Raw genomic sequence first — 64,898 nt, forward strand, 5'->3', positions numbered from 1 at the left:
TAAGTAGTTGACTATATCAGCATACCAAGGACCCTTCTCATCAGCTGCCTTCACCTCTTCAAGTTTCTTTCCCGTCTCACAAACAGCTACCACTGCATGAATAGCCATCATTTGCTCTTCTGGAAGTCTGTCATCAATAGGGATTCCACACTCCACCTTCAACCTGGACAGGTGATCAGCTACTCCATTCTCAACTCCAGGCCTGTCCTTGATCTCAAGATCAAACTCTTGTAGCAGCAGAATCCATCTCAACAGTCTTGGTTTTGCATCTTTCTTGGCTAAGAGGTGTCTCAATGCAGCATGATCAGTGTAGACAGTCACCTTTGACCCAACCAAGTAGCTTCTGAACTTCTCAAATGCAAAGACAATGGCCAATAGCTCCTTCTCAGTTGTAGAGTATTTAGCTTGAGCTTCATCAAGTGTTCTACTTGCATAGTAGATCACATGTGACTTCTTGTCTCTCTTCTGGCCTAGGACTGCTCCTACAGCAAAGTCACTTGCATCACACATGATCTCAAAGGGGAGATCCCAATCTGGCGGTTGAACTATGGGTGCACTGATGAGTGCATTCTTCAGGTTTTTGAAAGCTTCCATACACTCCTCATCGAAGTGAAATGCAGCTTCTTTGCATAACAGCCTGGTCAATGGTCTAGCTATCTTAGAGAAATCCATGATGAATCTTCTATAGAAACCGGCATGACCCAGAAAGCTTCTTATATCCTTCACTGTTCTTGGTGGAGCTAGACCAACCATGACATCTATCTTGGCTTTGTCCACTTCAATTCCTTTCTCAGAAACTTTGTGTCCAAGAACAATCCCTTCCTTGACCATGAAGTGACACTTCTCCCAATTGAGCACCAGGTTAGTGTCCTCACATCTCTGTAATACCCTGCAAAGATTTGACAAACAAGTAGCAAACGAAGAACCATATACAGAAAAATCATCCATAAACACCTCCATTACATCCTCAATAAAATCAGAGAAAATTGACATCATTGCTCTTTGGAATGTTGCTGGTGCATTGCACAGTCCAAATGGCATCCTTCGATATGCAAAGGTACCATAAGGACAAGTGAATGTCGTTTTCTCTTGGTCATTTGGGTGTATAGGGATTTGGAAAAATCCAGAGTATCCATCAAGGAAACAATAATAAGGATGGTTAGCTAGCCTCTCTAACATCTGATCAATGAATGGTAAAGGGAAATGATCCTTTCTAGAGGCTGCATTCAGTTTTCGATAGTCAATGCACATCCTATGTCCAGTTATTGTTCTTGTTGGTATTAACTCATCATTTTCGTTCTTAACAACTGTTATGCCACCTTTTTTAGGAACTACATGCACAGGTGAAACCCAATTGCTATCAGAGATAGGATAGATCACACCAGCATCTAACAATTTGATTATCTCTTTTTTAACAACATCTTTCAAATTAGGATTTAATCTTCTTTGGTGTTCAATTGAAGTTTTAGATTCATCCTCTAGATGTATCCTATGCATGCACAAAGATGGTGAGATTCCTTTAATGTCATCAAGTGAGTATCCTAGTGCTTTTCTATACTTTTTAAGTTCATTTAAAAGCATAGACAATTCATTCTCAGTCAGCTCACTACTCACAATGACAGGATATGTCTCATTAGGTCCAAGGAAAGCGTACCTTACACCATGGGGAAGAGGTTTAAGCTCCACTTTTGGTGCCTTGAGCTCACTCCAATCAGCTTCATGGAGGTTCTCTTGAATGTCTGCTGAGGCAGCATGTTGAGTCATTTGTGGCAACTCCATGAACTCATCTTCTCCATCCTCCTCAAGGTGAACATCTAGCCTTCTTACTAGCTCATCACTCTCTTTGTTTTCAATCATTTGGGTCTCTCTTTCAATGGTCAGGGCATGTTGAAGAGAGTCCTCAATCGCTAACTCCTCAAGGAAATCATCAGCCAAGGCATCCATCTCATCAATGTAGAATATTTCTCCTTGAGTTGTGGGCTTCTTCATCATCTCCTTGATATCAAAATGGAGAATGTGATCTTTTCCAAGGTGGAGATCAATTGTGCCATCTCTCACATTCACCATTGCTCCAGCAGTTGCCAAGAAAGGTCTTCCAAAGATCAAAGGATCTCTAGGCTCTTCATCCATCTCAAGCACTACAAAGTCAGTAGGCACTTCACAATTTCCTATCTTTACAGGAAGATCTTCTAGGATGCCAATGGGGAGCTTGACAGATCGATCAGCTAGCACCAAAGAGATCTTGCACTTTTTATATTGTGTAAACCCAAGCTTCTTGGCAATGGATAGTGGCATGAGGCTGACACTTGCTCCCAAGTCACATAGACATTTCTCAAATGTCAAAGGTCCAATGGCGCATGGCAGGGTGAAACTACCAGGGTCTTCTAGCTTCCTTGGGACAGTCAGTCTCTGAATAATGGCACTGCACTCGTGAGTAAGAATCACCATCCCTTCCATCTCTTTCTTCTTTTGTTCTACAGCATCTTTCAAGAACTTGCTGTATTGTGGAACCAGCATAAATGCATCAATTATGGGCATGGTGAGCTGAACTTCACTCATTTGCTTGTCAAACAAGGCTTTGTACTTCTCTAGGAGTTGCTTCTTGAATCTTCCAGGAAAGGGAAGCTTTGGCTCATAGGGAGGAGGAGTGAACAATTTCTCCTTTGTTGATGTAGCCTCCTCATTTTTGTTCTCAACTTTCTCCTCTCCAATCTTTCTCTTGCCCTTAGCTTCAACTATCTTCTCCAATATTTCCTCATTAGTTTTCTCATCCACAATCACCACATCATCATCTACATTGATGACCACCTCCCCACCTTGTTTCTCATTATCCTTAATGAGAACTTTAGGAGGCAACTCTCTTCCACTCCTTAGGGTGATTGCCTTCATTGTCTCCTTTGGGTTTTGTTCAGCCTTTCCAGGTAGTGTACCTTGTTGGCGACTTGAGCTGGCTGTCATAGAGACAAACTGGTTCTCCAAGTTTTTGAACTTGTTGTTTAGATCATGGTAATTCCCATCAATCTTGTTGTGTAGATTTTTCAGCTCATACCCTAATTGTTTCTCACTTCTTGCTTGTCCCTCCAATAATTGTTTCAGCATCGCTTCAGTACTACTCTCTTGTGGAGGTTGTGTTGATGATCCAGCTTGTTCTTGTGCAGGTTGATTTGGTTTTGGTGAGAATCCAGGAGGGAAGTTCTGTTTTGGTTGGTAACCACCTTGGTTGTTGTTGTAGAATGGCTTAGGCTGATTGTTGTAGAATGGTTTTGGCTGGTAGTTGTTGAATGGCTTCTGTTGGTTGTTGTAGAAGGGTTTCTGTTGGTAGTTGTTCTGGTTTTGATAGTCATGTTCCTTCTTGTACCATGTACCCTGAGCATTGACATAGTACATATCTTCTTGGCATTCTACTCCATCAGCTTCAGAAACCATATGTAACTCCTCCTTCTTGTTCTTTTCTGATAGTAGCATGTCAATCTTTTCTTGTATTGCTTTCAGTTCTCTTTTTGTGGTCATATCTTCTCCTCCCCCACTTCTGTCTCTTCTGTCATATTCATCATTGTAGACAGAATCACTCTGTGCCATGTTCTCCAAGAGTTCTAATGCATCTTCGACAGTCCTCCCCAAGTAGTTTCCATTGCTTGCAGTGTCAAGCTGGCTTTTGAATTTAGGCAAGACTCCTCTGTAGAAAGTGCTTAGCAAGCTCTCATTGTTGAAGCCATGGTGGGGACATTGAGACAAGTAGGTTCTGAATCTCTCCCATGCCTCTGAAAATCCTTCAAGTCCTTTTTGTTGAAAACCAGAGATCTGATTTCTAAGGTTTGCAGTCCTTGTAGCAGAGAAGAACTTGTTGAGGAAGGCCTTCTTGCATTCATCCCAAGTTGTGATAGTATCACTTGAGATGTTTTTCTCCCAAGTGTGAGCCTTGTCTCCCAAAGAGAAGGGAAACAATCTGAGCTTGAAAGCATCCTCTGAAACTCCATTTGTTTTTGACAAGCCACAGTATTTATCAAATCTGTCAAGGTGATCTAGTGGGTCTTCCAAGGCAAGTCCATGGTACTTGTTGTTTTCAATCATGTTGATGAGGCTGGACTTGATCTCGAAATTGTTGTTGGCAACTGGCGGTCCCCTAATGCCCAACCTATTCCCATTTATGTTAGGTTGATCATATGTACCGATGGCCCTAGCTTGGCGTTGTGGTTGTCTAGGTCGAAGGTTGGCAGCTCCTTGACCATTGCCCTCTTGAGCAGCTCCAGGAGGAACTTCTTGGACATTTTGTCTATGATCATCAACTTCATAGACACCTTCCGGTTGATTCGGGTTTCTCTCCATCTCAAGCCCCAATCTATGTAAGTGGGCTTGCTTTTCTCTTTCTCTTCTCTGTCTTCCCAACTCTCTTTCTAAGGCTTTGATGTTGTCCACTCTTGGTGCAAGATTTGTTGATCCTTTGCTTCTCAAGTTCATGCACCTGTCATCCAAATATATATGAAGATAGATAATTAGTAACTTAAAAACAAAGTAAAACTCAGTCTCAAGCAAAGACTCAAACGCAATGTCACAATCAGACTAGGATTGGCAACGGCGCCAATTTGATAATAGGTTTTTCTGCCTATTGCAAATGTTGTAGTATAGGGGGGTGAATGTCGAACCAGTCCTAGTGATGTGAATCAGTGAGAATACAAGTCATTTCTTAAGCTAAGCAGATTCAATAGTTGTGAGTGTGTGACAAGTAACAATAGCAAACAGAGCAATACAACAAGGTTTTAATCAATTTAGACAAGTGAATCCATGGGTATTGGGAATTGACTTCAAGTAACTAAGATCCAATCTAGGTGACAAGCTTTCAATCAAAGTAATCTCTTAAGTCTAAACACAATTTTAGACAAGTCCTATGTCTAGGTAAATGTCCATTTGCTTAGAAATCATTAAACATCAAATGTCTTTGGCTTAATTCAATCAAGCAATCTTTAAGTTCAAGTTTAATAACTATCTAGCAATTTTAACATCAAGTGTCCTTGGCTAATCTCACTAGAGCTTAGTTGAGTTGATTCAAACACTTCATCTAATCATGTCTGATGAGAAGTGTTTAGAAATCAGGTTTAGAGTGATCAAGACTAAACAAGCATTAAAAATACTCAACAAGCAAGTTCATACAAGGATCTAATACAATAACACCATAAATCTTCACTAAGTTCCTCTAATCTCCCTAACCCATGAATTCCTAAGGAAACTACTCACTAATCTCCATGAAAACACTTAATCTCATAATAGATTGAAGCATATTCAAGTAGATACAACAGAGAATAAAGATAAACAAGGATTTAAACAAGCAAAACGAAATTAAAACTCAAGAACAGATGATGAACAATGAAGAACAGCTCAAGAACACTAAGAACAATAATATTTCAAAGAGAGAGAGTTTTTGACAAGTTAAATTATTACAAAGTTGGATAATGATGTTTCTTGCCCACCCTTTTGATAAAAAGAAAGCAAATATTATACAGAAAAGTAGGAAAAATCGTGCAAAGGAAAGGTGGGTGGAAGAAAGTGGGAAGTTGGTTAATCCCATCAACTTTCCAGTGGTCCCCGGCAAGGGTTGATACACCTGTAGTAAATCGATTATAACTTATCCAATACAGCTCCAAATGACTTGAAACCACTTCCATTGGAAAGCTAACTCAATTTCCAGTGTCTCCACAAATTTTGAGCTTCAGAAAAGATCTTTAAGGCTTTCATCCGTGTTCATCTTTCACTCTCCGGATTCGGGAGCGACCTCGCTGTGTCGCTGCGAGAGGTCGCTCCGGATTCGTTGTCTCCGGGTGATCAATACGCGAGCGACTCTTCCCTGTCGCTCTAGTAAGGTCGCTCCAGTAGGGTGATCAGAGCGACTTGGTGGTGTCGCTCCGGACTGGTCGCTCCGGGTGATCAATACGCGAGCGACTCTTTCCTGTCGCTCTAGTAAGGTCGCTCCAGTAGGGTGATCAGAGCGACTTGGTGGTGTCGCTCCGATTGGTCGCTCTCATGCCTTGCTCGCCCAATGACCACTCTAAACACTCCTTTTTGAGCTCCAAATGCCTCCAAGTGTCTCCAAGAACTCCATGTGGTACTCCAATACCTGATAAGGACTCATGTATGCAAAATGCAACCTAAACATGGCTAAATCCTAATCTATATGATCAAAATGCACATGGATTAATGGATAAAACAATAGAAATATGCAAGATATCATATATTATGTCCTAAGTATTGCATACTTTTGCTATAAATCGGAAAGTAATGATTTTTTTAAATGTTGATTTTTTTTATTAATAGCAAATAGACACATCTATTTAAAATCGTTTTGTTAATAAAATACAAAAAAGGAATATTGTTTGGTTTTCATGTCTTCCTCACCTACAAAAATTTATATAAATATTAATACATAAATTAAGTTATTTTGTTATAACCAAACGAACTTATATATCAAATATGTTTCCTTGCAACACAATTCTTTAGAACTTAAATTACGAAAAAATTATATTGAAGACTAAGAAAGAGCTTTGGCGCCTGCCTAAATGTTTTTCGTAGTCTAGGAAAACATTAATAATGACCTTTCGTAGTAGTTAATGATATATATCATGTTGACCTAACTTTCATCATATACAAAATATCGGTTACAAACAAATAATACCATCATCTTTCTATATTTGGGTCTTTAGTATAATAATAGCCGGGGTGCAAAATTTTATGTTGTCTTAATGTGACTCATAACCAAATTATACTTCAAATTATAAGCCTAATCCAATTTTTAATTTTCTTTTTGATATTTTAATATTTCATCTTATGTTATCAAAAAGAAAGTAAGAATCTGATATTCTGAAAATTAGTGTAACTTCAAAATCAAAAATATATACATAAATCTTAAATTTGTGAATACAATATATTTAATATTTTAATAATATAACTCAATCCGCGGATCTTATCCTAGTGGCATACTATAACCGATGACATGGCTAATGGCAAAATATGACATGACAATTGCATTGAATGTTGATTTCTTCTTTTGGTAAACTTTTTAAAATATAGAAATAACTCATGAATATCATAAAATAAATATATTTGATTATGACATTAAATAATGTAATAAGTATAAAATGTTTTATAAATTTCGAAATATTATTTAGTTTATTTTTATATTCATACAATTTTTATTACTAAACACGATTTTCAAAATTTTATACATTTTTGTTAAAAAATATTAATTTTTAATCATAATAAAATTTGATTCCTATTTATATTTATAAATTTTATTTTAATATTATTTTTTGATAATTATAAAAAAAAAATTCCTTTTTAAAGAAAAATTATTATATAAAAGTTGAGGTTATAAGCCATCGAGAGCGTCCACATAGGATTTAAACGACCAATCGTAGTATGACAAATTATTATTTAAGTTTACTATTTTTAAAAATGTTAATATTACCAAAAAAATGTTTATTTCAAACTAAAATATAAATCAATATCGAATAAGGTAAATTTACAAAAATATAAATACTATATTAAGTTAACATAATGTTTAATATTTTTCGAAAATTAAAAAATAAATAACGAAAAGAATAATTAATTTAAAAATACAAGACTTTCAAACAAGTATAACTATATAAATCTAAATTTAAACTCATGATTTTCAAAGTTTAGGTTATATACTATTGCAAATATTCAAACTAACATATACTATATATAAGTTGATATTATAAATCATTGAGAATGTTCACATATTATTTTAAAGCACCAAAAATATACCAAATCGTTTTTCAATTTGGTATTTCTAAAAATGTTAATATTACGAAATTTTTTATTTCAAAATAAAATATAAATAATTATCAAATAAGTTAAACTTACAAAGTTAAAAACATCATGTACAAATCTATACTATATAAAATAAAGTTTCGAAAATTAACATAAAATAACAAACAAATATAATAGTTAATTTAAAAATGCAATACTTTCAAACAATTATAACTATATAAATCTAAAACACATGATTTACAAAATTTAGGTTATATACTGCTGAAAATATTCATCAAAAATATGTACTATATGTAATTTTATGCAATAAATCATTGAGAATATCCACATATTATTTTAAAGCACCAAAATATGTTAAATTACCATTTTAATTATTATTTTAAAAATTTCAAGATTTTCAAAATAAAAAGGAAACTACTATTCAATTTAGTGAAAATGCAAAATTATTAAAAGAATCAATTTGATATATAAAGTAAACCTTTGAAAGACCAACATAAAATCAACTAACAAAAAAAATCTTAAAGAATACAAGATTTTAAAATAATAAAAACAATATGAATTTAAAGCACTTTTCATTACATATGAATCTAACAAAATATGATTTCAAAATGGAAGCTATTTCTTTCAAAAAAATATCAATAATAAATTTTGTAAGCAAAATTGCCAAATAACTAAAAGAATCAGTTTATTATAAGAAATAAATGTTTGGAAGATCAACATAAAATTAAGTAACAAAAATAATTTTAAAAATATAAGAATTTCAAATAATAAAGACAATGTAAATCTAAATCATTTTTTCATTACATATGAATCTAAATAACATATGATTTCGAAATTGAGGATATATATTATTTAAGTGTTCACATAGAATTTAAAAATATCATTATAATAATATAAAAGTCAGCATCTTAATTTGATAAAGTAAATAAAAATATTATTAAAGATAATTAACTTGATATATAAAATAATTATATATTTGAAATTAAACAAAAAATTAACAAAAATAAAAATATTCAAAAAGAAACAAAGTTTTAAAAAACATATTTATAAATAATCATGTATGTAAAAATAAATAAAAATCAGCACAAAACTATAAAAAGATAAATTAAAGTTTGTAAAACTTATCTTTAAAGTTAGATTGATATTTGTAGCTAATTATTGAAAACTTGATATAATAAGAGATTGTTCACGTACCTTATAGGAATTGGTATTGATCGCATATTATTACTAAAAATATAATTATGTATGTAACCTTTAATATGATATGGACTATATGCTTTAAAAAACAGAAATAACTGAAAATATTCACAAATAACATATACTATATATAATTTGATGCCGTAAATTATTGAGAATATCCATATATTATCTTGAAGCACCAAGAAAAATATGTTAATCACCATTTTATATATTACTTATAGAACTAGAAAACCGAGGTGGGGCTTTTTCCACATCACGGTGTAAATATGGTTAACATATTATATAAATAAAAATACGAAAAATATTCCAAATCAGTATCATTGTTTAATATTTTTATAAATCTTAATATTTCTAAAGTAAATCTATAAATTAATTTCAAAATATGAACTAAAATTAACTAACTTGATATATATGCTAACTATCTTAAAACATAACACTAAAATTTATTTAAAAAATTCATAAAGTATGTCAAAACATAAAATAGCATATACATAAAAATAAAATATATAATTAATATTAAAATAATTAACCTAATCAAATAAGTAAAAAATAAAATTTTAGTATTTTTATATTGGTGTTGGCTACAAAATCATCTAATTTTATAATAGATTATAAAAGGTTCTTAAAACATTGGTCAATTTTCGTTTTTTTTTTACTGGACCAATTCAGTTTTGGCTTATAATAAGCTTACAAAGTTCTATTAAAAATAAAATGTGGTAAGAATAATCCACAATTAATACACATATTGTTGATTAAACAATTTGTTTATATGCTTTTGAATTGCCTTTTATCAATTAAATAAATTAACATAGTTATTTACTCATCAACAATTAGATTTTAATAAATTTTGAGACAATTGTTTTTAAAAAGTCATAATCCAAATATTCATTTAACTAACCAAACATGTTTTTATGAAACATACCTAAATTTTTTTATTATCTAAAATATTTTTTTTTAAATTAGGTCACTAATAATAATAAATCGAAGTACATGGTAACCCTTTTCCGAGAAAAGTAACTTCTCAATCCGGGAAAATATTTTGTGAACCGCTAAAACATCATAATCCCACCACTAATTTATATTGTAACTAAATCAAGTAGGAGATATATTTAATTTTTTAGGTTTTTTATTTTTTATTTTAATAAATAAAATATTACTTAATATTAGCATAAATTTTATATATATATATATATATATATTATTTTTTTTTCTCCTTTTTCTTATATCTAACAAACAGATAGTTACTATTATTTAAATTTCATCAAAATATTTATTATGATTTAGACCTAAATATACATATAAAACTATTAGATATGCATTTAAAAGAATTAAATAAGAATATTTTAAATACAAATATGCATAAAATAAGTATATAATAATACATTCATGCTAAAAATTTGGTAAATACAAAAAAGTTAGATATATTGCATAAGGATTAATCTTTTATGTCATTCAAATATAAATACATATAAAATTATAATAAAATATTTATAACAGTGTTGTATTAGTTAATAAGTATGGAACAATCTATATGACGCTTTTAATTTTTTTATTAAGAAACAATATACACATGTTTATAAATACATTTATACATTTACGTATACAAACAAACTGATATCTAAATATTAGTTATTTAAATGGTAAAATTGTATAAAAACTTAACTATGAAAAATAATAAAGCACACTTTAAATAAATTTCATAGAAAAATGTATATAAAACAATTTTCTATTATATTATCTTAATATTATTAAAAAATAAAACTAGTTATTAATAAAGTATTCATAGTAGTGAATAGCATAGTATAGTAGTGTATATGTACTGAGAAATCTATGTGATATTAAAATTATGTACTTATAAGAAACTATAAATACTTTAGTAACAGTAATTTTACTTTTATAATACAAACAAATAAATAGCTAAGTTCAAAAATAACAAATTTATAAAAACAATGTAAATAGGAAATCAAATAATATTTTAATAATATTAATAAAAATATTTTTTACGAAATTCATCTTTTTCTTAAAAAATATTGCAAAATTAAATTAAATTATTAAAGCAGAATAAAAAATCTAGTATATATCTAAAACTTGGCTGCCGTTTATTGAAATCTGCATAGAACCACAATTAAAACAAAAAGAAAAAGTCCAAAGAAACATGTCCATCTATTTGCTTGCTACCACTCTGTAGACAACTCGCCTAGGTCATCAATAATCTTTAAAATGTTGATTACTATCACACGACTGCAAAAATCATCAAATAATATCATATTTGGTACAGAGAGTTATTATTGAAATCGAAATATTTAAAGGCTGACTTTAGAACTACAGAAAAATATGAATTTAAAGTCAGAAATTTTTGCTATTAAAAAAGTCATTAAATAAACTGCGTGCAAGTAATCGATTTTTCTAAAAAAAAATTTTAACCTTGTTGAAACAATCTACGCTTATAAAGTCCATGCATGCTTATCTATTTGATCAAAGGCGACGATTTTGAAAAGTTGGGTTATAGTTTAGATCTAAATCAAAGAAGGGGAATATCAACTTGACTTTGGCTTTCAAGGTGTCGTTTGTGACTTTTCCTATAAACCAAACAAGTATATAATGTGAACTGAAGCAGGCTTTACATTTGTAATAATATATGATATTAAAGATGTATGGCGTTTTTTTATTATGGCTTTTAACCGGCTAATTAGGTAGATAGTTTTATTTGGGTTGGAATTGTATGATTATTTGCACAATAAAGTTGCCAAATCTAAAAGTACGTGGTTTCTTTGCCTGAAACAATTAGAATATAACAACGTAATTAAATATGCTTTTTGCCGGTAGTTCATTTGATTATAAAGTCAATTGGCTTAAAAACCAAAAGAAAAGATGAAATTAACAATCTGCTTTTAAAAGTACTGTTCTGTCTAGAACATCGTGGTCCATTTGCATACCCGGTTCTTTGCCTGAAACAATTAGAATATAACAACGTAATTAAATATGCTTTTTGCCGGTAGTTCATTTGATTATAAAGTCAATTGGCTTAAAAACCAAAAGAAAAGATGAAATTAACAATCTGCTTTAAAAAGTACTGTTCTGTCTAGAACATCGTGGTCCATTTGCATACCCGGAGAAAAGATATATCCGTAGGCTGCACTTCCACTTAAAAATTAGTCTGGATCTTCCATAGGCTTAGAATATTCCAGATTAAACAAAAAAAAAATTAGAATAATATCGTAAATAGCATATATTGCCGGGTAAATAAATATGATAATTGTTAGAAACAAAGTGAAGTTTAGTATTCTTTTTAGAAAAGCAACTAGACAAATGAACAAACTTATTTTTTATTTCCTATAAACCATTTTTGCAATTGATGGGATAGGAATTTACCGGATAGGAATTTACCATCTAGTACAATTTAGACCATTCAGATAACTATTCGGATTCATTTTGTTATTTCAGATTTTTTTTTGAACACTTGTTTAATTATACTATAAAAACAATAAAAAAAAATTACACCAATGATTTGACGGCCGACAATTTTACTACCTTATAAGAATACATGTTTTGCTGTGCCATATGAAACCGCCATATGAAATCCATGTTTGATGATACGTGAAAATCGATTGTAACCTTTTTCTTCACAATCTTCATAATTTAAAAAAAATTGGTGTTTGAACCTAAACCTCCGGATGTAGAAATATTAATGAAAATTTTGGAATTTAAAATTATTTTTCAATTCACTATAACCTTTTAATCATGTGATATTACAAAATAGTATTGATGAATAACTTTTTTGTTGAAAGATTGTGAAAATAGTATTATACTGATTAAATATGATCTAGTCTACATACTAATTAAATATGCTTTTTAATAATCTAAAATACAAGATTTCACAATTTTGACATTTTTTATTATTAATTTTCATAAAATTATATGATAGATAAGTAAGTAAATGATTGAAACATTGAAACAATTTTGTAGAAAAAAATCCAAAAACAGATAAATAACAGAAGCAAAACATATTCCGTAGCCCAGACATTCCTCAAGCCTAAGAACTAATATTCGTTAGCCCAAAGAGTCATCAGAAGCATTGGGCCAACAACGATATTTACACTCCTTTTGCTTTGGTATAATTGTTTGTATAAGAATGGGAATGCTTTTAGTTCACACGAAAATTACAGATACGTATACCATCATCATCTGTAACGATGAGGAACGGTGAAGCTGAAAACACAGTTTGGTTTTATGAGGAAGAAATGGTCTAGCCTATAACCTTGAAGATGTGACTCTTAAGTGAATCGATGTCAAATCACAAAAAAAAAAAAGAGGTTCCACGTTTGGTCCAACCTTCAATGTTCGAGACTCTCTTTATTCTTATCTCCAGCGGAATCCAGTTCTTTAACACCACTGAACCCAAGTTCAGACATATCCTGCTTTGCCATCAAGTTCCTGTAGGATAATTAACAAGTCTCATGATGCAACTCCTATCCAACGCTACCTTAAACATTTTTAAAGGAGAAGTAGATAGAACTGAAAGAGAGTAAAAAGGGACTAACTTGGCCATTCGACACTGGAGATATTTCTTAGAGAGATGTCTGCATTGCTCAGATTTGTTAGATGAAGACTTGAGACAGCCTAGATATTCTTTCTTCTCCTGAAAAATAAAAACAGAATGCTAAGTGAATTACTCAAAGATAAACCAAAACATCTCTACATGGAGAACAAAGAGAAACTCGTAATACCGCATCACATTCGTGTAAGTGATCCAGAGGGAAAATGCCCTTTTCTGGTGGGATAGGTCTCAATCCTCTGTTTCCTCCAAATGCTCCACCTGCCATACCCATACACACAAACAAATCAACAGGAGCATGTAACGGGATCAAATCGAGAGCTTTAGGAAGTAATATTGTCCGTAAGGTATATAAATAGTGAATAAAGGTAAACGCAAAAGAAGATATAATAGCTATGTGAATACAAAACCTTCAATCTAGGGTTTAAGCAGAACTAAGCATCATTATAAGCAAATGCATCACAGTTCTCTTGTCTCCCCCAACAATACAGAACCGCGCAGATTACAACTAAATCCGATTAACCATTAGTGAATGGTTACGAAAAGGCTAACTAGCTACAAATTGCCCAAAGATACCTCATAAATCTAGTATGCACAGATTCCTAAAACCAGCATAGGCTTTAGATAAATCTCCTTCACTTCTTTAATTCAAGAGACATCGAAGCAAGAAAAAAAAAAGAATAATGAGGAGAAGAGAAAAAACATACCTGTACTCATATCGACACTTGGATTCGCCTCTCTATTTGTTTCTCGATTTGGTGTTCAATTCAGAAGACACTCTGAGGTTTTGATGCTGAAAAGTCAGGAGCTATAAGGGGCCAATTGCTAAAACTTACCCGTACAACAGCACTTGTCATGTTTAGGGTCAGGCCCAAGATGGCCCATATTTTCAATCTTTATGATTCTTGTTAGGGATGTTGTGTAGGGCGGAGGTATTAAGGGGTTGGCCAGCTCATAGATAAAAACTAAAAACCCTAACCCTAATTAATTGTTCTAAAGCATTTTGGACCAATTTAGAGTCGGGCCGAAATAAGTATGGGTTTAAATCGGGTTAGGTCTTATTACATTAATAAAAAATAAATCCATGTTTTATGTTGAAACGACGTTGTTTTGTGATATCTTCTTCTCCAATTCAGCAGATACGACGATCTCTTCTTCTTCGAAATCGTCGACGATCTCTTCTTCCTCGAAATCGTCGACGATCTCTTCTTCCTCAAACTTAGACGTCTCTCTCTGCCAGTCTCTCTCTCTCTCGCTTGTCTCTATTTCCGCTTCTCTCTCTCTCCGCCTGTCTCTTTCCGCCTCTCTCTCCGCCAGCCTCTCCGCCTCTGTCTCTCGAACTAGAGCAAACCCAGGTTAGCCCTTACAATCAATCTGGGTTTGGTTTAGATTTCGAACTAGAGGAAAGTTATGTTCTGGGTTTTTGAAGAATTACTTGCTTGTGTTTGAAATTCATAGATTTATCTTAGATTGCTTCTTATAGTGTTTGAGTCACTGGTATATATCGTGTGAGAATGTTTCATAGTGTTTAAGCCTTTTCTCTGTTTCAGCTTGACTCTAAAATCTGTTAGAGATTTTTTATGTTCTTTATCTAACTTATATTCATTAACTACAGGAGATATTGAAGGTTTCTTTCCAGCAAAACCCATTGTTGATTATGTTATGTTTGCTATTTGTTAATGTGTCCTGTTCTTGAGTGTCATGTCATGGTCTTGAGCTAAAGTTACGTGAGAGCATGCACTTAGTTCTGTTGTGTCCTTAATTCTGTTGTACTTAATGCAGATGAGTAAAGGTTCTGTTTTTTCTAAGTTTGCTATATGTGTTGTGAGATGAGTTTGCTATTTGTGTTGTCTGTGTTCTTATGAGTTCATTGTTTGTATTCTTATGACCTTGAAGCAAGATGAAGATGTGGGGTTGTCATTCTGTGACAAGGAAGTAATAGAGTCAACATCAAATTGAAAAGAAAGAAGTCATATGCGTTGGAAGAGCCCAAGAACAGAAGGAACCTTTAACAAAATAGAATTTTTTTACAATTTTTATAATATCTTAGACGTGGTTTATTTCAAAGTATGTGTCGTGGTTTGTTATTTATATAAGATTCAAACCTTTGATTTAACGTTATTTGATTTAACTTTTTATATGATAACCACTATGGAAAATATTTTACATAAAAAAAATGTAAAGGGCTTAAAGGGTTAATAAGGGTTGAACCCTATTTTACATAGTTTAATGGGTTTTGAAAGGGTTAGTATTCACTTAGGATTGAGCTTAAACTAAACAGGGTTGGGTTGGGCTGGACAACCCTATACAACATCCTTAATTCTTGTAGTTACTTTATGTCCCAGTGGATTAACTTTTCTATTCAAACGACAACCGTTATGGTGGATACGATCGTAATTATCGTGACACAAACGGGTGATGGCGAAAACGCTGATGACGAAAACAACTTACTGATGAAGGAGATAGAGATGTCAGTTGTGTGTAGAGTTTGTGTTATGTGCGATTTACTCATCACAAACAGAAGTGCGTTGTTTTGTAAAGCATAAAGATTTTACGTAATCTGTTTTATGTTTTTCTGAACTGAGCTTTTTTTTTTTTTGCGTTACTAATGAGTTCATTATCTTATCAAAGAAGATGATTGGAGGTAAATTATGAGAACGTAAGATAAATAACTGATAAACCAGAAACTTGAGATATAAAAAAAACATCCATAACTGAACTTAAAGCAATTGTCATAGCAAAACGAAACCATACGAGGAGGATCCTTGATACAACAAAAACAAAACAAAAAGATTTGAGAAACTAGATAATAGGTTCCACAACCAAAAATCATCTTCATTCGGTGGCTGAAATGAAGGCGCTTCCAGGTTGACGTTTAGCCAAAGGACCATGGTTCGACAGGAACTGCAACACAAAGAACAAAATACAAATCAGAATCAACCTCATAGTCAAGAATCAAACAAAGAAAAGAACAAAACCTTAGCATTGACACCATCGGGAACAATCCTCTTCGACTGCCTCATCCTCGTGTAGTCAGCACGGTTGAACTTAGTGAATCCCCTATAACATCAAATGAACACTTAATTAATCTCTTCAAAAGAATCAAAGCAAGACATTAAACTAAAACCCATACCATTTCCTGCTAACAATGATCTTCTGACGACCAGGGAACTTAAACTTAGCCCTCCTGAGAGCCTCCTGAGCATGAGCTCCATGGTTATCCTTGCACCTCACAGACAAAAGCACCTGCCCAATCGCAACCCTAGCGCAAGTCCCCAAGGCCTTACCAAACGCACCTCTCATACCAGTCTGGAGCCTATCAGCCCCGGCGCACGAAAGCATCTTGTTGATCCTCAGTACATGGAAAGGATGAACCCTAATCCTCAAATGGAACGCGTCTTTTCCGGCGGATTTCACCATGTACTTGTTGCAGGCGATACGCGCAGCCTCGAGGGCCTCGCTGGAGACGTTCTCCTTCTCCCAGGAGACGAGGTGGACGCAGAAAGGGAACTCGTCGACTCCTTTCTTCTTCATGCCGACGTCGTAGATGCGGATCTTGGGGTCGGGGACACCACGGCAGTAGCGGGATTTCGGGTAGGGTTTCCCCTTGATCTGACGGTAACATCTCGCAGGTCCTGTAAACAAACACGAATCGTATACATTTAACAGATTGTTCAATCGATTGCAAACAGACCTAATCAGAGCCTAGGGATTCCAGATTGAGCTAATTCGAATTAAAGGTGGAGAAGAGAAGACTTACTTCGTCCCATCTTGTTTGGTTGCGTTCGGCGATGGTGAGGAAAAACCCTAGAAATGTTGTCTTTATAGGAGGAACAACGAGAGAACCCTAAACTTAGCAGACGTAACTGCTTATCTAGAAGGCCCATTGGACTTTTGATATACATCTTTGACTTGGCCATTTAAGATCCAATGTAAACACGATTTTCTTCTTCGTTTTTGTTTCGTCTAATGTTTTTTATTCATTAAGAAAAACATTTTTGATTCCTCTTTATTCGTTGCCAGTTTTGTGTCATTGTGGGTGTTTACACGAGGATTGATAGATAAATCATAAATCTAATCCAATGCACAATAACCAAGTACTCTACAAGGTTTTACTTCGGCAAGCAAAAAATAAAATAAGAGCCAATTTTGAAAAACTCAGAACAATGCCATTCTAAATAGAACTCAACGGTGATACAAAATTAGACAACACATTAAAAATCCAGTGTAAACACGATTTTGTTCTTTTTTTTTTTCTTTCTTTCGTCGAATGTTTTTAAATTTATAAAGAATAGAAACATAACGTTTTTGATTCCTCTCTATATGTTGCCAAACTTGTGTCATTGTGTGTGTTTACACTAGAGGGTTGATTAAATCATAAATCCATCCACATCAATAACACATATGCAAAATACTTCTAACTAGGATTTATGTTAATTGTTTAGAAGTTGATTTTAGCTTCTCTGACTGAGCTATTTGTTTACTTGTGTTATTTTGTAGTTTTGTTTCTTTGAACTAAATTTTTAGGATCTCCAGCTCCATAGAAGAAGTCCTGAACTCGAAGAACGATCTTCTTCTTGAATCCAACCCAATCTACAAGAAAGTCCATGTCCACGGTGATGTCTCAATCTGCGAGTCTCTCAACATCGTTCAGTACATCACCCATGTTCGTTTAATCACCGTGGAACGCAGCGGTAACGTCAAAAAATGTACGGAACGAAACAAAATAACAGTGTCAACATCGTTCAGTACATCACCCATGTTCGTTTAATCACCGTGGAATTCCAGAGACACAATTAACGAGAAACCGATGCCGTTGATATTTTCCGCGTCCGTTTTACTCTCCGTTTGTTGCCGCAGCGACTGGAAAATCAGTTAACCGTACTTCACCTGTGCTATGTGTTGCTGTCGTTAAAGGTTTAATTTTTGACGTTACCGCTGTGTTTCACGGTGATGAAACGGACATGGGTATCGACGAATCTTTGCCGTCAGATCCTTCCATCCTCCCCTCACATCCCAGTGATCGCGTCTTTGCTGGTTTTTGGGCTCACTTCGTCGACGGAAAGGTAACAAATAATTGAAGTGATATCAATTATTCTATCTGACTAACTAAATATATATGAGAGAAATTAGATAATAATAAGCAAGCAAATGTTTTAAGAATCTTTTAAATAGATTTTACGTTCAACTAATCAATTATTTCTAAGAGGCCGTTATGAAATAGTCTAAATATAATCCTCTATATATTAATTGAGAAGCATTTGAAAAATTAGAACCTTAATTTTGTATTAATTAAAAAAAGCCCCAAATCCTAGGTGACACTCTAAATGCCTTCTAAATTCCATTTCAAAGAATTCTAAAGCATCTAATATAAAGTATAGTTTAATCTAATGGTGTCACATTATTTCATAATTATATAACACTAGAAAACATTATATTAACCTAAAATATAGGAAGTGTGTATTCTTTCCTTAAATAAAAGCTACGGAATTACCTAATATGATTTATATATATATGACAATTAATGATTATGAATAATAAAGATTTGATAACAATTTTTGCATCCTTCTTCATTTTTGTTTAAATTTATATTATTAAAAAAAATTAAACAATCACATTAACCATATAATAAAAAAATAGATTTTTTCTTATATGTTATATTTTGAATTTTTTAAAATGACTTTAAATTACAAAAATGAGGAAACCTTATATGTTATATATATTTTTTTTAAAATAACTTTAAAATACAAAAATGAAGACACTTTATATGTTATATTTTTCTTATATGTTAGAATTTTCTTATATGTTATATTTTGAATTTTTTTAAAACAATTTTAAATTACAAAAATGTAAGTTTTCCTTAAGTAAACGACTAAAAACATTAAAATGACATGTATCAATTCGATGGTTGATTTGAAAGCTTTCAAAACCATAAGGAAGATAAAAGTCAAAATAATTTAACTGTGGAAACAATACTGTTCACTTTTTTCAAGAATGTGTTCGATGGAAAAAATAAGGTTTTTATGTCATAATTTGTTTAATGTTCACTAGAGAACATTATATTAACCTAAAATATAAGAAGTGTGTATTCTTTCCTTAAATAAAAGTTACAGAATTACCTAATATGATTTACATATATATGACAATTAATGATTATGAATAATAAAGATTTGATAACAATTTTTGCATCCTTCTTCATTTTTGTTTAATTTTATATTTTTTAAAAAAATAAACAATCACATTAACCATATAATAAAAAAAATAGATGTTTTCTTATATGTTATATTTTGAATTTTTTAAAATGATTTTAAATTACAAAAATGAGGAAACCTAATATGTTATATATTTTTTTAAAAGACTTTAAAATACAAAAATGAGGACACCTTATATGTTGTATTTTTCTTATATGTTAGATTTTTCTTATATGTTATATTTTGAATTTTTTAAAACGACTTTAAATTACAAAAATGTAAGTTTTCTTTAAGTATACGACTAAAAACATTAAAATGACATGTATCAGTTCGATGGTTGATTTGAAAGCTGTCAAAACCATATGTAAGATAAAAGGCAAAATAATTCAACTGTGAAAATAATACTGTTCACTTTTTCAAGAATGTGTTCGAGAGGAAAAATAAGGTTTTTATGTCATAATTTGTTTAATGTCCACTAGAGAACATTATATTAACCTAAAATATAAGAAGTGTGTATTCTTTCCCTAAATAAAAGCTACGAAATAACCTAATATTATTTACATATATATGACAATTAATGATTATGAACAATAAAGATTTGATAACAATTTTTGCATCCTTCTTCATTTTGTTTAATTTTATATTATTAAAAAAATAAACAATCACATTAACCATATAATAAAAAATTAGATTTTTTCTTATATGTTATATTTTGAATTTTTTAAAATGACTTTAAATTACAAAAATGAGGAAACCTTATATGTTATTTTTTTTTTTTAAAACAACTTTAAAATACAAAAGTGAGGACACCTTATATGTTATATTTTTCTTATATGTTAGATTTTTTCTTATATGTTATATTTTGAATTTTTTAAAACGACTTTAAATTACAAAAATGTAAGTTTTCCTTAAGTATACGACTAAAAACATTAATATGACATGTATCAATTCGATGGTTGATTTGAAAGCTTTCAAAACTATATGGAAGATAAAAGTCAAAATAATTCAAATGTGAAAACAATACTGTTCATTTTTTTCAAGAATGTGTGCGATGGAAAAAATAAGGTTTTTGTGTCATAATTTGTTTAATGTCCAATCCGATCAACCCATGATGTATTAATTATAGTTTTGTTCCATTATTTTTAGTAAAAATTGATCCGATCCATCGGAAAGAAATTATATAATAACAACAAAAAATATTTTATATATATAAATAAAATGATCAAATATATAAAAGAAACTATCGATAATATATACAAATAAACTCACCCTGCCCAAGGTGCAAGTCTTATCCTAGTATCATAATTAAACATGCGTATATATTGACATGGACATGACAATAGTGCGTTTTGAAACGATCAATGCGGTGGCTGGAGCAAAAGATAACGATGTGAGAATGGCCATGGCGGGGAATTTGATAGAGTGTAGTGTCGCTTGAGGAGGCGTTTCAGAAAAGCAGCAAAGGCGGATACTTCTTCGGAGGAGAAAACATTGGGTTCCTCGACATCGCTTGTGGGTCTGTTGTGAGCCCACTTTCTGTAGCACCCCCGATACTCAATAGGATCGTTGGGCCGGACCATGGGACGAGGGAACGTGCAAGCCAGTCATAAGACATAAAGGCAAGTGTTCCATGGTTTGAAAGAGAGTAAGTCCGAAAGGTGATCGGGACTTAGACAAGGAAAGTGAGAAAAAAAGAAGAAAAGAAGCTGGACCGAGCTAGGGAAAGAGTAGAACTAGCTGAATCAGCTGGACGGAGCTAAGGTCCGAGCCCAGTCAAACAGTACAGCTCAATCAGCTAGTAGACCGAGTTCAACCAGCTGGACCAACTGTCAGTAAGCTCAACTCAGCTGGGAAGAGTGTTCGGTGGTTGGGTCGGTTGGTCGGGCTTGGAGTGGTTACGGGTCGATGGTTGGATCAGGTGCGGAGCTGGACTGGTCCGACTAAGCTTTGCGCATGTGGGAAACATGCTAAGCAGTTGGAGTTGGTTTCTGGTCGAAGGGGCGCGTATGGATAACTGCCCAAGCGGTTGGAAAATATACCCTTTCGTCCCATAACCGTTTGTAGCCGAGTTTTCTACAAATATTGTGCCTTGGGGTCGATTCTGGGCACAGATTTTCCCTAAGGAAACACCAAAACTTGATCAAAACCTAAGGCATCCGATAGAGAGAAACGTGGGCGATTGAAGGAGACTTGACCGGATTATCAAGTCTAGAAGGCGGTCTGACTTGGATTGCTTGAAGATTGATCCGGACATGGCGGATCAAAGGGATAAGGAGAAGCGTGGTGCGACTGGAACTCCGGAGCGCACACCAAAGGTAAGAGGAAGGACCGGATAAGCCATCGTCCTGACCGTCGGGTGAATCCGTACGTGTTTAAGGACAATTGGCCCAAGAGGTTACATCCTTCTCTCTTTACTTGATCGTTTTCTTCTTTCATCTGTACAAACGATCAAGTAACCTGGTCTTAGGACCGGGTAAGGGATCATGGCTTAGAGCCGATCCGATCATGCGATCCGATGCTTAAGTTTTGGATCCGATAGATCACATGATCATAGCCATTGGGCTTGGTCGGACTATAGTCCATCCGGATGGTTCAGTAAGTAAGACGGTTTGATTGAGCTCCGCGAACTGAACTTGATTGATCCGGATGATCCGGATGATTGACAAGATAACTTAACTTGATTGATCCGGATGACTGAACTTTCTGTCGTTGAGGCGTTTTCAGGTGTGAAGTTTTTGAGTGAAAATACAACACCAGACATGCTCCAGTGAGCTGACAAGTTCAGGGCCCATGAAGCTGAAAAACCTTACTTGCCTACTGTCACCGAGTTCCTTGAATTCGCCAAAAAGAAGTTTAATGTTCAGTGATGATTTACATCTCAATATGGTTCTAGAAAGATGTGTTCCAATGTAGTCAGAAACCGGTAAAAACAATGATATATCAATGATGAATTTTGGAGATTTTGTGAGTTTTTGGTTTCATCTCTTATTCAAGGAAACTGGTAATTAAGTTCTATGGTATTTAATTTTTAAAGTTATTAAATGATATTTTTTGTGTTGCATTAATTTGATTAAATTCGTCGATTAAAAAGTTAATCTCAAGTGATTCAAAATCACTTGATTATACGAATTAGTTCTCTAAAGCTTACTTGAACTTGTAGATTGAGCAGAGTTATGTATCTAACACTAAACTAGTGACATTTTTTAATACCGTTTTGATCAAAGCAAAATTTTCAACCCAACAAAGCAGAGTTACTTGTAGGAATGGCAATTGGGACAACCCGCCCCGCCGTGGCCCGCCCCGCCGTGGCCCGCCCCGCCGCGGTCTCTATCTCTGGCAGATCTTTGCGGGTCAGCCCGCCGTAACCCGCGGTTCCTAAACCTCTACCCAAACCCGCCCGCTTGCTACGTAGGACTTTGCGGTCCGGCCCGCGGGTAGTGAAAATGCAGTCCTCATTAGTTTTCTTCTTCTCATTGACCTTGAGACATCTCATAACTCTTCGCAAATCAAACAGTTCTCAAAAAGACAAAAAAGAAGAATGGAAGTGATGAGCTTAACTGCTCCATCTTCGCAAAGAAAATTCACTAGCTGCTTCTTAAGCGCACCAACAAGCCCACGAAGAATCATAGAGTGGTACAGAGAGTACGAGGAGGAGGCAAAAAAGAAACTTCTCCGAACGTTCTTTGATTAATTCCTTTCAATTGGGAAGAGAATCAAGGCAGTCCGAGGAAGATCACTGACAATGAAGAAGACACTGTTGATGATAAACAAGATAGATGAGACATGATATTAGCGTACACGCTTTCTTTGGTTTCTCTACTAAAGATTGAAAGTGTAATATTGAATCAATATGATACCAATGACAATTAATAGTAAAACTTTAAAACAATCAAAGTTTCAAACAAAACATCTCATAAATAATAAAAAAAAAACTGATAACTTCTTGTCACTAAAGTCTACAACCATCATGTTTCAAGTCAACTACTCAAGTCAAACAAAGCAAACGAACTCTTGAACTCAATACTGTAACTTAGTAGCAGATTGTAAATTTTTAATCTAATTACAGTATAGAATGGCGAGTGATATAAATAACATGCAAAGATTTAACTTTAACTCGTGTCTACCGAGATGAAGAAATCATATACCTGTGTAGATGGTAGATGGTGGTAGATCGAGGAAGAGGTGAAGCTACAGTGGTAGATGGAGGAAGAAGAACGAGGAAGAAGAGAAGCTATGGTAGTAGATCGAGGAAGAAGAGAAGCTCCGGTGGTGCTCTCTACGAAAAGAAGTACGGTTGTAGACTAAAGATGAAGAGAAGGTACCGATGAAGAAGATAAGGCCCGGTGGTGACCTTTGTCAACGGGTGGAAGAGAAGGTCCAAAATTTCCTTCACAGTCGCCATTTCTCATCTTTTTCGTCGGTGAGCAGAACGCAAATGTCTCTGGTGAAGAAGACACGCGGGTTTCGAATGTCCCGCAAACCCGCGTCGACCCGCCCCGCATTGGCCCATACCCGAAATTGACCAACCCGCAAGACCCGCAATATCTCGGGCCTAAGATATGTAAATCCAAGTCCGCCCCGCAGTGGGACTTTACGGGTTAGGCCCGCGGGCTAACGTACCAATTGCCATCCCTAGTTACTTGTGTATCTTAAAGAACAGATGCAACAACTCGCATGACATTGCGTGATCTGTTATATGTGTGTGTGTAAACTCATCAAGTACACACGTTGTTGAACGCCCTAGTTACGACAAAGATGATCATGCTAATGAGAATTATGAAACAGATTCCAGTGACTGAGCATTTTTCCTCAAATCGTGATCATGTGGGTTAATGATTATTGCAAGCGAATGTGTTTATTCTTAGGTAAAAGTATGATCAAGGATTATAGTAAGATTTTTTTTACTGAATAACATACATTGGAAAATCTATATTATTAAAGGAGAAGTACCTTTAAGAAGTATTTGGAAATATGGATAACAGTATAAATGAAAATTGTTTGGAAACATGGTTAGCAGATTAAATACTTTCTTTTATTTACACACTTAGCCATTGCATTTACAATAAATCAAATACTTCATTTTTGTATTTATTTTTATTTACAGATTCTACTACTGCATTTGAAATCAATTAATTACAATGGTTGTTGTTTCTTTGTGGTGAAAATGAAAACACAAACTGAAATATGTAGTATATATTATAAAACAATTTTAAGATATAAAATTACCTTATTTGGTTTAGTCAAGTATAACAATTTTGAGAGTTCAATTTTCAAGAAAATAAAATACCATAAAATTAATAATAATTCATAGAAAACTAACGCAAAAAATTAAAAAATTTAGTATGTTGTTTCATTTTAAAATAAATTAATAAAAAAAAACAACAGGTTAATAAATGAATAGTACAATTACATCAAATTGCATAAAGTTATAAAAAATTTAATATAATATTATGTGTAAATAAAAAAAATTATTATCAAACATCTATATTATAAAATAATATATTCCACTCTATATGTAAATAACAAAAAGGTATACATGGGATTTTTTTTGTAAAACCAACGATTTATGAGTTTACGTTGAACACAAGTTAAATCAAGTATCCGCGCGGGGACACGGATCAAGTCCTAATAAGATGAATAAATTTCAAGAGGCATTTGAGTTGGAGCAGGAAAATGCCTTTAAGTAGGATTTGAATGGAATGATACACATAACAAATCTCCATATGTTAAACAATGGATGTGTAACATTATACAATTTTCGACGTCTGACTAATTATTTTAGACGTTAGGCGTTGAGTCACCGTATGCTTAACGCTTAACATTTTCTCGAACACTGGAAAATTAATCAATCAAAATATGTTTATTTGAATTGATTATAAAATTGAAATAACCGAACAATACACATCTTTATTAAATCATCGAATACTGCAAAAAATATGATTAATTTGTATTTCCTTCACAATTTTTATCACTCATATCCGAACATGAAATCACATAGTCTTTTACCTTCTTCACACCGATCTCTTTTTCTGCTCGTTACACACAATAACAAAAACCACAAAGATATAAATAAATGTTAGGAAAAATATATATGCTGAATGAATATAAAATAACTATATACAATTTAGGATTATTTCCAAAACTTACTCGGTCCACATTCCGCAGCACATCTAGGCCAACATGCGAGTCTATCTCGTATTGGACCAGTTACACAAATGTTATAACAAATCTTGAAACAATCTCCCCAACGTCTATTGATGACTTCTGACTCAACTAAAAGGTTTCTGAATGTCAACACCATCACCATAAATACAGCTATTCTTTTCATCTCCATTGTTTTTAGAATACAAAGATTTTTTTTCTCAGAAAGAGGAGTGAACAAATATATATTTATAATGAACCTAACATTTAGTCATATGTTACATCCGAATCTATTTGGTCAATGGTCTTAATGGCCATAATCTTTAGTCAAACCTTTTTTTTTGTCATCAATACACAGGGTCAACTACGACTCTGCAATCCATCTTTAATCAAATCTTACATTATAGTATAAAATATTATTAATAATTAATGAAAACACTAGAACTTCATTAAGATAATTATAGAAACAACATTATGCAATTAGATATGTTTCCAAAAAAACTCAATAATTAAATTTTAGTCTAAATAATATAAAACATTGAATCTCACTTCTTAATAAAATTTTAATAATTTTCTTTCAAATTATTTAAAAAATCTCTCTTATTAAGATTATGACCATTAAGACCATTGACCAAATAGATTCGGATGTAACATATGACTAAATGTTAGGTTCATTATAAATATATATTTGTTCACTCCTCTTTCTGAGAAAAAAAATCTTTGTATTCTAAAACAATGGAGATGAAAAGAATGATTGTATTTATGGTGATGGTGTTGACATTCAGAAACCTTTTAGTTGAGTCAGAAGTCATCAATAGACGTTGGGGAGATTGTTTCAAGATTTGTTATAACATTTGTGTAACTGGTCCAATACGAGATAGACTCGCATGTTGGCCTAGATGTGCTGCGGAATGTGGACCGAGTAAGTTTTGGCACTAATCCTAAATTGTATATAGTTATTTTATATTCATTCAGCATATATATTTTTCCTAACATTTATTTATATCTTTGTGGTTTTTGTTATTGTGTGTAACGAGCAGAAAAAGAGATCGATGTGAAGAAGGCAAAAGACTATGTGATTTCATGTTCGGATATGAGTGATAAAAATTGTGAAGGAAATACAAATTAATAATACAAGTTAATCATATTTTTTGCAGTATTCGATGATTTAATAAAGATGTGTATTGTTCGGTTATTTCAATTTTATAATCAATTCAAATAAACATATTTTGATTGATTAATTTTCCAGTGTTCGAGAAAATGTTAGGCTTTAAGCATACGGTGACTCAACGCCTAACGTCTAAAATAATTAGTCAGACGTCGAAAATTGTATAATGTTACACATCCATTGTTTAACATATGGAGATTTGTTATGTGTATCATTCCATTCAAATCCTACTTAAAGGCATATTGTTTTCCTGCTCTAACTCAAACGCCTCTTGAAATTTATTCAACTTATTAGGACTTGACCCGTGCTCCCGCGCGGATACTTGATTTAACTTGTGTTCAACGTAAACTCATAAATCGTTGGTTTTACAAAAAAAATCTCATGTATATCTTTTTGTTATTTACATATAGAGTGGAATATATTATTTTATAATATAGATGTTTGATAATAAATTTTTTTATTTACACATAATATTATATTAAATTTTTTTATAACTTTATGCAATTTGATGTAATTGTACTATTCATTTATTAACCTGTTGTTTTTTTATTAATTTATTTTAAAATGAAACAACATACTAAATTTTTTAATTTTTTGCGTTAGTTTTCTATGAATTATTATTAATTTTATGGTATTTTATTTTCTTGAAAATTGAACTCTCAAAATTTTTATACTTGACTAAACTAAATAAGGTAATTTTATATCTTAAAATTGTTTTATAATATATACTACATATTTTAGTTTGTGTTTTCATTTTCACCACAAAGAAACAACAACCATTATAATTAATTGATTTCAAATGCAGTAGTAGAATCTGTAAATAAAAAGAAATACAAAAATGAAGTATTTGATTTATTGTAAATGCAATGGTTAAGTGTGTAAATAAAAGAAAGTATTTAATCTGCTAACCATGTTTTCAAACAATTTTCATTTATACTGTTATCCATGTTTCCAAACACTTCTTAAATGTCATTCTACTTTAATGAATATAACATTTAGTCATATGTTATATTATATAACCTCTTTTAATAAAACTGAAAAATTATTATTAAAACTGAAAAAATTTAATGGATCTAACATTAGTAATATGTTATATTATATAAAATGTCACTGATAATTAGTTAAAATACTAGATCCACTAAGATAATTAAGGAAACAAAATTATAGTACTAGATATGTTTCCAAACAACTCAATAATTAAATTCGAGTCTAGACAATATAAAACCTCATTTTATCTTTGTTATATAAAACCTAATAAAGTTAAACACACATAATTTTAATTTCCTTACACTTAAACAAAATTATGGTTGGTTGGAGCGGTAAGAGTTGTATTAGCTTTATTTTATCTACATTTTTTCTAAATTATCAAACATGTTTCTATATTAGTTTTTAAATTACAGCTCAAAAATAATCAAATCTACAAAAACCTCATTTCTAAATCAATATTATTTAAATAGTTTTTCTATCATTTAAGTCAATACTATTAAAACTGAATGACCTTTTTTGAGGTAACCTTGGAGTTTTAAAGTATTTACAAGTTCATGCCACTAAAATATTTTTAAGCTATGATTTTAATTAAATGTTTTTATTTTTCCAGAAATTGCAGATATTAACCATCTAAAAGATTTTATTCTGTAGAATCTTTTTCCACTTCTTTAGTTAATTTACCATCTAAAAGTTTTTAATATATTTTCTTTAAATGAATATATCTGAGTTTTTAAATCTATATGTTTAAGAAAAGTGTGCAATTTGAGAAAGTTTAAAGCTACGGAGATGGTGACTAGGGTTTAAGAAAATTGTGCAATTTTGGTTTAAGGAAAGTGTTTATCAGTGGTTGATTTAGAGTTTCTCATTGCAGATTGAAGGTTTGTGGAAGGTTTCCCAGAGCATTACCAACGAAGGTTTGGAGTTTTCATTGTTTTAGACAAAAAAAAAAAGTAAAAGTGAGATTGTAGTAATGGGTTTGTATTTGGTTGATGAATTGATGGCTTGGTTTCGCGTAGTTATGATGATATCGCATAGAGTTTCAGTTGTGAATTCTATCAGGATTTTTTTCCTCATCAAAGGAGAGATGAATAGATGATTTTCATTCCTCTTCAATGGTGAAATAAGGAAAAAGTTAGGGGGTTCTTTCAATATGAGTAGTCTTAATAATTGTATGATTTTGAGACATCAAAAGGTATTCTTAATAGCATTTGTGTGGGGATAATCAATCTGTGCTGTTTGAGACATCAAAGAATTTCTTAAGATCATTATGATATTTATTGGTGGTGATGAGGTTCTGGTTCTTTATACGGTTTTGCAAGGTGAGATTATGGTTTGTGCTGTCAATGGTAAATATAGATTATTAATGGGTGCTCGCTTGAGAAATGGTTGTTTGATTTGTTTTTGTTTTCTAAGGAATAAATATGGATTAATGCTTAAGGAAAGTGTCTTGTGCTAGGCATCTCTCATTCTCTTAAATTCAAAGTTTGTTAAGTTTATGGAGCTTCATTATGATCCTCTTTTGTTTTTAGTTGTGTTTGTTGTTCTCTTTTGGGTTTAGCTTTCTTCAGTTTAAGCGTCAGAATATGGTATCTCACACACTTATCAATGTATAATTGGACTATAGCCCTGTTCGGCGCATGGTCGCAGCGCGTCCAGAGTCAGCGACAAAAAAAAGTGTATTTTGTTGCTTAACACACAAGACACGGAGAACAACGACGCGGTAATGTTAATAATATTAGACGCAGCGGCAGTTTCCGAACGAGATCTGATCGCTTACAAATCCAGCGTCAGCGGCGTCTTATTCCGGTGACTTTTACTTGCATTTCCCATAGCCTTATATACATATATTCCGCTATAAAGTTCATGGGTTATGTATATGTTGTGTTTCTGTACTTTTACTTGCATTTGGCTATGGTTTTAGCAAATTTATGGTTTAATGAATTTGGTTCTCTGTAATTTATTTTAAGGGTGAAAAGTCTTGGTTTGCTATCAATATTACAAATGTGACAATGACATTATGATTTTGTCTATCAATAAATAAGAAACTAAAAGTAAATGTGAAACACAAAAATAAACCAATAACATTATCTAACCAACTAGCGACTAGAGAAATATGTTCCCATATACAATATTATCTCGTGTTATAGCAAAGCCAATCTACACTTGATACTTCCATCCCTTTATAGCAAAGCCAATATTATCTCGTGTTAGTAAATATGATGGTATTCAAATTTTATTTAAATCAAAGTTGGATAGATGAAAAAAAAGTTGGATAGATGAATAATATAGTTTCACGTTTGGTTATGTTATAGTTTATTAAATAATTTTTTTATCCTGATATTATAAACATGATTTAATTTTCATTAATATATCACAATACATTTGACATTGGTTATCCTTATATTAGTTGCTCAAAAAATGTTATCCTTATATTATAGAATAATTTTCATTAATATAATTTTGAACAGACTGGTTTACGTAAACCATATTATATAATATTAGAATTTTCAAAATGTAATATACAAACATATCATAAATTATGGCTTTATTTAAAATATATTATCGTAAAACATCTGTTAAACCGTTAAGTATGATAGTACATATATATATATATATATACATGCTATACGTGATTTTCAACTGAGATATTAATATTATAATAGATTTTTAGTTTATAACAAAATAATATAAACATAATACTAGATTTTGACCCGCGGTTTGAAAGCGCGGAATATTTTTCGTTGAAAAATTTATTAATCCATCTATTTGTTCACTAATATATTTAGGCACGTGCTTCGATTTTCAGTTCGACTGTAATTTGTTATTTTTTTTGTTTTCGGTTTCGGTTGTGATTTTGTTTTTTTTTCGAATTAAAAAATATAGGGACCGTTCGATTATTTGTGAATTTAGGTTTGGTTTCGGATTAATTAGTTTAGTTCTCAGTTTGATTGGGATAAAAATATTCAAAACTCGATAAAGTTTCGAGTTTAATTTGGTGCTGGTTCGATACCTTTTTTAGATAATATGGTTAAAAATCACATTTTTGTATTTTTAGAACAAAATCGGCTAAATTTAAATATTTAACATATAATATTCTTGTGATTTCGTTGTATTGAGAAATCCGTATCTTATATAGTAATATTTCTTATCTTTTATAAATTTATTTATATTGAAGTTGATTTTAATAATGAAAATAAATTATATTTAAAACTCTTGCAATATATAATAACTTCCGAAAATTATAAGGATTTTTTTATTTTAAAATTAACATTTATAATACAAAATCAGAACCATTTTAAAATTAATTCATAAAAATAACAATTTTTAATAAGAACAAAATTTATCTATGTTTATGTTAACGAATATAAAAAAATAAAAACTGAACTTTAAAGCCTATAGGATCAAAAATTACATGAAGGGTTACTGGTAAGTTGGGCTTACAAATCAAAGACCAACTTTTGTTTTCTATAACCCAACCCAAAATAAGTTTAAGTATCCTAAAACCGACAAAAGAGAATGCTTAGGTTTTAGGAGAAACTTAGGGAGAAAGTTGGGGGATCTTCTATTTATTATCGAATATATCTATCTTTTAAGATTAGTATTCGGAAAATTCAGTTACCATATCAAACAGAATATATTCTCTGCATGTTCATCAAGTTAATTCAATTAAATCGGAAAATCTTGTTTCTATATATTCTCTTTTGAATTTATTTTGTGTAGCAATTACGAAAATGGATGTTATAGAGAATATTCTTGGAATTTATTTGATTTGAATCCGAAAATCTATGAGTTTCTATTTATTACGTTTTATATTTAATTTATATACCAAATTTTGTAAATATAAATATTTAATTATTTAAATATTATTGGCTGTTTAAAAGGTCAATAACATTGAAAACCGATGATTTTAAAATATGCTAACCCTATACTATAATAGTATAATTAATATTATTGAAAGATAATATTTAATATATTTTGGCAATTTCATATAAGAAAATTTTAAATAAGACGTAGGCATTATAATAAACTCCAATATATTTGGTATAGTTTTTTGGACAATGGGTTTTTGATGGTGTTAATAGGGTTTGAATAGAGTTAGGGTTTGAATAGAGTTTTAGGGTATAGGGTTAGAACACAAACGAATATGAATGGGTTAGTAAACATACACGAAATAGGGAAATAGGCTTAAAAACGATGGATAAATTGTTTAAATTATTAGGTTATTTTGTTTAATTTGACAGAAACATGTTACTTTCTAATATGTTGGACTTTTAATTTCTGAAAACCATTAAAAACAATTAAAAAGGTAATGGAAATTTTTTTAATTAATTGAAAAAGTCAGGAGCATAATCATAAGAAGAATTTTGCTTTAATAGTATAGATTCCACTACAAATTCCCTTGATTGTTCATATAGTCGACATATCTTTGATTTTCTTTTTAAAATGGTAACTATTTTGAATATATTTAAACTAAAAATAAAAAAAGGATATATTTCAACAATCAATCAATTTAAGATCTTCCAAAACTTAAAAATTATGTTAAGCGCCACTCAAATATTTTCCATTATTTCCCATAGCCTTATATACATATATTTTTTTTTACTAACCTACATTAACTATTTGTCTAATCTTATTTAAGTATATTCTTGCAAATCAACATTATTAAAATAAGGTCGATGATTGGACCATAATTAATAGAATTTTTTTTTGAATTAATAGAAACTTTCTTAAACTATTAAAAGTAATATTAAAATTACTATTTCTAAGATATGTCTGAAATTAAATAAAATTTTTAAAAGCAAAATATAAGAAATAAATACTTATTTACATAGAATTGGATATTTAAAGTACTTATTTAAATTTAATACTTATTTTTAGATATCATTTCAAAATAATATATAGAGTTGAATATTATTATATATTTATATTTGTGATTTATTCAGACATTCAGATCAGTTATTCGGATTTTTTAAAGATTTTTCGGATTTTTGGGTTATCCGTTCGAGTTCGAATGATAACATTTTGGGTTCACATATGTTTTGTACTATCATAGAAAATTTATTCTGGTATTTCTTACATTTGTGACCAAGTAAATATGAGATTTTTTTGGTTTGGGTTCGGTTCAGACTTATGGTTAAGAATTTTATGTTGAAATCTGCTTTAAATAAAGAGAAAATGCGATTATATGATAGAAAATTTTCACCCAAAATATTATCCAGAGCTTTTAAGCTTATAACACATACAACCTACATCAAATTTTACACTTACAATCCAACTGATTATCACCCTCGTCTTTGGTTATGCTTGACTCTCTCAAAATAAATAAAAATTTAATTTAAAATAAATAACTCATGTAGGGACACACTGACAATAAAAATTAAATAAAACACATTTCTGATCCATGTACATTGCTAAACAAAAATGCACAATAAGCCAAGTACTACAAGGTTGCATTCAGCAAGCAAAAAATAATATAAGAGCCAACTTTCAAAAACTCAGAACAATGCCCTCCTAAATAGAAATCAATGAGGAACAGATTGGTGATACAAAATAAGACTAAGACTTATATAACAGTACATAATGCACGAGACAAAGAAACATGACCAAACAAAGTCGAATCAGAACATGAGATTTGCAAGGGAAAAGTAGTACAACGCAAAAAATCATGATTGCTCAAATGGTAAATACCAAAATGCAAAACCATCAAACTCTCTCTGTCTCTTCTTCTACCGCTTCTGGTTGCATAAGTAAGTAGCAGCTTGAAGAGCAAAGTAGGTAAGGATGATGTCAGCACCAGCTCTGCGTAAGCACATTAGTGACTCCATCATCACTTTCTCTTCATCGATCATCTTCAGAACTCCCCCTGCTTTGATCATCGAGTACTCCCCAGACACCTGAAAGAAAATTCATGGAAAAGAGATCAAAATCAACAAAAACCTACGAGACACTGATAGTGCTGGTGATGAAGCTGAGTACTTGGTATGCAGCAATGGGCAAGGGAGACTTGTCCCTAAGGAGCCGTATGATGTCCAAATAAGGGAGACCTGGCTTTACCTGTAACCAAACACTCCTAATGGTTACCAAACTCTAGACATGTTTTGACCTCAAGGGTGTAATCTAAAGAGCTTTCTTACCAGGAGAATGTCGGCTCCTTCAGCCTCGTCTTCACGTGCCTCAATCAAAGCCTCTCTATAATTTGCTGGGTTCATCTGATAACTTTTGTTCAAGGTACCAAAGGCTTAGCCAAAGAAACAAGAAAAAGAAATACAAACTTAACAATAGATTGTTTGCTACTTACGTTTTCTTGTCCCCAAAACGTGGATTTGAGTCCAGTGCTTCACGGAACGGGCCGTAGAACGAACTTGCATACCTGTTGTTTCATACACGGAGTTAGACAGAACAAACAAGTAAATGCTCCTAAAAGGAAGCTGTTGAGGTCTCAGAAGTTATATGATTACTTTGCGGTGTAAGACATGATGGAGACATTTTGAAAGCCTTCAGCATCGAGAGCTGCACGAATTGCGCCTACTCGACCATCCATCATGTCACTCGGACTAACAACATCCGCTCCAGCTCGGGCCTGCAGAGAAAGAAAGAAAGAAAAAGATTATATCTCATAGTAAGGAAAATACATTAAAACAGTTATTACTCTTTGACATTGACAACATTTACCTGAGAAACAGCTTGCTTACATAGCTGGTGCACAGTTTCATCATTCATTATTACGCCTACAGAGATAGTTATGTATCACAGCTCCGTTTAAAACATTAACAGAAGGAGGTTAGGTAAAGAATACTTACCATCCTCTCTGACTATACCATCGTGACCATCAGATGAGTAGGGATCCAAAGCAACATCAGTGTATATAATCTAAGAGAAGAAAAGAAGAACATTCATTACCAAGATTATCATCTCCAGTTATATTTAACAAACTAAGATTTACACATCTTACAAGATCAGGATACTTGTCTTTGAGAAGACGGATTGTTCTAGGCACAAGACCATTATCGTTGTATGCCTCGTCCCCTGTCGGATTCTACCAAAAATGAAAACAAAGACAAAAAGAGTTTCAGTGTACAGCTCAACAACATATGTATGCAAATAGAAGACAAGTGTGAAACCTTCAAAGCCTCGGGAACTTTAGGGAACAGCACTATACTGTTAACACCAACAGCTCTAGCCTTTGCAACCTGTTTGCATATAAAATGGAAAAACTCATGTTCCTAACATGATTTGCTCTCAAACGAAACAAATCAAAACACAGAGCCAAACCTCTTGTAAAAGGCCATGCCTCCAGCCAAGCCTGTAGCAACCAGGCATAGCTCCAATAGGCGTGTCCTCCTCACCTGCCAGTCTCACATAAGAACTTCTTAAGACAATAGAGACCAGAGAGAAAATGTCAGATGAAAAAAAAGAAAGAAAGAAAGAAAGCAACCTTCATGAATGAAAAGTGGGTATACAAAATTAGCAGGGGAGATGTCAGTTTCCTGGAAAGCAGCTCTCACAGTAGGAGAAGCACGGTTACGCCGTGGCCTTCTGTTTAGATTCTGTAACCATAAGTAAACATCAGAAGAGACAAAAGTAAAACTCTCTCAAAGCTTCAACCTTTGGAGCTGAACATGTGATCATGACACTAAGACATAGAGAGTTAACAACAATCAAAATAAGGGATAAGAATACTCACGAGAGGCTGAATAACCGGCGTACCAGCCGGAGCAACCGGTTTAGGTGGAACCGGAGGAGCTTCAGGAACATCTCCAGCAGCAACGGCGGCTTCACACTCAGCGTCGCTCCTTCCGAGCTTCTTCGCGTGTCCGCTGCTGGCTCTTACGACAAGAGAGCGTCGCTGAGAAGTTGCAACTGGAAGAGAAGCGACTCGAACTTGACTCACATTCGATCTGAGACCGACGTAGCTCTTGCAATCGATTACTTTGATCGATGGGAAGCTGCAAGAGGCGTTGAATAACGTCGTAGCCATGATGAATCTGCAAAACACAGATTGAGAAACCCATCAGCTGAATTTGCAGAAAGTTGGAGTCTTTTTTTTAAAGAGATAATCAAAAGCAAGCAAAGATCGAAGCTTTGACTAAACAGAGCAATCGTGTGAAGTCAAAAAGATCAAAGCTTTCTTCGTTCAAAGTGACAGTTTCAGAAGCAAAGATGAAACGGAGAAAAGTGTTGACGAACCTTGGATGCGAAGAAGTTGGTGAGGAGAAGAAGAAGCAAATGAGAAAGATAAGTTTGGATGATCGTCGTCGTTGACGATATTGACAAAGGAGATAGATACAGCTCGAGGACTGAAACTGGAGCTGGGCCTGTTATAGAATTAAACTGGGCCTAATGGGCCTGTATCAGAGATTGTGAAGCGGTCCACCGGTAGATAGCTTGATGCCAAAGTCTCTTTCCTGTGTGTTATTATTATAAATGAGAAGCGGCACTACCAACTCCATTAGGGTTTTTTTTTTTTTTTTTTTTTTTTTGCTAAAATTTGTAACTCTATTAGGGTTTTCAGCTGCTGCAAAGTTTTATCACATATTGTTGCGTGTTGCAAAAGCATCGTTGCTGTTAATCTTTCTCCTCCATCGACAAACATGGGGTATTGTTTGTTCTTTTAGTGTTTTATCGAATTCTTTTTGTTAATGTAATTTTTTGGTTATCATTGAGAATTATATAGGAGATTATGCATCAGTGCGTGTTTGTTTCTAGAGATGTATGCTAAGTGTGCTAAGTTAATATGGAGATTTAGTGTGTTAGATGACTGGATTGTGTTGTACGTTTATGAAAGCTTTCTATTTTATGATCTCTATAACTTGAATTGGTTATTAGTGTGTGTATGAATCATGATGAATCTGAGATGAAGGTCTGAATCGTCTGATCTTCGTTCATATGAGTTTGCTTCTGCTTTGTTTTATGATTATCAAATGAAGTGTCTGGTCTTCTTATGTTGCATCCTATGGTGATAATATTTTACAGAAAGACAAGGGGTATGGGATCTGCACGTGTTCAAAAAGTGCATCGGAAAAAACAGAGGTGGTCAGACAAGAGCTACAAGAAGGCTCACCTAGGAAATGAATGGAATAAGCCTCTTGCCGGATCTTCTCACGCCAAGGGAATCGTCCTTGAGCTCATGTAAGACATAGAATACGCTTCTTTACCTGTTTTATTTTTTTTGGAGTGGACGTTGTTGAGGATGAGCGAGTCCTGTCTGTTTGATTATGCAGAGGAATGGAGGCTAAGCAGCCAAACTCTGCTATCCGTAAGTGTGTTAGAGTACAGCTTGTCAAGAATGGAAAGAAAGTTGCTGCTTTTGTCCCCAACGATGGTTGTTTGAACCTCATCGAGCCAAATGTAAAGTCTAATAATAAAAAAAGACTGTAACAATTGTCCAAAGGTTGAAATCATTTTTTGTGTTATGATGTTCGCAGGACGAGGTGTTGATCTCTGGATTTGGGCGTAAGGGTCATGCTGTGGGAGATATCCCAGGAGTAAGGTACAAGGTCGTCAATGTTTCTGGTGTTTCACTCTCTGCTCTTTACAAGGGCAAGAAGGAGAAGCCAAGGTCTTAAACAAAACCTTCAAAGCTTTTGAATTTTATTTTGATGGCACAAGCACTTTTCAGTATTTTTTAGTTAAATAAAAGAACTCTTGTGTTCTGTTCGACTTTGAGATTCAATAACTTGGTGTGTTAAAACTTTTATTTTGATGAGTATTTGCGTTTAGTTTATTCGACCTTATAATTTGTCATTGGCAATGCCATGGTATTCTATTATTATTACAAAACACAGTGATACATATCACTACATAAGGATGATACTTATTCGTAATCCTGGCAATTATAAAAGTCACAGAGATAAACAAAAGTCACACAGCCAGCTTACAAACTGAATAATGTAGCCAAACAAGTTTAATATCAGATCAGTGACCGATCAAAACGACCAGAACTTGGTAAACTTAGTACCTATAATCATCATCAAAGATCATGTAGTTATTGCTTTCTCCTCCTCTCCTCCCTCTTTCATAACTACCCTTCTGCGTTAAAAAACAACAACATCCATTAAACATTCTAACATAAACAATTTATTGATAAAAAATTCTAAAAGAATACACATTTAGAAAAGAAATTCTTGTTATGCTAATTTGAAAATCACAATCTTAAATATAAAATATTTCTCTACAAAAATGAAAACTTGCCAAAATAGCCTTTTAAAAGAATTATTAAAAAATAAAATTATTGATTAAAAATTCTAACAGAATACTCATCTATCTAAATATTTTTTTTATCCTAATTTGTAAATCACAATCCAAAATCTACAATATTTTTCTATAAAAATGATAACTTTCAAAAAATAGCATTTTTGAAAAAACATTATTTTAAAAATACAACTTATTGGTTAAAAATTCTAAAAGAATAACCATCTATTTACAAAAATACTTGTTATCCTAATTTGTAAATCACAATCCCAAATCTACAATATTTCTCTATAAAAATGATAACTTTCCAAAAATATCATTTTTGATAAAGTTGATTTTAAAAATATAACATACTGATAAAAATTCTAAAATAGTACCTTTCTATAAACAAAATTTCTTATTATGCTATTTTGCAAGCCACATTCCCAAATATACAATATCTGTTAAGTTCAAAAAAAAAAAATATACAATATCTGTCACAAAAATGAAAACTTTCCAATATAGCATTTAAAAAAATTATTTAAAACAGTTATTGATTAAATATTCTAAAAGAATACTCATTTATCTACAAAAAATCATGTTATCCTAATTTGTAAATCATAATCCCAAATCTACAATATTTCTCTACAAAAATGAAAAATTTCCAAAAATAGAATTTTTGAGAATTTTATCTATAATATACAACTTATTGATCAAAAAATCTAAAAGAATACTCATTTATCAACAAAAATTATTGATATCCTAATTTCTAAATCACAAGTCCAAATGTACAATAATTCTCTACAAAAATAAAAACTTTTTTTTTAACGTCTAATTAATTATGCTATTACAACGATGAAATATTAAATAGACGATTCTACAGCCGACAATTCTACCACCATATGAGAATGCACGTCTGACTGCATCACTCTGAGCCGTCCTATGAGATCCATGTTTTCAAATGAAAACTTTTATAAAATAGAATTTTGAGAATTTTATCTAAAAATACTACCTATTGATAAAAAATCTAAAAGAATACTCATCTTTCAACAAAAATTCTTGTTATCCTAATTTCTGAATCACAACCTCAAATGTATAATATTTCTCTACAAAAATGAAAAATTTCCTAAAATAGAATTTTTAAGAATTTTATCTAAAAAATACTACCTATTAATCAAAAAATCTAAAGGAAAATTCATCAATAAAAAAACATGTTATCCTAATTTCTAAATCACAATCCCAAATTTAACAATATTTATATATATAATAAAAACTTTCCTTAAATAGAATTTTTGAAAATTTTATTTAAAAATCTAAAAGAATACTCATCTATCAAAAAAAATTCTTGTTATCCTAATTTCTAAATCACAACCCCAAATTTACAATATTTCTCTATAAAAATGAAAACTTTCCTAAAATAGATTATATGAGAATTTTATTTTAAAAATACAACCTATTGATAAAAAAAATCTAAAAGAATACTCATCTATCAACAAAAATTCTTGTTATCATAATTTCTAAATCACAACCCCAAATTTACAATATTTCTATATATGAATGAAAACTTTCCTCTCCATGCGGAGATGGAAGCATTACTCTGGGCTATGGAATGTATGAGAAATTTACGGCAATCTCAGGTTACGTTTGCAACGGATTGTTCTCAATTGGTGAAGATGGTTTCGGAACCAGAAGAGTGGCCAGTTTTTGCAAGTTATTTGGAAGACATCAAAAATCTGAGAGCAAGTTTTCTCCAATCAGAGATCGTTCATGTACCAAGAGCGCAGAATACAAAGGCGGATAGCCTAGCACGCAATGTTAGGATTCAGCCGTCTTTCGTCGTTCACATGGATCAATATCTCCCGGCTTGGTTTACAGAGTCTGTATGAGTTTGTAAAGTTGACGACAAAAAAAAAAAAAAATGAAAACTTTCCTAAAATTGAATTTTTGAGAATTATATTTAAAAAATATAACTATTTATCAAAAAATCTAAAATAATACTCATCTATCAACAAAAATTCTTGTTTTCCTAATTTCTAAATCACAACCCAAAATGTACAATATTTCTCTATAAAAATAAAAAAATTCCTAAAATAGAATATTTTGGAATTTTATCTAAAAAATACAACATATTGACTAAAAAATCTAACAGAATACTCATCTATCAACAAAAATTATTGTTATGCTACTTTGTAAATTAGAATATTCAAATCTACAATATTTCTCTATGAAAATGAAAACTTTCCTAAAATAGAATTTTTGAGGATTTTATCTAAAATATACAACCTATTGATCAAAAAATCTAAAAGAATACTTATCTATCAACAAAAATTATTGTTATCCTACTTTCTAAATTAAAATCTTCAAATCTACAATATTTCTCTATGAAAATGAAAACTTTTCAAAAATAGAATTTTTGTGAATTTTATCTAAGATATACAACCTATTGATCAAAAAATCTAAAAGAATACTTATCTATCAACAAAAATTCTTGTTGTCCTAATTTCTAAATGACAACCACAAATTTACAATATTTCTATTTAAAAATGAAAACTTTCCTAAAATAGAATTTTTGAAAATTTTATTTTAAAAATACAACCTATTGATAAAAAAAAGAATACTCATCTATCAACAAAATTTTTCTTATCCCAATTTCTAAATCACATTCTCAAATCTACACTATTTTTCTACAAAAATGATAACTTTTCTAAAATAGAATTATTGAGAACTTTATTTAAAAATACAACATATTAATCAAAAATCTAAAAAAAAATACTCATTTTGTTATCCTGGTTTCTAAATCACAACCTCAAATCTACAATATTTTTCTATAAACATGAAAACTCTCTTAAAATAGAGTTTTTGAGCTTTTTATTTTAACAATACATTCTATTGAACAAAAAATCTAAAAGAATACTCATTTATCAACAAAAATTCTTCTTATCCTAATTTATAAATTACAACCCTAAATCTACAATATTTTTCTATAAAAATGGTAACTTTCCTAAAATAGAACTTTTTAAAAAAAATTTAGAATTTTATCTAAAAATTACAGCCTATTGTTCAAAAATCTAAAAGAATATTCGTTTAATAACAAAAATTCTAATTATTCTAATTTCTAAATCACAAAGTCAAATCTACAATATTTCTCAATAAAAATGAAAACTTTCCTAAAATAGAATTTTTGAGAGAATTTTATTTTAAAAATACAACATATTGTTCAAAAAAAATAAAAGAATACTCATCTATCAAAAAAAATTCTTGTTATCCTAATTTCTAAATCACAATCCCAAACTTACAATATTTTTCAATAAAAATGATAACTTTCCTAATTTGTAAATCACAATACCAAATCTACAATATTTATTTACAAAAATGATATTTTCTCAAATAGAGTAGTTTTGAAAAAGTCTATTTTAAAAATATAACTTACTGATCAAAAATTCTAAGAGAAAAACCATCTATCAACAAAAACTCTTGTTGTTCTAATTTCTAAATCAAAATCTCAAATCTACATTTTTTTTGTACAAAATGAAAACTTTCCAGAAATAGCATTTTTATAAAAGTTTATTTAAAAATACACAACTTATTGATTAAAATTTTTAAAGAATACTCATATATCTACAAAAATTCTTATTATCGTAATTTGTAAATCGAAATCCCAAATATTGTAAGGATTACTTTCCAAAAATAGCATTTTTAAAATAAAATAAAAATTTAAAATACAATTTATTGATTAAAAATTCTAAAAGAATACTCATCTATCTACAAAAATTCTTATTATCCTGATTTGTAAATCACAATCCCATATATACAATATTTATCTATAAAAATGATAATTTTCCAAAAATTTCAATTTATAAAAAGTGTACAAAAAAATACAACTTATTGATTAAAAATTCTAAAAAAATATCTATATGTCAACAAAAACTTTTGTTATCTTAATTTCTAAATTATTATCTCAAATCTACGGCGTTTCTCTTCAAAAATGAGAACTTTGTGTTTTGTTCTACTTTGAGATTCAATAACTTGGTGTGTTAATACTTTGATTTTGATGAGCATTTGAGTTTAGTTTATTTGGCCTTATTTTATGTCATTGGAAATGAAATGGAATCCCCTGTATATTAATAGAGAAACATTAAAAAAGTTATAAATGTGAATTGTATTAATTAAAAAAGTGACATGATGAGTTGTCACATAATTAAAATGTTAATTTTGTTTACGTGACAGCTTGAAATTCAATTGAAAATTTTGTTAATCCAAAATTAAATTGCTAGAGAATGTTATATTATATAATATGTCCATTATGGACCAATGATTTATCAAAATGAAATTATTATATATTATTTCCTTTAATAAAACCTACGGAATTATGTAATGTGACTAAGATTACGTAATGTGACTAAAATATATATGGCAATTAATGATTTTAAATAATAAAGATTTGCTAACAATCTATATACTTTCTATCATTTTTTAAAATTATTTATTATTAAAATAAATTAAAAAATTACATTAATCATATCATAAAAATATAGATTTTTTTGTATATGTTATATTTTAAATTTTTCAAAACACGTATAAATTACTAAAACTGCTAAAAGTCTCACACAAACTTTTGTGATCAAGGTTTAAATTTTTTTCTATAATAAGATACAATGATTATAAAATCATATGAATAAATAATTTTATTTTAGTAGGTGTTTATGTTAATATAAATATATATATTTCATATCGTTTAAATTAAAATATAAATCATATGAAAATACATACTTATATTTTGATATTTACGTTGAACATATATTGAAACGTTATCATTTTAATTTTGAAATCTTCATTGTTTTTCTAAAATGATTATAAATTATTGAAAACACTAAACATTCCACATTAAAAAAAAATCGATAGTGTAAAATTTTGTCACACAAATATGTAAATAATCATAAAATCATATGAGTAGAAACCTTATTTAATAAATATTCATATTAAAAGTAAACTATATATTTATGTTAATATCATTTAAATTTAATTATATATCATATACGATAGATAAGATAGATTGTTTTGATTTATTTACCGTAAAATGGTTGCGAACAAACAAGAGCGGTCGTTTGATTTATATGTGCACTTCAATTTATTACATAATAGTAACTGAGTTTTTAGTTATTAATATATAATTATTATTTTATTATTTCATAATATGCAGGAAAACATAAAATAAGTAATAAATATAAAATATTTATTCTGCTCAAGGCGCGAACCTTATCTTAAATATGTATCTTTTTAATAATTTTAAATCTTACACATTTTCTAAATCTCAGGCCAAAACTAATTAACGAAATGATAATAAACTCAAAAATCAATATTTATATCGAGTAATAGCCAAAATGAAAAAAAAGACACAAAAATGAAAAAAAATATTGAAGATACATAGGATTGACAAGTGAACGTAAACTTCTCATAACCATAATTAACTTTTAAATTGCTAAATCATGATATAAAACTGAACTGCCATAGTTTTATTGTAACCAAATAGTAGGGGTGAGATTCTTCGGCCTAAACTTTAGGTTCTTATGCGATAAGTAATTTTTACCTAAAATATTTTTAAAAATGAGATCAGCTCATCAGTAAACAAATCATGTAATTAACAAAAAAGTTTTTAAAAAATTGTTTAAAAACCAAAAATATTTATTCGATCAAGAATATAAATTTTATTTTACCATACGATATTTCTTAAATAATTTTCATATAAATTCACCCTATCCTAGTTTTATTACTAATACAAAACACGTGATACATATAACTACATAAGGATGATACTTATTCGTAATCCTGGCAATTATAAAAGTCATAGAGATAAACAAAAGTCAGACAACCAGCTTACAAACTTAATAATGTAGCCAAACAGGTTTAAGATCAGATCAGTGACCGATCAAAACGACAAGAACTTGGTAAACTTAGTACCTATAATCATCATCAAAGATCATGTAGTTATTGCTTCCTCCACCTCCTCCTCTCCTCCCTCTTTCATAACTATCCTTCTGCATAAAAAAAATAACATCCATTAAACATTTAAACATAAACAACCAACCCATACACATGTTAATATATATGTAAATGATTTTGAATTTACCCTGACGATCATTCGCTCAAATGCGTCGGTGCCGTGTTTTTCCATGTATTTCTCGGCAGCAGTGAGGATATCGTCGTCGTCACGTTTGGGAAAGAAGTTGAACTTCTTCTGAGGAACGTACCAAATATTGGTGGAAGCTCTTTGAGGATTCATGTAGAATGGCCTGATGAAATGTCTGTAGACGTGTTCTGCTCCATTAAACTGTGGTAGCACTAGCCAGCATATCCCCACCAGCTTCAAGAACGGCCATATCGGGAACCTTATTAGAAAAAAGAGATTTGATTATTTATTATATGACCAAAGCTTGTAAGCCTAAACTAAATGGTGTGCACTAGCATAAAAATAGTAGTAACGTTACAGAACTAACCATTCGAGGAGTTTGGAGAAAATGAGTTCGAAGAGGGAGATGATTGCGTAGAGAACCCAATAGGTGAGCCATTGCTCGTCTTCTGCTAATGATTTTGTCTCTATTGCTTTCACTGATGCATATCTATTCATTTTTGTAACCATAATTAGTTATTTAAATATAATAACTACATGAATACTCCAAAAGCATGACGCCTCGTGTCTTGGATTATAAGTGGGTTTGTGTGGAAATACGTGCATCTGAGAAAAGACTAATCTTCTTTAATCTTTATTGACATATTTTAGTTTTCAAAGGTTTAGTTTTTGCATCTTTTTCCCTTAAATTTTCCAATGTTCATATCAATGTGAATGAAAGATTAGGCCTGAAAGTAAGTTTTGCTATCAATTTAATCTTTTATTTACCCCAACTAACACATAAAATTAGCTTTAAAGTGAGTTCTGCTAACCCCCAATTAATTAACACACACAAATTATACGGAGAGAGATTTCACTTACAGAGGGTAGACGAGAGCAACCAATGGACTGTAGAAGCAAAAAAAAGTAGCAAGTTTCAACTTTCAAATAAAATTAAAACACAAAATTAAACTCTATAAATCAGTTAGAAATCTGAAGATGGTTTCTCTTTCAAAACTGGAATCAAGAACATAGACAATGTAGTTGAACTCAGTAGAAATACGAAAAAAAGGAAACAAGGTACACGATCTAATTAACAAATTAAAAAGAAAACAAGATAAGGATCTGTAAAGAAGAGAGAGATGGAAAGAGACATACAGAGCAAGAACATCGAAGTTCTTGATGAGAACTTGAAGAACATTGTCATCTCCAGAATGAGAAGGCATTATTACTACTCTCCAGTGTCTTCCTTAATGTCCAAAGCTTTCGCCTATTTATTTTTCTTCTCTCCTTTCTCACAGTGTAGAAGTTGAATGGAGTCCAGCTTTTACCTTGGACTTTTATGACCACTCCTTTTTTTTGTTTTTCTTATTTTTACTTCTAAGCAAAATGAGGGAAACAAAAACAAATCATGTTTGCACGGCCTCGAGCAATGAGGCACCGAAAACTCACCCTTCCCCGACAATTGTTTATTTCTAAACACATTTATAAGAATATTACTTGAGAGTGACTCCAGTTTCTACTCAGTAACTTTAGTATATTTTTAACTCCAGAGTTAAGACATAAAAATTAATTATATTTGATTTATCTGGTGTATAAGTTTGAAGTGATTTATCAAATACCTTTAAGAAAGTTAAATGAGGGAATATGAGTTGAGATTATGCCTCAAAATGTCCGTCCAAACTATACTTTACCGCTTTCTTAGCTTCATTTAATACTTGGGCTTTATGAACCCCATGTTTCTATCTAGCCCATATCAATCAATGGGGGATGGAGGAAGTATCATGCAATTTGGGCCTGAGCAAATACAGAACACCATATATATTTCAACAACGCATGGAAATGATAAAAGAAAAGCTTTGATCAAAAAAAAAAAAAAAGCTAACCTCTCTTAAAACATTTCGGCCTGAGACCATCTTTATCCTAAAGACCCTAATGGGTCTCTTAATTTTATTTTAGCATTATTTAAAGAGTTAATTTTGGTGAGAGAGTTGATTAAGAAACTTACACTTTTCCTCCCTCCATTACAAGTCTCTTATTTGAGGTTTTTTAAAAAAAATATTAAACATTTTTTATTGAAAAAAAAAAAATTTGTTACATAAAGCATAATAAAATATTACATTGTAAACATAGATTTTTAAATTAAAACATCAAAACAAAGATTAGAAAAACAAACGGGAACATTTGAAAGAAGCGTTCGAGCTCAGTTGTCGTCTTCATCTCCTCCAAATTTAGACCATAAATGTTCAACTAAATCAGCTTTTAGTTGTTGATGCATCTGTCTATCACGAATTGTAGTTAGAACACCCATCATATTAGCAATATTTGTAGGCATATCTGTGAAGAAATTGAGATCGACATGCGAACTTCCGTTGTCTTCTGCTTGTTCGAACTCCGAAGAATCAAGCAGAGTGTATGAATCTCGTTCGTCTTCAACAATCATATTATGGAGTAAGATACATGCTCGCATAATCTTCCCAATTTTGACTTTATCCCAAAAAAGTGCGGGATTTTTAACAATGGCAAAGCGAGCTTGCAAGACTCCAAAAGCACGCTCGACATCCTTTCGGACAGCTTCTTGACGTTGAGCAAATAAAACTGCTTTCGGCCCTTGGGGTAGTTGAATCGATTGGATAAAAGTTGCCCATTTTGGGTAAATACCATCTGTGAGATAGTAAGTCATGTGATACTCTCTTCCATTGACATAGTAAGTGACTTCTGGCGTATGACCCTTTATAATGTCATCAAAAACAGGCGAGCGATCAAGAACATTGATATCGTTTAACGTACCTGGAGGTCCAAAAAATGCGTGCCATATCCAGAGATCGTATGAAGCAACCGCCTCTAAAACAATTGTTGGTTTACCCGAACCACGGGAATATTGCCCTTTCCAAGCGGTGGGACAATTATTCCACTCCCAGTGCATACAATCGATGCTTCCAATCATTCCGGGAAATCCTCGATACTCTCCAACATTAAGTAGACGTTGAAGATCAGCCGGTGTCGGTTTTCTTAGGTACTCATCGCCAAACAAACATATAATCCCTTCGACGAAATTTTCCACGCATAACCGAGTTGTTGTTTCACCGAGCCGGAGGTATTCGTCGACCGCATCAGCCGCAGAACCATATGCCAATACACGAATGGCTGCAGTACACTTTTGAAGGGGAGAGAGACTACTCCTTCCGAGACCATCTTGCTTTTCCTTAAAGTAAAGAACTTCGTTGGAGAGACGATCAACAATGCGCGTAAATAATGGTTTGTTCATTCTAAAACGTCGACGGAATAAATTTTCAGGATACGTTGGAGTATCACTAAAATAATCATTCCATAAACGGATATGCCCTTCCTCACGATTTCTTTCTATATACGCTCGTTTTTTTCTTTTCTTTCTCCGTTCTTCTTGATCACGATGAATGATTAAATTTTCAAAGGCTTGATCAAAATGTTGATCAAAGACCTCATCAAATGCATCATCAAAAGCATCATCATCAAAAGATTCATCTAAAGTATTTTGTGAAGAAGAAGCCATATATGGTGATTGAAAATATGAGATGGTTTTTGTGAGTTTGTTGTTGTTGTGTTTGAAGAGAGGAGATGAGTTTGTTGTTGTTGTGTTTGAAGAGAGGAGAGGAGTTTGTTTTGGCGATTGATATAAAGAGAAGATGAGTGCATATAAATAGAGAAGATGAGTGCATATAAACACGTCCGTGATATACAAGTCCACTTGACACTAACGGACATACAAGTCCGTGACATACAAGTCCGTGACATCCCCACTTGACACTAACAGACACATAAAGGCCACACTCCACTTGAAACTAACAGACACGTACACATATAGACACATACACATAAAGACACTAACAGACACTCCACTCCGTGACTCGCTTCAGTCGAAGGCAAAACTCCAAAACTCATGTCACGCAAGCATCCTGGCCAAGACAAAGACATACATTAACATTAGCATGATAAGAAATATAAAATACTACAGACGAAGACAAATATTGACATTAACATAAAACATTTTATATCATCACTAACCAGACCATTACAATAAAATCCTTGAGAACTTAAATATTTTAAAACTTAAGCTCTTTAACAGAGCTTTGAAATTCGAGAAACAAACATAATTAACTAACAATCACAACACCTAATTAGACAGCAACAACTCTTTAGTTAACTTCTTCTTCAGAGCTACTTCATCATCATCTAGAGGTTCTTGTTTAGCCATGAGCCTGTCCAGAAGCTTCATCTTCGACATCTTCTCCTTCCTAACTAACATGTTCTGAAGCTCACCAATGTCTTTCCCCTCAGTAATTGGTTTCTCCCCACGGGCTTTTGCAGCCTTAACACCAGGGGGACGAGATGTTCCTTCTACAGCAGCCTCGTTTTCATTGACTTTCGAGCTTGCTCCTGAATGTGAACCGTCGACAAACTTCCTCCTTTTCGAGCTGGTATCAGTTTTAGCAGTAGCGAGCTCACACCACTTCTGGTCGTTGCGAAGCTCGTTCCAGGCATGTTCGAGACCGAACTTCTTTTTTTGGTTATTGAAGAAGATCTCGTGGGCCAGTTTTAGAACGTCATTGTCATTCATGCCACTGGTTTTCTCTCTTGTGGCTGCTTCATACGCCCCTGAGAACTTGCAAACTGCTTCATTCACCTTGTGCCAACGTTGCTTGCATTGACTACCCTCTCGTTTTTCAGAGGCTGCAAGTTTAGGACTAGCCGAGAAGTATGCTGCAACTCTGGTCCAGAAAGCCACAGACTTCTGCTCATTCCCCACAACGGGGTCTTTGCTCGTGTTCAACCACGCGCTAATGAGCACTATATCCTCTGTAGCTGTCCACGACCTTCTTTCCTTACGCTCTGGTCGCTGCTCTGCAGCTTGACTACCTGAGGAGGGTTGTTGACTGCCAAAGACAACATTTTGTTGACTATTAAGTAGGTCAACAAAATTGGCAGAATCCTCAAATGGATTGAAATCCATTTTCGAAGACAAGGATATAGTAGAAAGAGGAGACAGAGGAGAAAGAGGAGACAGAGGAGAAAGAGGAGACAGTGGAGAAAGAGGAGAAAGAGGAGACAGAGGAGACAGAGGAGAAAGAGGAGAAAGAGGAGATGGTGGAGAAAGATGAGACAGAGGAGAAAGAGGAGGCAGAGGAGCCGGAGGAGAAAGAGAAGGAAGAGCTATCAAGCTCATTCAGATGTTGGAGATTGAAGAGAAAGACAGTGGTTATAAATAATACAAGGAAGAGAGGTAGCATTCAAGACACCAACCCAAACAACTCAACACAAACAATTCATCATAGAAGCTTTTTAAAATTTATGTTTCAACTACTAGCAGACTTGAATGCTGATCGAATTGACACATATCTAACAACAAACAAAGGAGTTTCACAGAAGCTTTTTAAAATTTATCTAACCACAGAAGCTTTTTAAAATTTATGGTTCAACTTATGTTTCTATCTAACCATCAGTTCTATTTAATACCATACACAACCATCAACCATAAATCTAACACTTAACTACATCTTTAATTACACGAGTTTCAAATCATCACAGAAGCTAACCACATCACTTCTAATTCAATTCATTTCATTTCATATCGGACCAGATGTTGGAGAGTAACACTAACCTGCATTGAAGAACCTTCCTGACCTCTCTTTCCACTTAGCAGATCAAACGCAAGTTGATCCCTTGTCTCACGTTGATCCTTTCATCTCACCACACAAAGGCAGAAACAAAATAAATTCAATCAGCAAAAATAGCCAAATAAACATTGATGAACTTGCAACAAACAAAACAAGCTTGGAAAAAAAATTGTTCCAGCTAAACCCAACAAAATCATATGACAGAAACATTATCAAAATAGATTCACTTGCAACAAACAAATCACAACTTATGAAGCCACAATCAGAGACATACATCATTGAAGAACATGAAACAGAAGCATTACCTGTACGAATCGCGGAGAGGCATCGACAGAGAGCTCTGTCGCCGTGGAGGAGAGCCACCGACAGATAGCCATATATCGCCGTCGACGACTACCACCGCGAGAAAGAATCGAACCTACAAACCAAACAAACCTGCAGTCAGAACAAGAATAAGTGTAGAATAAAACATGCATGCTTGAAGAACACAACAAACGCTTTAAATTTACCTTCAGATTCCAGTTTATCGACCCAGAAAGAGAGTGCCGTCCTTCGCCGACGAGAAGCCCCACGGAGAGGGAGATAATCGACGATTTCCTTCGTCGACGTCAGCCACCGAGAGAGAGAGGTCTGGCTTCGTTTCCTCCAGGAGTCACAAAGAGAGAGAGAGAGAGAGAGAATCGCCCTTTCGTCTGCGAGCCACAGAGAGAGACGATCTCGTTTCGTCTGAGTCCCATGGAGACATGGACTTTCGCCGGCAAGTCGAAGAACCATGGAGGAAGAGAGAATCGCCTTCTCGGAAAGGTAGGTGGAGAGGTTTCGAGAGAAAGAGAGAATGAACCAAAACAAACCGTAGACGCTTTTCCTCTCTCTTCTTCCTTTGCCTACACGTGTTTCTCAAATACGGTCTCTACCTTACCCCAATTAAGCGACGTCTCCAACGTTTATTGTATTTTTGATTTAATTTTAATGCACAATTAAATTAAGAGACCCCTAAAGACCACCGATAATGGTGCTCTGAGTTGCAGCAAATAAATGCATATCACTTTTGTCGAGAACCAATATATATGTACCCTCAAAGTAAACAATCTAATTTATTCGTACATTTTATCTGCTTTCCTCTATTTTTTTTATAACCGCAGTGTGAAAGAGATATAATTTATCTGCTTTCCTCTTCATCAATCTCTTCAACTCAAAGATGGAAGAGATATGTTCACTAGCATCTGGTTCCCAAGCGCTTGACAGCCATGCTACGCATCTTTTCCCCAGCAATCTACAACAAGATAGATCTTAAATTACATCAGTAGTTTGGTACGGTTTTAATTTGACTCTGTTTTATTAACGATTTTGATTTGGTTCCACTGTTTTGTTACTCTTAATAATTTTCTGTAGAAATTATTTTATTATTGATTTTTATGCATATAGTTAGGAATATCGAGAAACACCCCAAACATAAATATTTTAATATGAAAAACCTTTTTAAAAATATTTAGAAAGGTTTTCATATTAAAATAGTGAAGCTTGATCTAAAGTCTAAACAAAGTAGAGAAGCAAGTGACGTTATGATGATCATCTAATATCTTCCAGGTCAAAAACAAAGAGTCCACATGGATACACTTCTATACGATAGAATTTCCACATTATATAACTACGTAGATCCAAAGTTCTATTTTTAAGTATGCTTTAGAGACATTTTTCATTTCTTTTGGACCTATAAGGTAATGCCAGGTTACTATTCTCCTACTGGTGTCCTTTTCTTTTTCAGATTTCTTTTTTTACTATAAAATAAGACGCCGACATAAAACACAATGATCGGTCATGACTCGTATCTTATTGTTTATCTATAAAGTAATACGTAAACAACAATATACAAATATCAAAGAAGATTCATGAGATCATCGGTGCCTCCATATTCTTCTCTATTATTATCGTCAAATCTAATTTAGTTTATTCATATATTTGTTACTGAGATCAACTTGAATTTGCACGCTTTTTTTGCCAAATGAATTTGCACTCTTTAAAAATGATTAAGATCAAAGCTTATTTAAACCAATAAATATGCTTGGCATATCATGTGTATGAGATTATATAACCGACAGGCCTATGTTTTCAGGAATGGTTGGCACTTGGCCCCCATCTATAGAAGTTCCAATACTATTATATTTGAAAGTTTTTATTATTTTATTATGCAGATCAATAGTTTATTCTGTTAACATACTAATTGTATATGTATATGAGTATGTGTGGTGTAATTTTAAATTGCTAACGTACCAATTCCCATGCTCGTTGATACATCCACTTACTTTCGGTATACATTCGTTTCCGTATACACACCCATGCAAGTAAAGACTGTATAGCGCAAGTAAAATCTGATCATAAAGACCGATACAAGATGCAGCGATACATTTATCACGCATGTTACATATACTTCCGTATTTGTTCTGTATAATGAAAATTTATCAACGAATTATTATTAGATATAAAAAAAATCAAGCTGGAATCTATAACCAATAGTTTGATAACTTGCTTATTATATTTATCTATCAAATCTATAAAATTCCGTTCTAGCATACATTATTTCAATATTCGTGGATAAACTATTTGGCATTGATATGTCAGCATATCAACTCCTCATTAGCAAACTTTTAATAACCAAAAATCACATTGTAATGTGGTTTAATTTGAACTTTATGATCTTCTTACTATATATAACATCACATATATATCAATAATATCTTTCTATAGATTGATAGACCAGTCAATATATTGAAAATATTAGGATGTAATTCACACAGGAGAAGTATCTTTTGAGACAATATGGTAGAAAGGATCAGACCATGAACAAACAAAAAACTGTAATATATCTTATTTGGCATGGTAAATGTTTTGTTGATTAACAGTTATACACATATAAAAGTGGTTCAGAAACCCTAATCAAGTATTATATATGTCTCATTAGAATACTCTTCACATCACACTCAAGAGTAAAGAGAAAAACATTTCACAAGATAAATGCTACATACTAAAACATATCGAAAAATCACGTTCTTACGTACTTAATACATTAATCAGAAGAATAATGAAACTCGATCAGAACTCGTGGAAGTTTATAAAGAAAAAAAATATATGAAAAAAGCAATGCAAAACAAAACACGCTTGTTTAAAAACAATCAAACAAACGAAAGGACAAAAAAAATCTCACAGATATATTGTTTGTGTGTGTTTTCTTTTTTGCCTAGGAATGATGACTTGTGCTTCCATCTTCTTGATGGTTGTGATGATGATCTCCATCGCGGTTTTGCTGGTTTTCCGTCTCCTGAACCGGCCGGTACGCAGCGTTTAACGCCGATAAAACTCCGTAATGGTTATGTTCTCCTCCTCCACCTCCTACTCCTCCACCGTAACCAGACGCCAAAGGCTGTCCGGAAAACAAAGCAAACGGCGCTGGGAAGTTCATCAAATGTACTCCTCCTCCACCACCCGCTCCACCGCTGCCACCACCACCACCGCTGCTTGTGTTGTAAACGTCACCGGAATGATGAAAAGCCCATAGATTCTGCGTACTATCACCACTACTCCAAAACGGGGCCGTGGCAGGAGTCTGGCTAGTAGGCAAAGATCCAGCCGTTGATTGTACTAGATAGTTCCCCATCTGGTTGTGATCCACGAACTGAGAAGAAGAGCAAGAATGCGACTCATTCTTGGGACGCACCTGGTGAAGCTGCTGCTGCTGATGATGTTGAGCCATCGCAGGCGAGTGGAAGTAATAGTTGCTCGGAGTTGTACGAAGATGAGCAGCAGAGAGAGAGGATCTTGAGCTACGAAGTGAGATATTAAGAGAAGTGAAGTTAGCCGGTATGGTTCCCGTCCCCGTAGCGGCTATAACCGCCGGCTCAGCTTGCTGGAGAAGCCACTCGATGGTTTCACCGTCGGATTTATGACCGAGCTCGCGTGTGAGCTGAAAGACACGTGCGGCGCACATGGCCGGCATACGGATCCTACGGCCCCGGCCTTCGACTTTGGTGTGTCTGTCCTTTGTTGAGGTTCGCTTTGGAGGTGGTTTCTTGGAGAGAGCGTTGGGGTCGGAGTTAGGTTCGGAAGACGAAGCTGATGGGATGATGGCTAAGGAAGTGGAAGAGGAGGAAGAAGAATCAAGAAGCTGGAGAGGGAAGTTTGGTCTTTGATGATGATCTGGATCAGGATCCATATTGATGATGATGATGATCAAAGATGGTTGTGGTGGGGAAGTGGGACTACCGTCTCTGTTAGATCTTTATGTGAGCCATAGTTTCTCTCTCTATCTTCTGTTTTTTTAATTCCTAGAGAGAGATAGGTTATATGGTCCTTAAGGACATGAAACTCCTTTCAGATGGGAAGCTTTGCTGTGTGTCTGTGTCTGAGTGAGAGAAGATAGAGAGAGAGAGATGGTTAAAGCGATATGAATATGAAAGCATGGACTTTTATTTTCGTCTTTGCTTTATATCTTTTGTGTTTTTATTTTTGGAATTTTATTTACATTATAAACTATTCTCTTTGAGTATTTTTCGTTATTTGTGGTAATAGAAGATAGGGCTACGTGATTTTTATTCTGTACAATTATTCAAATAAATATGTTTTGCTTTATAACGTACAGTGATCGAGATGAATGGAAAAAGAAGAAATTGTATTTATTGCGTTTCATGCATAAATTTCATAATAATACAACCCTTTTTCGATTTTTCCAATAATTGAAAATGGACGTCAGTTTTCGTCGTTACTGTTAACTTCATGTCGATCGCAGAATTAGTTGCACAGTTAGCGAAAAATTCAGCGATTCAGAACTAGAACTCAGAAGTCAGAAGTTACATATACTATACATTTTGTACGTACGTGATATCAAAATATTAAATAGATTGAATTATTATTGACAGGTGATTAATCCATATCCATGGCTCTACGGTAGATCACGAGATCCACATGATAAAATCCAACTTTTGACAAAGAAAAAAAAAAGAATCCAACATCCTTTTGAAACATTTTTTTTGAGGGGGTGGGGGAATATGTCTATACTTATATACCCAAAACAAAACCAAATATAGTGCTACATAATATATATACATATATATATATATATATATAGGAATAGGAAAATTATATTGCTTCTACTTTGTTTCCACAATTGGTGTTATCTCATTGACGGACAATTGTCGTTAAAGGATGTTTGGTATCTCATTTTCATGTGTTAGGAACATTAAACAACAATATATACAACGTACATACATTAATATTTCGTGTTGGTGATACATTTCCATAGCTGATTGTCCCTATGAATTCTTCCAAACCAATTTTCCACAACATATAATTATATTCGTGTTGATGCTAATTGATCGGGTTTTGATTTTTTGATACTCAATTTTCAATCAACGAATGTATAAATAGTATTCTTGGTTTTAATGGGAATAAACGTCTCTCTATATATTCTAAACATTGTTATATTATATATATGTAAGTTACAATCGGGATCTTAACAATAACTTATAATCAAAAGTCTCGGCCAGTATTTAATACCTATAAGAAATGAAGAATCAAGACACGAAAAAAAAAAAAAAAAAAAATATTTGACATATGTCAGATAATAACAATTACTAATCAGAAAGAACGATCACAACATTTTATGAATAATAAAGTCAGCCAACCAATTAATCACTCATTAAATCTTTTCAGTCATTTTCTCTACTGACGTATCTATTTATACACATTTTACTCCCCCCCCCACTTTTCCTCAAACTAGAATCAAACTTGTCTCAGAAAAAAAATTCACAAAATTGACTAATCAACATATATAAATATCACCAAAAATTATATAATTCGATCCCAACATTCTGGTTAGACAACTCTAAACGATTAAAGGTCGGATTCAATTTTATATTTGACAATTTAATTACTTAAGGGTATAATTTAGGATACACTGCTCAGTTTGACATTCCTATTTGCATATTGAATATTAATTTATTTCCATAAAATATTAGTTATTTATCTCTTATTTTGGTTGGAGACAATTAAAATAGACATGTGGTGATATAAATGTAGGATGCCACCGATAGTTTTAGTAGTCTCGTGGGACATTTCTGGTTGATCAAAGTCTTTCAGTTTTATAGTAAATCAATCATCTATCTGTGTAAGGGGGGTTATTGGTAGATAGAGTCTAGGTGAATTATAAAATTTTAAAAGTCCATCATTATTGGTAGATAGAATTTAAACTCTTAGTAAACTCCATTGTTATTGGTTTAAAGATTTTTAAAATCCATTCAAAATCTTTTGTTATTCAAAAAATTTACTTATGATTGATTTTTTAATTCTATCAAACTCTATTGTTATTGGGATATAGATTCTTTATTTTTTACTCATGAGACTCAACTTTGAAAATCTGATGTATACCCATAAGAGTTTTAAAATCCATATAATAGAAAACACACTTTTGATTCCGTAGCGTTACACAAACAAGTAAAATAATTTCAACATTTTCCCATTTATTTCAAAACTGTAACAAGAAGAAAATCATATACAAAGAAAAAAAAGCAGCGATGATGGTCTTATACCATAACAAGAAGCATCAATGCTTGAGTGTCATCATCTTGGCAGAATAGCGTAAGCAATAGTGGTGGAAAGCTGTCTTTCATGGCTGATGATCCTTCTTTCTACCAACTCATTCTTCGAGGCGCAGCTCCTATCGTTGCCATGGATAGAAAACTACCCAACACTCATGTATCATTTCCGAAACATTCATCATCTCCTTGTGTCTTTTCGTAGTGGAAATTGGATCATGTGGGTGAAGGAAGGAATGAGGTGGCTCAACTCATCGCTACTAGTGTTACTAAGGAACATCGATTCCAATCGTACGTAGCAACATGAGGTCCAAGATGGCTACAATAGATTACCCTCAAGAGTTGATCTCGATCGATCTTGTGACTTGATTCGGCCACGAAGATTTCTCAGGAACTTGTTGTACATTATCTCTGACCCGTATATCATCTCTTACTATCGTCTATATTTACAGAGAACTTTTAAAAAATTGGAAAGTTTTCTAAAAGAACTTTTACATATTTTTTTAAAAAGATTTATAAAAAAAAATAAAATGTATGCAAATCTATGAAGATCAATCACAATCAATGGAAATCTATGTAAACTATTTGTTAAGTTTACTTAATTTTTAAAAGTCCATCAACTTTTAAAATCACTAAATTTCATACAAATTCTTGTTTGAATAAGCTCTCCTAAATACTTTTAAGGTTGTAAAAATACGTATTTGTAATAAAATAACAATAAGAAGAAATGAGCGTATTAAATGAACAAATAAGAGAGAGACAGTGGGGTTGAAACAGACTCCACGTGCGTGTCCTCTGCATCATTCACTCTCTAAAGACAGTGACCAAAGCCTCGTCCCTCCTCTGTGGGTCCACGTCTAGTCAAATCAAGTTCTTAATCTTTCTCAAATTTACATTTATTTCTCCTTTTCATCTTTTGATTGAATCTATTTACCATCAATCTTTTTTTTTTTTCAAACATTACTGCCAGTAACAAAAGAACATCTCAATAATTGCCACGTCTAGTCAAGTCAAGTTGTTAATCGTTCTCAAATTTACATTTATTTCTCCTTTTCATCTTTAGATTGAATCTATTTACCATCAATCTTTTTTTTTTCCAAACATTACTGCCAGTAACAAAAGAACATCTTAAGAATTGCCAGCTTTTGTTTTTACAGAAATTCTCGATATTGTCTACAGTATTGTGAAAAATATACTGTTTTACTTCATTTTACAATTAAATGTATTTTACTAGAATGTGCAATAAGGCTAGACAAATTCATGGTCCATATTGTCCCATCATGTTCCTAATTTCCAAATATATATATATATATATATATATATATAAATACATCTAGCTTTTATTCAAATATACATTTTTCTTATAGCATAAAATCTCGATTCTTGATTATAAATGGAAGGAAACTAACCCTTGATGAGAATTTCTAAATACTTATTTGAATTTATTTATATACTGAATAATATCATGTAGATAATTGGATATATATTTAATAATAACAGGATATTTAATATTATTTTATTGGAATATGAAATTTATTTATCAAACAAATGTTACAAAGATTTGATCAAATCCGATCAAAATCTAGAACCAATTCATTTGTTTTGAAACAAAAATCTAGCCAATTTTGACAACAATAAAAACTTAACAATTTTGCACTCTTGATATAGAAGCGTCAATGTTGAAAGGAGTCGGTGAGGAACCGTGAAATTGTATTCCATCTATTCATATCCTCTTCATCTTAATGTCAAAGTGAAATCAATTAGGTTCAAACCATCTATTTTATTAAAATAAAAGTCATGATTTTTTTTTGTCATCAATTTATACAGACTCATACTCAATCTGTAAACTACATCGGGAGATCTGCATCCATGTGAACAACAAAAGACATTTGCTTCCTTACACTGTGTGCTAGGCTATACGCCTTTGTATTTTGCGTTCGTGGTACATAGATGATCTCTGATCGGAGGAAACTTTCTTTCAGGATTTTTAAATCTTCCAAATAACTTGTAAAAATTAGTAATTCTTCTGGTTCTGAATGCATCTTCATCAATTAAAAACAATTTGTTGCAAACGTGACCTGAAACTGTCGTAAGTTTCTCACACATTCCATCGCCCAGAGTAGCGCTTTCATCTCTGCATGGAGAGGAGAGAGACTAGCTCTAACATTTCTCGCCCCCATCAGCCCATCAAATCTTCCTAGAGTACTAAACCAACCTTGTCCGGAAAAAGTATCATTCTCTTTCCAAGAACCACCTGTGAAACACCATCTTCCTAGAATTGACGGTAGTGTCGTAACCTCGACGTTTTGTATTGTCCTATGTTCGTTCAATATTTGTGCCTCAGCCCAGAGTGTTGATTTTATTTCTGCCAACTTAAGTGTTTCCCTAGGATCAATATCCATGTTACTAAAAACTTTATTATTCATTCCTTTTCAAATGTATCATAGTATTCATGCAAACTGGTGTTCATCCATCTGAGGGAAGACTCTCCAAAAAATATGATCCATGTTTGTGAAGAGAGAAGATGTTGGGAAAATATCTTGATTTGATGCTATCTTCGAGAGAGCCCAAACCCGAAGTGCTGGAAGACATTCAAAAAACACATGGTTTATCAATTCCTCGTAGGCTCCACATCTTGCACAACATATGTTCCCTTGTATCCCTCTTGCTTGCAGATTCTTCTTGACTACTATACATCCAGTCACCAATTGCCAAAGAAAATATTTTAATTTTGGTGGGAACCTTATTTTCCAACATAACGTCTTTAATACATCGACTGTGGGTCCAAACAGTGGTGGTGGTCTTTCCTTGTCTGGGTAAAATCGTTCTGCCTGATATCCTGATTTAACCGTATATTATCTTTTATTGTGTGAAATGCCATTCATCCATGTCTATTATCTGAGTTCTTCTCAGTGGTATACTTTCTATAATTTTCACATCTTGTGGGTCCACCAAATCCCTAATTGCCTGCGAGTTCCAAGTTTGCGAAGTGGAATCAATGAGAGAATCCACTGTAAGGTCTCAGAAGAAATTGTCTTGGTTTTTATTGGCTGGTCTCGGGCTAGTGAGTTTTTTTGTGTTAGTTTTTTTTTTGATTTAGACAATCCTTTAGAAATTTTATTAAATGTATTTTATTAAAACTAATAACATATAAAATCTTTGAACTACTTTAATTATAATATTTTTTTATATCTTTTCATTTTAAATATTAAAAATAGATTTTAAAAACTCTAACAAATCTGTTTCAAAAGATTTTAACAAGATCTTAATTTTCAAAAATTCGATGTAAATATTTTCACTAATTTTGTAATTAGTTTTGAGATATTATTATATAATCATATTCATTCATATTAAAAGAAAATTATTATATTGAGATAAATATGATAAAATTATATTAAATTAATAAATTTATATATAATTTATTTTCATAATTATAAATATTTATGTTCAAAAATATAATATGTTGATAAGACGAGTTAACATTAACCAACTATAAAATACACATATAAAATCAAACATGTATTTCATTAAAGCTAATAAAATAAAATATTTTAACTACTTTAACCACAATATATTTTCATTTTAAATATATATATATATATATATTTAAATAAAAGAAATTCTAACAAATCTGTTGATAAATTTTTTCATAATATTTTAATTATCAAAAAGTTTATGTAAATATTTTCACTAATTTTGTAATTAGCAATGAACTATTATTATGCATTAATATATATTCAGTTAGTGTTTATAAATGGAAAAATTCTATCATATTTTATCTATTTTATAATCATAATCAATCATGTTAAAAAGAAAATTATTATATTGAACTAAATATGATAAAAATATATTAAATTTATAAATTTATAAATTTTACTTTCATAAATATAAATATTCATGTTATAAAATACAATACGATGATAGAACGACTTAACATTAGCAAACTATATAATACATGTACAAAAATTAAGATTTTTATATATACAATAATATATTATTACAAATGAATAAATGTAAAAATAGGAATTCAGTTTTGAAAGGCAAGTAATAATTTAGCATAAATTAAATAGAAAATAATTTTTAAATATGTTGTTTCATGCTTATTTAATTTGTTTAATAACTAAATGTAATTACACTAGGATAAATATATAATAAGAAGCAATAAATACATATGGCGTTTTTAAACAATTGATTAACTACAACATATAAACTATAAAATTATCAATTATTGTATCTGGAATAGTTATATAAATATTTAAATATATGGTTAATGTTAAAAATGTATACCACAAATGATCTAAAATAAATATCTATGTATATAAAAATGAAAACAAACACTCGGACGGTTGCGCGGATCAGGATCTAGTTTGAGTTAAAACACAGAAGAGGATGGTGTGGTGCTTATCATGACATCTCTTATTACTCCCTTTCCAAACTTGATATATAATGTAGCTTGGAACAAACGAGTACATGGATGGGTGAAGTGCGATTATTATTATACAACAGAGATTGAATCATGATAATTCACTCAGGCTTGATATGTGATGCTAATACCCATGAATAGAACATGTCCCAGCTGGTATAGAAAAAATATATTTAAAAGAATATATGATCTCTTATCTCCGGTTTACCATAGAGAGGTCACTACGTATGGATAAATCCCTACTTCTTCTTGCACCGTGAAGTGTTGTGTTTGTTACTGCAAATAAAACAAGCGATGAAACTTCTTTTAAAATGGATTGACTAAACCATATAAATCGTATACCAACCAACAAGAAATGCTTGTACTTGCATCTGATATTCTGATACCATGTTCATTTCATGAAGAACTTACCATTATAGTTCAAAACTTTGCGGTAAAGTGGTAAGGAAATGTGTTTGAGACATCAACGCTTCTTTAAATTTGATTCATCTGCTATGCAAAATTGTGTCATATTATTTTATACATCCACATGAATATCGAATATGGATTCTTGTTCTCCGGTTATTCATATATCCAGAAAAAAATCTATATGTTAACTACATTTCTCATCAGATATTAGTTTAGTCTGATACATTTCTGTTAATAATAAGAAAAGAACTTACCATTATAAACATCAAATATGTTTAATAGCTTTTTCAAGAAAATCGTTTTTATGAATATTTATTTTTGTTAATTTATTAATAAAATTTGAGTAATACATAGGAAGCTAATGTTTAGCGTTTTTACTTTTTTAGAGAAAATTCATAAGATTATCTCCTAAGAGCACCCAGGACTTCGTAGTCCAGTGGTACTATCTCTTTGGGGAAGGGAGGTCGGCTGTTCGACTCGCGTGGAGGGGGAGGCGTGTCCAGAACCCGTAAAAAGGTATAGACAAGGGTTGGCGTCGGACCTAGGTGGTGGACCGCAAGGCCAACACCTGGTTAAAAAAAAAAAAAAAAAAGAGCACTAGTCACTATTTTTAATATCATCCCTTTCAACCATTCTTTTCCAACTCTGATGTAAGTAGATAAAAAGGGATACACTTGAGTATAGTATGCAAAATGGAGAGAGAACATAATAAACGAAAAACAATTAAAAGAAAAAGTGGGCTCCCATCCACATTCACCATCAATGATTGCCTCACTGCCGTTGCAGCTCCACTTCTGCCTCTTTCCTCTTTCTTTTTATTTATTTTATCTTCTCCACCTCAATTTAGATTTGTTTTTATATTTACCCTGGATTTTAATTTTATTTACATTTAACATATACGGCATCTTTCTCTCAGTATACTGTACATATACGGCATAACATCAAATCCCATACTCTCTTATTTCTCTCATCCCTTATTTTACAAACATTTGTGCATTATGTGTATCTCTCTAAATAAATTAAAGTATATGTATATAGTCTATTTTTAGTTTTTATTTACAAAAAAAAAAGAATGTTTGATATAAGTACTTATGTAAACAAATAAAACTAATTTCATGCAGCCTTACAAGGAAATTCTTAGAGTATTATAATGAAAATTAGTTTATCCAATCATTTGCTATTTAGCATCATAATATATATATTTTTATAAAATATCCGCAAATTTTTCTACCTAATTAATCTAAAACTTCTTTTCCAAAAAAAAAATTAATCTAAAACTACACATAATATAAAAGTAGGTCAGTTTTTTTACTCTTTGTCAACAAATAAATAATCTATGTCGTAAACCATATTTTAAACAGCCTATGCAACAGATATAGTTTTTCTGTCAGTGACCTACTCTGTTAATAAATATATAGAACTTTATAATACTTATGAAGAATTAGTGATCGATAAACTATATATTTCTCTTTTTTCAAAAAAGAAAAACTATATATTTCTGGATTCAATTTCAATGTTCAAAAGCTTCATAAATAGTTTAGCGCTTGTTTTTTTCTATGAACTGTGACGTGTGCGTGTCTATAAATAATACTTATCTCCTAACCAAATTACAGTGATTTACATAAATACAACCATTATATATGTTCGTTATGTGTCTCGTTTCATCGCACAGACAGTTTTTTTTTTGAACACTCGAAGAGAATAATACGCTCTCTTTATCGAGGATTGTTGCCATATGTACTGTCATGTCTTGATAGAGAGATAGAGAGAGGAATAAAACTGGCATGGATAAACCCATGTGACGATACCATGCATAGCTTTTGAGCAAACACAATTTGGTCGAGATATAATCAAACAAAGTTCCTTATATTGATTTTAATCTTATATCAATTCAACTGAAATAAACTTTAAGTCCAATGACATAGTTAAAAGGGTTGGTGTAGGAATGATAAATCCACCGCATAATATTAACTCCAATAATAAAAAAAAATTATGAAGTAAAGATCCAGACTTTTCTAATATTTTTTTGTGTGGCCAAGATTGATTTAAAATTATGAGAATCAAACTAATAAACGTTATTCAGTTAAGTCGAAACACCCAAAATAATTGATTTGTTGTTGGCGAAATCACAACAAAGTTTGTCTCCCCGAATTCCTTATCTCCCGTAAATAACCTTAGACCATGATAACCCCGATCTCTTAACTGGGATTCTTAGTTTCGGTTAAAAGACGTTTCTTAACTTTTCTTAGATTTTAACTAAAAAAAGCTAATAATCGTCTCTTAAATAAGAGATACAAGAGCCGTCTCTTAAATAAGAGATACAAGAGCCGTCTCTTAGCTGAAAAGTGTAAAAAAAAAAAGAAAAAAAAAACAAAAAATGTCAAATCATGAGTTAAGAACCCCGGCTAAGAGATCCGGGTTAATCATGCTCTTAGAGCATGTTTAATGGAAGGTTCTTAGGATATGGTTCTTAGCGGAATATAAGAAGCTAAGAACCAGTTTAAGATATTTAAAAACCGGTTCTTAGCTTTTTTAGTTAAAAGTTAAGAGACGGATTCTTATATTCCGCTAAGAACTTCATCCTAAAAACCCTCCATTAAACATGCTCTTAGGTCATTCCATGGCCGTCGTTTTCTCTCATGTCCTCCTCGGCCACTCTCTTTGGTCGTCTAACTTTTCTTAAAATGTAATTAGTTCTTATAAAAAATAAAAAAATATAAAATATAAAAAGAAATGTTTATGTTTGAAACAATCAATAATTTATTAATAGTTATACTTAAAACAATCAATAATTTAATAGTAGTGTAACCGAAAAATTAATTTCTCATCACTAGTAATTGATTTAATTATTCTAGTAAAAATCATGCAAATCCCACAGGCTTTCATCTCGCGATAAAACCGAATCCCCTATATAGGAATTGAAGATGGGAATGGGATCCGATCGAGTCGCAGCTCGTCAAATTTCTTATTGCTGGTACTATATATTGGGACGCTGATGATAACCATGTACAACGTAGCAGTCTTTTCTTTTACCTAATAGACTTTGTAACTAATGGTTTTCATCATCTAGATGCTAATCAAATTAAGCTTACTAATTTTAGGTGATAACAAGGTTGATTAGTTTAAAATAGTGATAGTTTTGAATCAGTTATATATATGGTTAGGGATCCCTATGATTTTATTCTTATTTTATTGTAACACCAGCCCACAGCTAATGGACCACCCACACCCGCTCTCTCGGTCTGTGGGCCATATCATGTCGGTACGTTAATTTTTCCAAAATTCGAAATCATTATTTACTGGTCCTGCAATCACCACCAATTTTTCTCGTGTGTTGGCCTCACTCGCACGGTATCGCGAATCACTTCCTGATAGGTCACCCATCATTTCACTACTCCAGCCCAAGCACGCTTAACTCTAGAGTTCTAAACGGATGTGTAACAGAAAAGGTAAGTCAACTTTGGTGACATAGGTAGCCAAATAAATTATTTTAAGCCTTTCCATATATCACAACTCGGGATATTACAAT

General features: G+C 32.0%; 8 protein-coding genes, 1 long non-coding RNA gene, 1 other non-coding gene and 1 pseudogene across 11 annotated transcripts; 4 read left to right on the top strand and 7 right to left on the bottom strand.

Annotated features, from left to right (window-relative positions):
- Window positions 1-3,709: 3,709 nt before the first annotated feature.
- Window positions 3,710-3,816, top strand: LOC125589373. The gene has a single exon (XR_007325564.1). It is a non-coding gene; the product is annotated as a small nucleolar RNA R71 (small nucleolar RNA).
- A 9,129-nt stretch (window positions 3,817-12,945) lies between these two features.
- LOC106404556 (cytochrome c oxidase assembly protein COX19) lies at window positions 12,946-14,359 on the bottom strand. The gene is made up of 4 exons (XM_013845270.3): window positions 14,245-14,359; window positions 13,710-13,798; window positions 13,524-13,621; window positions 12,946-13,416 (listed from the first exon to the last, which is right to left on the bottom strand). The coding sequence occupies exons 1-4, from the start codon at window positions 14,252-14,254 to the stop codon at window positions 13,317-13,319; spliced, it is 297 nt and encodes a 98-aa protein (XP_013700724.1). The 5' UTR covers window positions 14,255-14,359; the 3' UTR covers window positions 12,946-13,316.
- Window positions 14,360-14,503: 144 nt separating this feature from the next.
- On the top strand, window positions 14,504-16,317 carry LOC125588868. The gene is made up of 2 exons (XR_007325071.1): window positions 14,504-14,892; window positions 15,434-16,317. It is a non-coding gene; the product is annotated as an uncharacterized LOC125588868 (long non-coding RNA).
- Window positions 16,207-17,519, bottom strand: LOC106406321 (60S ribosomal protein L10-3). The gene is made up of 4 exons (XM_013846950.3): window positions 17,298-17,519; window positions 16,671-17,172; window positions 16,516-16,597; window positions 16,207-16,441 (listed from the first exon to the last, which is right to left on the bottom strand). The coding sequence occupies exons 1-4, from the start codon at window positions 17,455-17,457 to the stop codon at window positions 16,373-16,375; spliced, it is 813 nt and encodes a 270-aa protein (XP_013702404.3). The 5' UTR covers window positions 17,458-17,519; the 3' UTR covers window positions 16,207-16,372.
- Window positions 17,520-17,619: 100 nt separating this feature from the next.
- On the top strand, window positions 17,620-23,458 carry LOC106403583 (annotated as a pseudogene).
- Window positions 23,459-33,516: 10,058 nt separating this feature from the next.
- LOC106406308 (delta-aminolevulinic acid dehydratase 1, chloroplastic) lies at window positions 33,517-36,325 on the bottom strand. 2 transcript variants are annotated; one of them, XM_013846935.3, is made up of 13 exons: window positions 36,212-36,325; window positions 35,709-36,009; window positions 35,460-35,571; window positions 35,297-35,370; window positions 35,146-35,214; window positions 34,977-35,060; window positions 34,825-34,894; window positions 34,697-34,752; window positions 34,483-34,604; window positions 34,323-34,394; window positions 34,159-34,240; window positions 34,001-34,078; window positions 33,517-33,918 (listed from the first exon to the last, which is right to left on the bottom strand). In XM_013846935.3, the coding sequence occupies exons 2-13, from the start codon at window positions 36,000-36,002 to the stop codon at window positions 33,751-33,753; spliced, it is 1,281 nt and encodes a 426-aa protein (XP_013702389.2). In that variant the 5' UTR covers window positions 36,003-36,009; window positions 36,212-36,325; the 3' UTR covers window positions 33,517-33,750. The 2 variants fall into 2 exon arrangements, with proteins under 2 accessions (XP_013702389.2, XP_013702391.2); XM_013846937.3 differs by having other exon boundaries at window positions 36,117-36,240.
- Window positions 36,326-36,485: 160 nt separating this feature from the next.
- On the top strand, window positions 36,486-37,783 carry LOC106405257 (40S ribosomal protein S23). The gene is made up of 4 exons (XM_013845832.3): window positions 36,486-36,620; window positions 36,998-37,153; window positions 37,246-37,372; window positions 37,450-37,783. Exons 1-4 carry the CDS (start codon window positions 36,616-36,618, stop codon window positions 37,588-37,590), a joined length of 429 nt encoding a protein of 142 aa, XP_013701286.1. The 5' UTR covers window positions 36,486-36,615; the 3' UTR covers window positions 37,591-37,783.
- Window positions 37,784-43,992: 6,209 nt separating this feature from the next.
- LOC125588869 (HVA22-like protein c) lies at window positions 43,993-45,668 on the bottom strand. The gene is made up of 6 exons (XM_048760789.1): window positions 45,579-45,668; window positions 45,459-45,545; window positions 45,183-45,209; window positions 44,689-44,811; window positions 44,322-44,580; window positions 43,993-44,229 (listed from the first exon to the last, which is right to left on the bottom strand). Exons 2-6 carry the CDS (start codon window positions 45,524-45,526, stop codon window positions 44,146-44,148), a joined length of 561 nt encoding a protein of 186 aa, XP_048616746.1. The 5' UTR covers window positions 45,527-45,545; window positions 45,579-45,668; the 3' UTR covers window positions 43,993-44,145.
- An 835-nt stretch (window positions 45,669-46,503) lies between these two features.
- Window positions 46,504-50,780, bottom strand: LOC125588525 (putative nuclease HARBI1). The gene is made up of 3 exons (XM_048759915.1): window positions 50,464-50,780; window positions 49,939-50,372; window positions 46,504-48,235 (listed from the first exon to the last, which is right to left on the bottom strand). The coding sequence occupies exon 3, from the start codon at window positions 47,830-47,832 to the stop codon at window positions 46,504-46,506; it is 1,329 nt and encodes a 442-aa protein (XP_048615872.1). The 5' UTR covers window positions 47,833-48,235; window positions 49,939-50,372; window positions 50,464-50,780.
- LOC106392506 (glutathione S-transferase T3-like) lies at window positions 48,454-49,290 on the bottom strand. The gene has a single exon (XM_013833316.2). It carries the CDS (start codon window positions 49,288-49,290, stop codon window positions 48,454-48,456), a length of 837 nt encoding a protein of 278 aa, XP_013688770.2.
- A 2,091-nt stretch (window positions 50,781-52,871) lies between the features above and the next one.
- On the bottom strand, window positions 52,872-54,412 carry LOC106403579 (transcription factor TCP15-like). The gene has a single exon (XM_013844394.3). The coding sequence runs from the start codon at window positions 54,159-54,161 to the stop codon at window positions 53,190-53,192; it is 972 nt and encodes a 323-aa protein (XP_013699848.2). The 5' UTR covers window positions 54,162-54,412; the 3' UTR covers window positions 52,872-53,189.
- Window positions 54,413-64,898: the final 10,486 nt, after the last annotated feature.

This window comes from Brassica napus, chromosome C6, assembly GCF_020379485.1.
Source record: "Brassica napus cultivar Da-Ae chromosome C6, Da-Ae, whole genome shotgun sequence".
In the NCBI taxonomy this organism is placed as follows: Eukaryota; Viridiplantae; Streptophyta; class Magnoliopsida; order Brassicales; family Brassicaceae; genus Brassica; species Brassica napus.

What these genes read in the sequence shown, in the direction of transcription:
- LOC106404556 (XM_013845270.3), bottom strand. An exon ending in ACTTACACGAATGTGATGCG is followed by an intron (nt 13,622 to 13,709) that starts GTATTACGAGTT and finishes TTTATTTTTCAG; the next exon opens with GAGAAGAAAGAATATCTAGG. An exon ending in CTCCAGTGTCGAATGGCCAA is followed by an intron (nt 13,417 to 13,523) that starts GTTAGTCCCTTT and finishes ATTATCCTACAG; the next exon opens with GAACTTGATGGCAAAGCAGG.
- LOC106406308 (XM_013846935.3), bottom strand. Translation starts at nt 36,002, where the DNA reads ATGGCTACGACGTTATTCAACGCCTCTTGCAGCTTCCCATCGATCAAA. An exon ending in AAGTTCCCGAGGCTTTGAAG is followed by an intron (nt 35,061 to 35,145) that starts GTTTCACACTTG and finishes CATTTTTGGTAG; the next exon opens with AATCCGACAGGGGACGAGGC. An exon ending in CGTTTTGGGGACAAGAAAAC is followed by an intron (nt 34,241 to 34,322) that starts GTAAGTAGCAAA and finishes CTTGAACAAAAG; the next exon opens with TTATCAGATGAACCCAGCAA.
- LOC125588869 (XM_048760789.1), bottom strand. Translation starts at nt 45,526, where the DNA reads ATGCCTTCTCATTCTGGAGATGACAATGTTCTTCAAGTTCTCATCAAG. An exon ending in AACTTCGATGTTCTTGCTCT is followed by an intron (nt 45,210 to 45,458) that starts GTATGTCTCTTT and finishes TTGCTTCTACAG; the next exon opens with TCCATTGGTTGCTCTCGTCT. An exon ending in GTTGCTCTCGTCTACCCTCT is followed by an intron (nt 44,812 to 45,182) that starts GTAAGTGAAATC and finishes AAAAATGAATAG; the next exon opens with ATATGCATCAGTGAAAGCAA.
- LOC125588525 (XM_048759915.1), bottom strand. Translation starts at nt 47,832, where the DNA reads ATGGCTTCTTCTTCACAAAATACTTTAGATGAATCTTTTGATGATGAT.
- LOC106403579 (XM_013844394.3), bottom strand. Translation starts at nt 54,161, where the DNA reads ATGGATCCTGATCCAGATCATCATCAAAGACCAAACTTCCCTCTCCAG.
- LOC106406321 (XM_013846950.3), bottom strand. Translation starts at nt 17,457, where the DNA reads ATGGCCAAGTCAAAGATGTATATCAAAAGTCCAATGGGCCTTCTAGAT. An exon ending in ATCATTGTTAGCAGGAAATG is followed by an intron (nt 16,598 to 16,670) that starts GTATGGGTTTTA and finishes TTGATGTTATAG; the next exon opens with GGGATTCACTAAGTTCAACC. An exon ending in CCGATGGTGTCAATGCTAAG is followed by an intron (nt 16,442 to 16,515) that starts GTTTTGTTCTTT and finishes TTTGTGTTGCAG; the next exon opens with TTCCTGTCGAACCATGGTCC.
- LOC106392506 (XM_013833316.2), bottom strand. Translation starts at nt 49,290, where the DNA reads ATGGATTTCAATCCATTTGAGGATTCTGCCAATTTTGTTGACCTACTT.
- LOC106405257 (XM_013845832.3), top strand. An exon ending in GGAATCGTCCTTGAGCTCAT is followed by an intron (nt 37,154 to 37,245) that starts GTAAGACATAGA and finishes TTGATTATGCAG; the next exon opens with AGGAATGGAGGCTAAGCAGC. An exon ending in TGAACCTCATCGAGCCAAAT is followed by an intron (nt 37,373 to 37,449) that starts GTAAAGTCTAAT and finishes TGATGTTCGCAG; the next exon opens with GACGAGGTGTTGATCTCTGG.